The following is a 72089-nucleotide window of genomic DNA, read 5'->3' on the forward strand; positions in this document are numbered from 1 at the left end:
ATCTAACTCATTTTCTGAGCCTATTACATGCAGAAATCAAGAGGAGTTAAGGGGGGAGCACATAGTTAGTTCTTCACCATGCTTTAGTTAGTTTCTAGAGAGAGAAGCTCTCTCTTCTCTCTAGAATTAGGTTAGATGTAGATTAGGATTTCTTAGATCTAGGTTTAATTCATCCTTTGATTTACTTTTTCTTTTCAATTTCTTGTTCCTATACCCTTGCTTTCTTAGTTTTGTACTTTACTCTTTGTATTTGTTTACTTTGTTGTCGATGCACTCTTGTTTCTTTTATTTTTCTTTAATGCAATTTATGTTTGGTTTCCTTTATTGTTGAGTTGAGTTGTTGTTGTTAATTTCCTTGCAATTAGTAGTTGTAGATTTGAATTTCTTTCAATTTTATCTTGCTTTCCTTTTGTGCCTTCCAAGTGTTTGACAAAATGCTTGGAAGGATGTTAGAGTAGATTTTTGTGTTCTTGGCTTGGGATGGTAACTTAGGTGAACTTGAGTTGCTAATGTCCAAGTGATTGATGATTGGTGTCCATTGACTCTAGCTTTCCCTAAATTAATTAGTGAGAAGGTTAGGACCTATGGATTACGATTAATGTAGCTCATTTGACTTTCCTTTACTTGTTAAAGGATGACTTAATGGGATTGATCCTTGCAATTATCATATTGTGGTTAGTAACAAGGATAAAGATCCTTGACCATCATTCCTTGCCAAGACCTTTTTAGATTTGAGTTTCATTTACTTTCTTACAATTTATCTTTCATGTCTCTTATCACAAAACCCCAAATACTTGTTCCATAATCAATAACAAGAACACTTCCCTGCCATTCCTTTGAGAGACGACCCGAGATTTAAATACTTCGGTTTATTTTTATTGGGGTTTGTACTTGTGATAAACAAATTTTTGATTGAGGATTCTTTGTTGGTTTAGAAACTATACTTGCAACGAGAATTTATTTGTGAAATTCTAAACCATGCAAAAATTCCGTTCATGAGCCTCCTTTGCTTCTTCATACATTTTTCACCAATTCTTCATCATAATGCTACCTAAAATCAATTAAAAGCCACAAAAATGCAAAGTAGCATCCAATGGGATATAATCCACTGAAATCTTTTAATAAATCAACAAAATGCCATATAAATCATATAGAAAAGATATTAATGGTGCTCACGCATCAACTTTTCACATCTTTTCACAGGTAACAAATTTTGAGGAAAAAATTTTCTTTTAGGACGGTATGATGTGAAGACCTGATTTTTCTACTCCGTATATTCTGGGTTTTTTTCTAAAAACTCTTTTATTGCAAAATAATATGTGTGTCTGTGCTAGATAAATATTAGAACAGAGGAATTACACTTTAACTTTTCTCGCCAAGTTAAAATTTTTCTCTGTTTTAATTTTCCTGACGACGAGACTTGGTGGTTAAAAGTTTATCGTTAGAGTTAGTTATTCTACGGAATAATTATTATCACAAGTTAATCACCACCTCTTCAATTTTCTTTGAGGTATGATGAGCTAGAATTGTTGTCGGTCTAGATTTTCTTCCTAAAGAAACGAATTACTTCGTTGTAAGCATAGTTCCAAACCAACAAACAACCCTCACATCAAATTAAATTTATAGTTTTGTCACATGTACAAACCCCAATGAAAATTAACCGAAATATTTAGACTCCGGATTGTCTCACAAGGGATTGCAATGAAGTGGTAAATTATTGGCTATAAAGGGGCAGAGGGGTTTTGGTTTATAAGAGGAACAAGAAAAGGTAAATCAAGCAAGTAATTAAAGAAAGCACGATAAAGAACTCTTGGCTAAGACTTAGGTAATTGAGATCATTATCCTTGTCAACAATTCAAATATTGATAATTAAGAGGAACCGAGCTCATTAAGTCTACTCACTAAAGCCTTAAGTATATAATGTCTACTCCTAGGCTCGGAGTACGCCAAATGGCTTGATCAACATCAATCCATAAGTTCCAACCTAGCTACTAATTAACTTAGTAGTAGGGTAGAGTCAATGGTTATCAAATTGATCCCCAAGGGTTCTAGAATTGCCAATTCAATGAAGCTCATGGACTCAAGATCACTCAATCCCCTTAGCCTAGGCCAAGGGTCAAGAGAACTACTCAAAAACTATATGAAGTATTCTATCAAACACCTAATGTACAATAAAAGTAAACATCACAAAATGCTAAAATTAAGGAAACCCATAACTATCATAAGCGAGAAATCAATTATAGCAAGCAAGATCAACATAAAAGAAACATAGAAACATGAAATTGCATTAAAAGGAAATTAGATCTAACAATGTTCATCAACATAAAAGAGAGTAAAATGAGAAATTAACATTATAACTAAGAAAATCAAGAGGTAGAAATGAGAAATTGTAAAAGACACAAGATGAAATCAAGTAATTAATTCAAGATCCAAAACAATTTAACCTAATCCTAACCTGATTCTAGAGAGAAGAGGGAGTTTCTCTCTCTAGAAACTAACCTACATGATGCTATACTACCAAACAATTGCTCCCCTCCCCCTTTGCTTGGGCTTCAATTCTACATGAAATACACTCAGAAATAAGCTGGATTTGGGCCTGGGCAGCTCAGAAATCGCCCCCAACATTTTGCCTTTAAGTGGGTCACGTGCGAGTAACGGCGCATATGCGCCATGTGCGCGTGCGCGTCGCTTGGCCAACTTTTCTCATCTGCACGTACGCGCCACATACACGTACGCGTCACCATGCGATGCCACTTCTGCGCGTGCGCGTCTTGTACGCGTGCGCGTCCATTGAAGTATTTCCAATCTTTGTTTCTTCATGCATTCGCCACTTTGTATGCTTTTCTCCTCATTTCTTTCATCCAATACTTATCTTATGAACTTGAGATCACTCAACAAACACATCAAGGCATCGAATGGAATTAAAGTGAGTTAAAATCACCAATTTAGAGGCCTAAAAAGCATGTTTTTACACTTAAACATAATTTAAGGGAGAATTACAAAACCATGCTATTTCATTGAATAAATGTGGAAAAAGGTGATAAAATCCCCTAAAATAAGCACAAGATGAACCACAAAATTGGGGTTTATCAAATCTCCCCACACTTAAACTAAGCATGTCCTCATGCTAAAATCAAGAAAGAAGCAAAGGGGTATTAACATGTATTCAATGCAAACTAACTAAATGCAACCTATCTATATGCAATCTATCTACATGAATGCATCCACTTAGTCAAAACAAGTCAATTTCCAAGAATGCATATATAAGCACAAGGGCTAAGGCAATAGCAATCAAATCAACCCACAATTGAATTGAATCATTGAGAGATTTTACAAACTTGCAAGAAAAGATGATTATGGGTGGAAACATATAATTGAGCGATCGAACCCTCACCGGATGTGTATCCGCTCTAAGCACTCAAGTGTATGGGGTTGATTCACTCGATTCTCCCCTAATCATGCTTTCTAAGATTTATTTTTCATCTAACAATCAACAATTATTTCATGCATGCATATAAATATCATGAGGACTTTTCTATAGGTTGTAATGGAGTTAGGGTCAAGGTAGAATGAATATGGTCAAGTGAGCTTAAAATTTGAATCTTTGATTAACTTAAACTTCCCACCTAACCTATGACAACCTACATAATTCTAAACAAACCTAACTACCCATTCTTCACTTCTTCACACACACACACTCATGTATTCTCTTTTTGATCACCACACATATGCATTGACTCTTATTGAACTTCACCTTGGGGCTTTTTGTCCCCTTTTTATTGCTTTTCTTTTTCTTTCTTTTGTATATATTTTCTTTTTCTTCTTATATATATATATATTTTTTTTTCTTTTTGTTTTTCTCAATTTTTTTCTTTCTCTTTTTTTTTCTTTTCAAACTAAAATATATACAAGAACATCAATGCATATGGTTTACACATTATTAATACATGAGTATGTACCCAATTCTCAAGATTCTCAACACAAATACAAAAATACACTTTTATCTCTACCCAATGTTCCCAACTCTCCCAAAATCAAATGATAAACACTCTCACTAGCCTAAGCTAATCAAAGATTCAAATTAAGGGATATTTATTGTTTTTCACTTAGGCTTGTAATGTGCTACAATTAAGAACAAATGGGTTAAGCATAGGCTCAAGATTGGCTAACAATAGAAGATAAAAGGTAGGTGAAGAGAGAACTTTTGCGTGGTCTAGAAATTCGCAGATAAATCCTCGTTGCAGGTATAGCTTCTAAACCAACAAAAGTCCTTTCTTACAAATGTTTTGGTTGTCACAAGTAACAAACCCCTTTAAAATTGATAACCGAAGTATTTAAACCTCGGGTCGTCTTCTCAAGGAATTGCAGGGAGGTGTTCTTATTATTGGTTATGAGTTTTGTAAATTGGGGGTTTTTAAAATAAGGAGCAGGTAATTTAAATGACAAGTAAAATAAATAAATAACTATAAAATAAACTCTTGGCAAGGTATAAGAACTGGAAGTCCTATCCTAGTTATCCTTATCAAGTGTGATGAGAATTGGATTTTTCTCCCACCTTATTAACCTCTAACTATGAAGGTAAGTTAAGTGGATGAATTAATTTTTGAATCCTCAAGTCCTAGTCTTTCCTTGGGAAAGGCTAGAGTTAGTGGAAATCGAATTAATTCTTGAAGAATTCTAATTTTCAGTCAACACCTCGAGTTTGATAACTCAAGTGTCACCAATTACTTAACCAGAGCCAAAAGGAAGAAAATATCTAAATTAAATTAAAAGCATCCATATAAATAAAGCAAGACAAAATTAAATCTGAAAATACCTCAAATTGCATTAATAAAAGAAATCAAATCTAACATGGATATTCATAAATTAATTGAGAAAATAAATAAAAAGAAAATTGAACCTGATAAAAAGAAACAATCCTGAAAGCAAGAGAAATCCTAATTCTAAATCCTAAGAGAGAGGAGAGAACCTCTCTCTCTAAAAACTACATCTAAAAACATAAAATTGTGAATTATGAGCTGATTATTATGAATGAATGGATTTCCCCACTTTATAGCCTCTAATCTGTATTTTCTGGGCCAAAAACTGGGTCGAAAACAGCCCAGAAATCGCTGGAGAAGAAATTTGCCACGCTGATTTCTGTCACTGCCACGCGTCCGCGTAGAGCATGCGTTCGCGTCACCTAGCGTCAGAGCAACTATGGAATATTATATATCAAATCGAAGCCCCGGACGTTAGCTTTCCAACGCAACTGAAACCGCGTCATTTGGACTTCTGTAGCTAAAGTTATAGCCGTTTGAGTGCGAAGAGGTCAAGCTGGACAGCTTAGCAATTTCTCCAACTTCTTGTATTCCTTCCACTTTTGCATGCTTCCTTTCCATCCTCTGAGTCATTCCTGCCCTGTAATCTCTGAAATCACTTAACACACATATCAAGGCATCTAATGGTAATAAGAGAGGATTAAACATAGGGAACTTAAGGCCAAAGAAGCATGTTTTCAATCAAAGTACATAATTAGGAAGGCAAATGTAAAACCATGCAAATAGTATGAATAAGTGGGTAAAGAGTTGATAAAATCCACTCAATTGAGCACAAGATAAACCATAAAATAGTGGTTTATCAACCTCCCCACACTTAAAGGTTGCACCGTCCTCGGTGCATGCTAAGATGTACAAGTGGACGGGTTACTCCAACTGATGTCTTTCTCTATAGATTGTGCAGATTGACTTGCCTGTCTCCCCATATAGAAGTTCTTCCTTTTTCCTTCCTCGGTAGCCATCCTGAAAGAAGAGGAAAAGGGAGAAAAGTAACCCAGAAATAAAGATAAGAAAAATAAATAAAATATGGGTTGGTAATGCCAAATAGTAAAGGTCTCAATTACATGGTAGCTACAACATGCAGTGAGAAAACAGTAGAAGCATATGGCATCTCAATAGTGCAAGAATTGCAATAATAGGGAAGAGGGTGTGGGTAATGCAAAATAGTGTAGGTGCATATCAATGCAAAAGGAATATCAATATTATAAAAATTAGCATTGACTTATGAATAATAATACCTAACAGTGTAAAATAAGTCACTGAGCACCAAAATAATATCAGAAAAGACACAAAGTTGAATATGAACAAGTAACACCAATGAAAAAATAATAAATTTAGAAAAGAAAAGAAAAATATGCACAAAATTAAAATGCAATGAATGAAATATGCAAATAAATTAAGTAAAATAGAATGAAGGTGAAAAGGAATGAGAAGTGAAAGAAATAAAGTAAGAAAGAAAGAAGAAAAAAGAAAAGATAGAAGAGATTAGGATTAGAAAAGAAAAGACAAGATAATTGGCGTTGTTCTGGATAAGTTGTACAGCGCAGGCGACGCAGACGCGTGGGTGACGCGGTCGCGTGGTGCGCGATAAGGTCAGGTGACGCGGACGCGTGGGTCACGCGATCGCGTGGCCTGATTTGTGCGATTGGCGCGAGTGCAGCCTCGCGTTCGCGCAACTCTCTGTTTGAAACTCTTTTCGCCAAATATTTTTGGGTGACGCGGTCGTGTGGTTGACGCGATCGCATGGATGGCCAATTTTGGAAAACGACGCGGCCGCATGGAAAACTCGTTCGCATGGGAGGGCTTGGGCATCCAGCACGAGTCCAACCCCATTCCAGCCCAACATACTGCCATACACCCCTTTACGTCGATTTTACAGAGCCACGCGTTCGCGTGGGTGATGCGGTCGCGTGGGAGGCATTTTTTCCACATGACGCGGATGCGTCAGCGACGCGGTCGCGTGGATTAATTTGTGCCAAAGGCACGCCTCCAGCCACACTTTCGCGTGACTCTCTGTTCAATTTTCTTTTCTTCAAAACGCACTGGTGACGCGGACGCGTCAGCAACGCTGCCGCGTCGCATGCGTGCTTTTCTTTTTTCTTTTTTTTTAATACAGTATGCAGAATGCAATGCTAATATGAACGTTATGCATGATTCCAGGTCCAATCAAAACTAAAAAAAACAAACAAAACAGACTAGAATTAAAACTGAAAAAGGGACGATCATACCATGGTGGGTTGTCTCCCACCTAGCACTTTTAGTTAAAGTCCTTAAGTTGGACATTTGGGGAGTCCTTTGTTATGGTGGCTTGTGCTTGAATTCATTCAGGAATCTCCACCAATGTTTGTGATTCCAATGGCCTCCGGGATCCCAAATTTTGTTTCTACACCCGTCTTTAAGTTGATTATCATGATTCCATCCGGGTGGTTCAGCTTTAGAATTCTTAGTGAAGCGTCCAAACAACTTCCTAGACCCATTCAATTGAGCTATAAACCAACCTTTGCGTTTAAACTTAAAGCTTCCAACCATAATAAACCTTGCAAGACAATTCTTACCTCTGACCATCTTTCTCTTACTCTTAATGCCACAAAGAGCTCTAAGTTGACCATCCGTCTCCAGTAGCCCATATTCAAGTGGAATTAGAAAGCTAAGGGATATGAATTTTATCCACTTGAATGTTGTGAAGGATGATGGCAACTTAGGGGGAGGTATTTTTAACGAATTTGCAAGCTCCACTCCCTTGTGCTCTTCTCTGACAACTTCCACCTCTTTGCAAGTTTCTTCAATATCAACCTCTTCCTCTTGGTAGCTTTTCTCCAATTCAATCTCTTCTTCATTGCTCACCAAGGGCATGGGAGGCTGTACTTCTTCTTCTTTAATCTCCATCTCTTGATCGACCTCTTCCAAGTCCTTAACCATGACATGCCTTGGAGGTTGTACACCCTCCTCAACATCAAATGCAACCGTCTTGGAAGGAGGTTCTATAACCTGACTTTCCCATGGAGGTTCAGCATCTCCTAAGTCTTCAACCACTTCTTCTTCTTCAATAATTCCGGCTTCCTCCACTTGTTCCAGTACAAATTCATGCTCCTTACTGTCCACTGGAGTTTCTAATGTCTCCTTCATGCTACGTTCTTCATTAGATTGTCCACATGAAGTCATGGGGGTTCCTTGAGTGTCCGAATGTCGGGAAGCTAATTGATGTATCGCTTGCTCCAATTGATGAAGGGTTGCATGAAATTGATCCACTGTTTCCTTGAGACGATCCGTTGATTCTTGTTCCGCTTGGGTATCATAAGTAGGACCATAAGGCTCTTAGATTGATGGATATGGATATGGTGCATATGGAGGTGGTGGTTCTTGGGAGTAATTGGGTTGGAATTGGGGTGGTTCTATATATGGTTCATATGGTTCATAAGGTGGTTGGTATGGTGGATGAGGATTAGGATCATATGAGGGTGTTTGGTGGTAAGGGACTTGTGAGTATGGTGGTCCAAAATCATGTTGAGGAGGTGGGTCATAGGTATATGATGGGGGTCCACCATATCTATCATCTTGGTATGCACCTCGGAATGGCTCTTGACTTAGCAGTTAGGTGGGTGTTGGTTGTCACGGAAGGGTCCACCATAACTGTTGTTTTGACATGCATTGTGGAATGGTCGTGGTCTATGGTATCTTGGAGGGTGTTGTTGCCTAAAGGGTTGATCAGATCCTCGTGGCTACTTCCATCTCTGATTGTTTTGACCTTGATGCATGTTCCTGTTATAATTTCCATTCCTTACAACAGCATTGGAACCAAACTCAAAGCGAGAGGGGTGAGAACTCATAATAGTAAATAAAAATTAAAAACGAAAATAAAAACAAATTTTAAATTAAAAGGTTATTGAAATTTAAATTTTGAATTTTAAATTTTTGAAATTTGAATTTTAAATTTTTTTTTATTTTTTTATTTGAATTTTTGAAATTCGAAATTTGAGTTTTAAATTTTGAATTTTTGAATTTAATGAGAAAAGAGAAAAACAATAAAATGACACCAAACTTAAAATTTTTAGATCAAAACGAAGAAAACAATTAAGAACAACTTGAAGGTGAAGATGAACACGAAGAACAACTTGAAGATCAAGATGAACACCAAGAACAAATTTTTGAAAAATGTTTAATAACTAAATAAAAACCAATAACCTCTTAATTTACAAAAAAAAAAGCAAAAATAAAAACAAAAATAAAAACAAATAAACAAGCAAAAAGCAAATATTTACAATAACCAATAATAAGGCACACGTTTGCAATTCCCCGGCAACGGCGCCATTTTGACGTTAAGATTTTTGCTATTAAAGAATTTTATAAAAATAGTCGCGTTGTAGATATAGTTTCTAAACCAACAGAAATCCCTTCGTGCAAACGTTTTGGTTGTCACAAGTAACAAACCCCTAAATAAATTGATAACCGAAGTATTTAAACCTCGGGTCGTCTTCTCAAGGAACTGCAGGGAAGTATGTTCTTATTATTGGTTATGAGTTTTGTAAATTGGGGGTTTTAAAAGTAAGGAACAAGTAAATTAAATGACAAGTTAAATAAATAAATAACTATAAAATAAACTCTTGGTAAGGTATGACAATTCGGAAGTCCTATCCTAGTTATCCTTATCAATGGTGATGAGAATTGAGTTTAATCCCACATAGTTAACCTTTACTAAACAAAAGAAAGTCAAGTGGACTAATCAATTTGATCCTCAGGTCCTAGTCGATTCCAAAGGAGAGACTATTATTGGAATTCGATTCGATTAGCAAAAATAACAATTATCAATCACGATGAGTTTGATAACTCAAGAGTTACTAATTACTTAACCAAAGCCAAAAAGAGAAAAATAAACTTACTCAAATGAAAATGTCTTCAGATTGGAAGCAATAGTAACATAAATATCAAAGAAAGCAATCATAAACTGAAATACCTCAAATAACATTAATTAAGAGAATCATATGTAACATGGAAGAATTCATAAATTAAATTGAGAAAATAATAAAAGGGAATATTGAACCTGATAAAGAGTTGGAATACTTAACTTGAAATAATAAGAAATCCTAATCCTAAAACCTAAGAGAGAGGAGAGAACCTCTCTCTCTAAAAACTACATCTAAACCATAAAAAGTGAATAATTGAAGACCTCCTTTTGAATGGATGCATTCCCCCACTTTATAACCTCTAATCTGTATTTTCTGGACTTGGATCTGGGCCAAAAAGGCTTCAGAAATCACTGGGAGCATTTTCTGCAATTTCTGGTGCGTGGCGTCTGTCACGCGTCCGCTTGGGTCACGCGGTCGCGTCATCTGGAGTTTTCCTTGTCACGCGTTCACTTCGGTCATGTGTCCGCATCATCTGTGTTCTGCTTAAGGCGCGCGTTCGCGTCAGTCATGCGTTCGCGTCGCTGCCTTTTCGCGCTGGGCATGCAGCCGCGTCGTCCATGTGTTCGCGTCGCTGCCAGTTTCTTCAAAAACTCCATTTTGTGCTTTCCTTCCATTTTTGTATGTTTCCTTTCCATCCTTTAACTCATTCCTGCCTTAAAGGATCTGAAACTTCTCAACACACAAGTCACGGCATCGAATGGTAATAAAGGATAATTAAAATAAATAATTTCAAAGCATAGGAAACATGTATTTTATATATATCACATAATAAGGAAGGGAAAGTAAAACCATGCCATTTACATGAATAAGTGGGTGAAGGATTGAATAAATCTCTTGAATTGAACACAATATATGTCATAAAATATGGGTTTATCAGTAGGCTATTTGGGTAAGTGAGCTATTAAAAACAATGGCCTCAATCATATAAGTGCATGTATACATAAAATAATAGACATATAGAATTAAACAAATCAAAGATTACAATCATAGAAAGAGAACAATGCACACAAGAATGAAAATAAGTGGTTATATGATGTAACCACACAATTAGGCTCAAATCTCACATGCTTGTGTTCTTAGCTCAAAAACATGATCCACAATATATATTTCAAACAAGTTCAAAAAAATTTTTTTTCAATCAATTGGGGTGCCCTATAGATAAAATCCTTGGAAAATATCATGATTTTGACTAAGCTTAATATATACATATGCAAGATGAGAAAATGCAACTAAGAATCCAAAAATGAAATGCAAAAGTGTTGTGATTAGAAATTTGTCACCCAAAAACGCCGCACAGTCGGATGACCTTCCCACACTTAAAAGTTTGCACCATCCTCGGTGCACTCAAAGATGAGCAAGGGGGTACGGCGACTTTCCGAGTTGCCACCTTCAGCTGGTAGGTCAATCGGTTACTGCGTGTTCTTCCTCCCGCTTCCATTTTTGCTTATGGTGCATCAATCATGAAAAACAAAATAAACACCGTAAGATGAGAAAATACAAAAGCAAGGAAGCGTGAATTGTTGGAATGAGGTAAATCACTAGAATTGAGTGAGTGAATTGGTGTGACATTAATGAAAAATAGGCGTGTGGGTTCTAAAATTGCACACGATTTAGAACACACACACACACACTAGTATAAAAAGTTATGTCACCATTGCACAAAGGAAACCATGCACTTCACTCATTCTAGTGTGCTTGAGATACTTTAAAAGGCTTGTAGGTTAAGGCAACCAAACAAGTAGTGAAGAAGCATAAAAGCATTCAAGCGAAAATCAAGCAATTGTGAAATTGGATAATGAATGGGCATTGATTGATGTGCAAGTAAACTTAGTGAACAAAATGGTGTAAAGAGCTCACACATCAAAAAATGATACTTATTGAAGTTGTTGCAACACCTAAGTGACATAGAGGTGAAACACACGAGTGCTATGGAACTTAGAGAAAAGAATATAGAAGTGAAAATCAATCACATAGCGAGCATGGTCCACAAAGCTTGAAAAGCTCAAAAATATGTCATTTGGTAAGCTTTCGATCCAATTTCTCAACCGCACAATTTCAATGCATGAAATAGGTGATATGAGTACGGGTAAATCATAAACAAGTATCACCTAAAAAATGCAATGATAATATACAATTGCCTAACAATAGATGATGAATACATGGTGGCCAAAACATGCAATTCAAAAAAGTTAAGAAGCTTAAAGGCAATGTAACATATACTTGGTGTTCAGAAATGTTCAACATGAAAACTCAAAACCAAGTAATAAATTGTAACCTCAACGAAGGAATCCAACAAGTACAATTAACAACAATGATGTTAAACTAACATCCTATCAATAAGCAGCAGCAGTAAATAACAAACAAGATTAGTAATCCAACACTTATAATGGAAAGCAAAAATTAAACAAAAATTAAACTTAACTAACTAACTAAAAGAAAAATGGTGTTATATGATGTTTGGTAGTGTTGGACGATGTTTGAAGGGTGGAAAGAAAAGAAGAGAAGAGAGAAGAAGGAAAGAAATGGAAAGAGGATGACGAAAAGAAGATAGTTGGATGCAGGACATTCCACGCATGCGCGTCCATGACGCATGCGCGTGGATTGGTAAAATGGAAATGACGCGTACGCGTGAGGCATGCGTGCGCGTCGATGGGTTATTTCAAGATCGACGCGTACGCGTGAGGTGTGCGTACGCGTGCATAGCCTTGCGCGAGAGGCACAAAACGGGCACAGTGCAGGCACAACTCTCGGAAAAATGGCTGGGGAGTGGAAAAATTCAATCCACGCATACGCATACATGACGCGTGCGCGCGGATGGCCGAAATCGCTTGATTCACGCGTACGTGTGAAGCACGCGTGCGCGTGGATGGTGCTCTATTTTTTCAAAATTTTTCTATGCTTTTGCACCAAACCAAGTATTCCAAACCTCCAAACAGCTACCAAAACATCACAAAACCTTATTTAACACACTAAAATACCAAACAAACTTAACAAATCAATCAAAACATGAAATTAAACATATTTTATCAATATGTACAAAAGAGAAAAATGAAAGGATATTACCATGGTGGGGTGTCTCCCACCTAGCACTTTTGTTTATTGTCCTTAAGTTGGACTTATGGGGAGCTCCTCATCAAGGTGGCTTGTGCTTGAATCCATCCTTGAACATCCACCAATGCTTTGACTTCCATTGCGCTTCATCATTCAAAGTTAATAACTCCAAGCTTTAATGGATTTCTTCACAAACCATAGGCTCCCAAAGTTGATCTTCCTTGTGCGATCCGGGATCCCACACTTTGTTTTCACACCCGTCCTTGAGTTGATCATGGTGATTTCCTCCGGATGGCAAGAGGGATGAATTCTCATGAAGGCACCAAACGATCCTCCTAGACCCATCTACTTGAGCACTACACCAATCCATGCTCCTCAATTTAGAGCTTCCAACCATAATGAGCCTAGACTTACAACGCCAACCACTAAACATCCTCCTTTTACGCTTAATTCCACAAAGCGCCCTAAGTTGGCCATCCGTCTCAAGCAAACTATATTCAAGTAGGATAATAAAGCTAAGAGTTAGAAGTTTTACCCACTCAAATGAAGGAGTAGATGACAACCTAGGTGGAGGAGTTCCCAACGGTCTTGACAAAGCACGCTCCACTCCCGTCCATCCTCTTCTAGAGGCGTCCACCACTTGGTAAGGTTCTTCAAGCTTTACCTCTTGCCAAGCTTCCTCAAGTTCAAGTTCTTCTTCACCAATGTCCTCAAGCTCTTTTCCATCACTCAAATCATAAATAGGAGGTTGAGTAAAATCTACCTCATCATCAATTCCAAGTATAGTGGAAAAGGATTCCTCAAACTCAAAAGAATCATATGTTGATGCAGAATCATCATAAATAGGAGGGCCTATTGATTGGAATACTTCTTTCAATTCTTCAATCACATTGTGTCTTAGAGGTTGTGCACTCTCCTCCTCAACATCAACTTCAAACTCCATGGAAGAAGGCTCTTCAATTTGTGACTCCTCTATGTACTCAACATATCCTAAGGTTCTAACCACTACTTCCTTTGGTTCAATCATCTCTACCTCCTCCTCTTGTTGCATTTCTTGCTTTAACTGCTATTCCTCACCTTGGAGCTTCAAATTCACTCACTCACTAAGCTCTTTGGTTGCCCCTCCATGTTCAACACTAGGAGTGCCTTGATCACGCAAGCTTAGGCAGGATGAGACTATGTTGCTAACGGCTTCTACCATGATAGTTATCTTCGCTCTTAACTCCTCAAACTTCTTTTCATCCTCCTCGTGTTGCCTTAAGATATGAAATTTAAGATCTCTCAATTCTAGCATGGGGGCTTCATCGGAAGGTGATGGTGGAAGAGATGGTTCATTGTTTGAGGGAAGGTTGTTGTAATTGGAAAGTGGTTCATATTGGTGAAATCCTTGAGGTGGTGTGTGTGAACTTTGTGGTCCATGGGAGTATTGGTATTGGAAAGGTGGTGGCTCTAGATATGGTTCATATGATGGTTGATATGGTGGGTATGGGTTAGGATCATATGGAGGTGGATGGTGGTATGAGGCTTGTGAGTATGGTGGAGGGCTATATTGAGGAGGGGGTCCATATGCATGTGGTGGTTGTGGTTGACAATCACAATAAGGGTCATCACACACATTGAATTGGTATGCATTATGATTAGGATTATACCAATAAGAGTTCGGAGGTTATTGTAAAGAAGGTTGTCCATAAGCTTGGGGCTCCTCCCATCTTTGATTTTCAAATCCTTGATGCACATCCTCATTGAAGCTTCCATTTCCTACAACATAGTTTGAACCACACTCATAGCCAAAGTGATGAGAATTCATAGTGAAAGAGAAAATAAAAACAAAAGCTAACAAGAAATAAAGAAAACTAAATCCTACAACTAGCAAAAACCAACAAGCAAACCAAAAATCAAGCTATTCACAATATATACAATAGCCAGTAACATAGCACCATTGCAATCCCTAGCAACGGTGCCATTAATTTGATGACGCTAGAATTGTTGTCGGTCTAAATTTTCTTCCTAAAGAAAGGAATTACTTCGTTGTAAGCATAGCTCCAAACCAACAAACAACCCTCACATCAAATTAAATTTATGGTTTTGTCACATGTACAAACCCCAATGAAAATTAACCGAAGTATTTAGACTCTGGGTCGTCTCACAAGAGATTGCAATGAAGTGGTCAATTATTGGCTATAGAGAGGCAGAGGGGTTTTGGTTTATAAGAGGAACAAGAAAAGGTAAATCAAGCAAGTAATTAAAGAAAGCACGATAAAGAACTCTTGGCTAAGACTTAGGTAATTGAGATCACTATCCTTGTCAACAATTCAAATATTGATAATTAAGAGGAACCGAGCTCATTAAGTCTACTCACTAAAGCCTTAAGTATGTAATGTCTACTCCTAGGCTTGGAGTACGCCAAATGGCTTGATCAACATCAATCCATAAGTTCCAATCTAGCTACTAATTAACTTAGTAGTAGGGTAGAGTCAATGGTTATCAAATTGATCCCCAAGGGTTCTAGAATTGCCAATTCAATGAAGCTCGTGGACTCAAGATCACTCAATCCCCTTAGCCTAGGCCAAGGGTCAAGAGAACTACTCAAAAACTATATGAAGCATTCTATCAAACACCTAATGTGCAATAAAAGTAAACATCACAAAATGCTAAAATTAAGAAAACCCATAACTATCATAAGCGAGAAATCAATTATAGCAAGCAAGATCAACATAAAAGAAACATAGAAACATGAAATTGCATTAAAAGGAAATTAGATCTAACAATGTTCATCAACATAAAGGAGAGTAAAATGAGAAATTAACATTATAACTAAGAAAATCAAGAGGTAGAAATGAGAAATTGTAAAAGACACAAGATGAAATCAAGTAATTAATTCAAGATCCAAAACAATTTAACCTAATCCTAACCTAATTCTAGAGAGAAGAGGGAGCTTCTCTCTCTAGAAACTAACCTACATGATGCTATACTACCAAACAATTGCTCCTCCCTTTGCTTGGGCTTCAATTCTGCATGAAATACACTCAGAAACAAGCTAGATTTGGGCCTGGGCAGCTCAGAAATCGCCCCCAGCGTTTTGCCTTTAAGTGGGTCACGTGCGAGTAACGGCATGTACGCGCCACGTGCGCGTGCGCGTCGCTTGACCAACTTTTCTCATCTGCGCGTACGCGCCACATACGCGTACGCGTCGCCATGCGATGCCACTTCTGCGCGTGCGCGCGTTGTACGCGTGCGCGTCCATTGAAGTATTCCCAATCTTTGTTTCTTCATGCATTCTCCACTTTGTATGCTTTTCTCCTCATTTCTTCCATCCAATACTTGCCTTATGAACCTGAGATCACTCAACAAACACATCAAGGCATCGAATGGAATTAAAGTGAGTTAAAATCACCCATTTAGAGGCATAAAAAGCATGTTTTTACACTTAAGCATAATTTAAGGGAGAATTACAAAACCATGCTATTTCATTGAATAAATGTGGAAAAAGGTGATAAAATCCCCTAAAATAAGCACAAGATGAACCACAAAATTGGGATTTATCAAGGTACCACTTCTGTTGAGCTATGAGGACCCCGAGTGGGAAAAAAAAATCTTCATGTGGGGAACAACCAGGACCCGTAGTTACGCGTTACATAATCGTGGCTTTCATTTTTCTGTACATAGTCTAGCGTTTGATCTAGACATATCCTATGGGTTTACCTTATCAGAGTTGCACCTGGCTGGTGGCCAGTTTCTATATCTGTATCCACTCAACGAAGTGGGACCACACTTACGGGACTTCTACATATTCTTGAGTAGGATCCAGAGTTGCCAATACATTTTTCGATACTAGCACTTCAGGTGGAGCCTATGCCTGACGAGCCTTGGGGACACCATGTTGCAGCCGCACAGGCCGCGCAGGCCGGACCCGCTGATTTTGCAGAAATCATCTGTAGATACCCTCAATTGGGTGGAGCAGTTAGAGACAGACTTAGCAGCTGATGTCTCTAGTTCTGAGAGACCTGGAGGAGTTTTAGGAGAGTCCCCCAATGACCATTCTTGAGTTGACGTTCTGACCTACTGTTTCTTTTGCGATCTTTTAGTGCAATTTCTCTCATCTTTCTATAAACCAAGTCTAGCTTAGGGGTCGTGCATGGGTCAGGACTGGGGTTGTTTTGTCTATATATATATATATATATATATATATATATATATATATATATATATATATATATATATATATATATTAACTCTGTATTTCGAATATTAGGGCATGTACTCTTTGGACTTATGTTATGTATATACTGCTTATTTTTATATATCTTACCTTGGATGATGTGGATATTGTATTTCGAAAAAATTAACCTTTACGCTTTTCATTGTCACGATAAATAAAATTTTTTATAACTACGCTAATCCGATAAAGGCCCATAATTGTATTTAATAATAAACCAAATGTCTAGAGCCTAGTAGGTTCTCACAATAAGTAACACTTGACGAGTGGCATTAGTCATGACATGTCAATAGTTGGATTCGTTACAAGTTGCTATTAGATTTGATTTACAAAGGAAGCTATGTATTTAGTAAATTCAAACTAGTTGTATTAATTTATATTGAATACAAATTATTTCTATACAAATCGAATTTAATTTATTCAATTTACCATGAATCACCTTAAATCAAGGTTAATTGATTCGACTTATACTGAGGAAGTGTAAATCGAGTTCAATTCTTTCTATTTATATAAAATCATGTAGAACATACATGCAACGAAAATCAAAATAGGATATTAGTGTAATTTTAAAACTAAAATAATTTATAAATGTGAATTATCCTTTTTACTACTTATTTGTATTAAAAAATATATAAATACTATAAACTGATATTTTATTTTAGAAAAGAAATAATAAAGACAATTAACTAAGTTAGTTACATAACTATAAAATTATGGATTATTTTTTAAATAATAAAAATTAAAGTTATTATTTTTATGTATTACACATTTTATAAAAAAATTAAATAATAAATTAACTCTCGGTAAATTACGTAACAAATATTATTTTTTATGTACCAATTATTTTAAATTAAATTTATTTATATTCATATTAAATAATATTTATTTAGAATTATAATTTAAATTTTCGTGCACGGAAATAAAACTAGTATAGAATAAAAAGAAATTTAAACACAATTTTCTAGATACGAAGAATCGAAGATAATATAGATAATATTTTATTTTCTGGAATTACCCTAAATTGGTAGAAAATAGAAATCTCGACGCAGAACGACCTCAGCTTGACCCTTCACCCTTCTTTACTAACCCTCCTTTGCTTCAAGGCTATGGCCACTGCCCAAAACGGCACCGTCACAGCAACCACCATCACCGACGCAAACAATTCGACTCAGGAACCGGCCACCGCCCTCGGAGCCACGACTCCGGCGGAGAAGAGATGGCCTGGTTGGCCTGGGGAGTGCGTGTTCCGGCTGATCGTGCCGATGGGCAAGGTCGGCAGCATCATCGGTCGCAAGGGTGAGCTCGTCAAGAAGACCTGCGAAGACACACGCGCCCGCATTCGCGTCCTCGACGCCCCTCTCGGCACTCCCGATCGAGTTGTCAGTCTCACATTCCCTCCGATCTCTATTTTTCTTTCTAGGGTTTTTTTTCTCCTTCGTTTGTTCTTTTTTAATTCTTAATTGTTTTCGTCATTCATCTGTTTCAATTTGAGCTCGTTTTATCTTCTGCGACTGGGGACAAGCACTGCAAATGAAAATTTGTGAAACTTTCTTGCTTTCTTCAGTCCTTACTCCTTTAATTTATGCGTTAATTTGCTTTTAGTTCTTTGGTTTTAGGAAATGTATCTTCAATTTTTGTAGTCCTCAGAGATAATACGATTGAAGGCTTTTTTTTTTTGTGGTAATTTCAGAGTAAAACTTTTTAATAAGTACCAATAGAAAAAAAAGCAACTTTAATGTAAATATTTTTTTTATATTGTAACAGTTTTGCATAATTGCATCCATTAGTTTAAATCACGTTTCTGAATATGCTTTTGCGTTCCTCTTTTTCAATGAGTTGCATTATAAGTTATAATTCGTATTTGTATTTTGGTTTTTAGTTTGCTTTCGTTGCTCGGCTTCAATTTTATCATAACTTCATATCTTGGTCCTTCAGCTGGTGTCGTATTCTAATTTCCTTTGAATTATAAATTAGGGCGTTAGGCCACAGTTAACAATAATTTGTTATATGAATTTGATGCTATTTAGTATTTAGTTTCACTATAGTCTTCAGTTCAAGCGAAGATGGAGTTGATTCTAATAGTTCAGTTGCTTTATGTGCTGCTGTTAGATGATTAATGTATGTACACCACATCCATTACAAATGTAAGTTTAACTGTTTTCGTTTTTTAGGTACTGATAACTGGGAAGGAAGAGCCAGAGGCAGCTCTTTCCCCTGCAATGGATGCTACGATAAGAATATTTAAGCGTATCTCTGGGTTATCTGAAACTGACAGTGACAACAAAGGATCTGCCGGGGTTGTATTTTGTTCCATCCGCTTGTTGGTGGCATCAACACAAGCTGTCAATTTGATTGGAAAACAAGGATCGTTAATCAAATCTATGCAGGAGAGTAGTGGTGCTTCTATTAGGGTATTGTCAGCAGGTATGCATCTTGTTATCCAATTATACGTATATGATGATTCCACCAGTTATGAGTAGTGGTTGTTGATATTCTCTGGCTTCTGCCTCTCTAACTAGTGTTATGTGAAACATGCTGAGTTGTATCTTTTGATACGTGTATTTGGTTTAGCTGATTTCCTATTACATATCATTGAAATGAGGCTTTCTCTTTTCAATATTTTATCTTTTGGATGTAGGGGTAGGTGCTTGTGTGTCAATATTTCTCTTCACAACATGCAGCTTAGCATTTGTAAATTACTGGTTGGTTGCAATTGGATAAGTGACCATCTATGCTGGAGCATCCTGTGCAAGGCATGCCAAAGGAGTATGTTCTAGGTTATATATTTTTGTATAACTTCTGCATTATGTGTGAAGAGAACCTAGATGCAATAGTGCAATACTGGGATAGTCGGATAGTTGTACTTTTCAACCACAATCTTGATCATATGTCCAATATTGCAGTAGTGCACTATATTTATTCTCAATACCATGGGCAGGCTCTAACCTAATTTAACAAAGGAATTCTAGGAAAAGGAAGAGGATTAGGGAGTTAAACAAGCCATTTTAGTATGGAAAGAAAATATAAATTAAGAAGTGACTCACAAACAAGCAAACAGTTTATATGCTAGATATAGATGGTGATTCGTGGGGTTTATTAACCTGGTGTGATGGTGTCAGTTGACTTTTTGAGTCTATTCTTCTGTTGTAAGTGCAAAGACCTGTTTTGATATAACATAGAGTCATCTGATTAAAGTTTATAGTTTGCGATGAAATGATATGAAACCTTTTCTCATGTAGTGCATATTTTACTATGCGACACATCTGCACTTCAACCTGTTCTGGCCTAAAATTTGTTGTATTTCTCTTAACAGTATCTAGTTTAAATTAATATTACAGTTCCTAGATTAAACATAACATGTCTTCCAGAATATTTCATGTAGTTACTTGGTAGTTCTCCTGTAGCCTGATTAGTCATCTTAATTTCAGTGTTGTTAAGCTGGATGCAATGATACTAATATTTCTGAATGCATCTTTCGCCATCTCCCTTAAGAGCATGACTCTTCCATTTACTATTCCATTGATTTGACCTATGAAATATTTTAATGGCAAGTCTTTTCATAATAGATGAGACGCAATTTCATGCTGCTACCACGGATGAGAGGATTGTGGAACTTCAGGGAGAAGCCTTGAAGGTCCTTAAAGCTCTGGAAGCAGTGGTTAGCCACCTAAGAAGGTTTTTGGTTGATCATAGTGTTCTTCCTCTATTTGAGAAACCTGTAAGTCCATTATTTTCTATGTTCGAAACTAGCAGAATGTGTGTGTGTATATATATATATATATATATATATATATATATATATATATATTTTTTTTTTTTTTTTACAATGTCTCTACCCTCAACACTCTACTGGATAGGAATATGTGTAGAGCCTCGTTTTGTTGTTCTGTTGATGTCTGTTTCAACCGAGTTTCCGTTTTTGATGATTGAGACCAGGCTGTTTTGCTGCTTCTAATATGTATTTTTTATCTAGTTCCTGAAGTGTTTTTCTTTTTCTGTTTTTCCTAGTTCCTTTGCTTCCTTGTAGACCTTTTTCTTTTTTGTTTATCCCAAACAAGATTTTTGTTGTTAAAGTGTATACCAATGTATATCATGCGTGCTGAACTGTTACTTTATTTTGTTGAGGTGATGGCGTCATTCAAGAAAATTAATAAGGTATCATTTTTCTGATTTTTGTTGTATATTGACAATATATGGGAAATTCTCTGTGTTTTAGTACACCGCCCCAACCACTCAACCCCATCAAGCAGAGACCTTGGCCGACAAGTCATTGCATATTGCTTCTCAAACTAGCATTTTTTCAGATATTTCTCTTCCAACGAAAAGGGATTCTGTCTTTGCTGATCGTGGAAGTCTTTTGGACTCGTTACTTCCTTCCTCCACTGTGTCTGTCTACGGGCAAGATTCTTCACTTTCTGCTGTTCGATCTTCAGCACTTACTCCACTTAGTCGTGCTGCTGCTCCTATTGTTAGTACGGTTAGTTATTTTAACCATTCACCTTTGATTTTGTATTTTGCTCCATGATATTTCCTTGTGAGATTTATATAATTGTTTACCTCTTATTGTTATTAATTGTATATATGATTGCAAGTCTGTATATTATGATTATGTATTGTTTTGTGTTTATTTTATTTTTGTATCGTCTGGAAAATGCAAAAGGAAAAAATGATTAGAGGGTCCAGTTAGCACTTAGCAAAGTAGATCAGGAGTGTATTTTAATAGCGAGAGGTAGAGCTGTAGAGCGTAAAGGGAGATTCAGAAAAATTACAGCACAACTATTGAGGTGTATATGTTTACCTAAATCTGATTGACTCGTTTACATACATGTTTTATGATGATTAATGAGAAACAATATCATTGGATCAACATGTAGGTGAGCTCAGTGAGAAAATGTTTAGTAGTTATATCACATTTAGCTATTAATTTGGGCCTTCTCCATATCTACTCTTCCACCAATAAATAGCATAATGATCTAGCTGTAGGCTAAACTATTATCAGTATACTTTTAAATGTTGTTACAGGCTGTAATATATGCCATATTCTTGTGAGCTGAACGAAAAGCATTTACAATTTTACATATACCAACTTCTATTACTAATTATTTCCACTTATCAGGTAGTACAAACCATGCAAATACCATTGTCATACGCGGAGGACATCATTGGTGTTCAAGGGACTAATATTGAATACATTCGTCGAACTAGTGGAGCCATATTGACTGTGCAGGAGAGCAGGGTGCCTGATGAAATCGTTGTGGAAATAAAAGGCTCCTCATCTCAAGTTCAGACGGCAGAGCAATTGATTCAGGTATGAGATATCAGCATTCAGCAGGCCTTTACTTACACTGCCTTATTTTTAACCAAAATTGAAGAGACGATATGCATAAGTATCCATGTGTATACTTGGAGGTTCTAGCTAACTGGATTCGCGTTGGCACACTCCATGGTAGTATTGGGGTGCCTCACCTTACTACCTTTATTTTGTAGCCAAAAAGAATATATGCTTAATCACTAGTATTGAATTGTTCATCCTCAAGCCTTTGCGTATTTGCTCATTTTCTAGCTATGAACTCTTTGAAACAAAAATATGTAGCTGTTAATGCTTTTTTGCTTAAAGGCTTTAAGCTACTTGATTTCCTTCATCATCTTTTCATTTGAAAAGCTTCTGTTAGCTAGTGGTTTTATAGGGTTAGCCTTGTTGCAATGATAAGGTTGCTATCTAGTTATTTAGAAATCCTGGGAAATAACATCTGGAAACAGTCATGGGTTGTTTTTGTTTACTTTTCTAGTGTCTATGCTCCATTAAATGAGACTATCATGCTCTGAGCCGCTTTTTTACTATAGTTTAAGGGTTGAAGAGTAAGTAGAAGGGCACATGAAGTAAAAAATAAAAGATCAATACTGTTGATTGGGATGTTTGGAAATGAAAGATTGTTTCTCAATTATGGAAGCCACATGAAAGAATTCTAGTTTTGATTTTCTATACATTGCTCTATATAATATTGTTAACCTTCTCTTTGTTAGGGTTAAATCCCCCTCTCTATAACGCTATCATATGACTATGTAAAGAAGTTAGTAGTTAGATTTCCCTTACCTTGACCTAAACTGGCCAGTACACTGGGAGTTATTTGGGCTTTGGTGGTTGGGAAAAGATTAATTTTGGATCTTGACATCTTGTATTTTTCATGAAGGTAATATGCTCAAGTCCAGCAAAAATTTGAGCCTATGATATGGAGTTTTCACCTTTTTTCTGTGGATTACTCTTGATTAGGGCACTTACTACCAGGGTATAATTCATATTGGACAGTCACAGATTTTCATTTGCTAACATAAATAAATACTCTTCTCTGGGTTGCAGGAAGTGATAAGCAACCACAAAGATCCTGTTGCAAGCAGTTATGGAAGAGTAGATGCAGGTTTGAGGTCTTCGTACGCAGCAGTGGGCGAGACAGGTTTGGGGTCTTCATACTCTACGGTGGGCGACACAGGTTTGAGGTCTTCATACGCTACACTGGGCGATGTAGGTTTGAGGAATTCATACTCTACGGTGGGCACTGCGTCACGCCCTGCACCGTCCTTGACTTCACAACCTTACTCAGGTTATGGAGCTTCTAGTTTAGGAGACTATAGTACTTTCAGACTTTAAATTGGTCTCCTTATGTTTCAAGTGTAGACTCCATTGGACTAGTTTCTTTGTAATTGAGTCTGATTGGAGAGAATTAATGCCTGAATCGAATGCGACTCAGTTGTATTATGAAGCGTCCGAAACGGATGTTTTAAAGTTGTCTGGTATTATCATCTTGTATCGTCGGTAGTTTTAAAGGTGGCTTAAAGTTGAGTGTGCCATGGAAAAATGTAATGATATTCTAGCCTTTTCTTAACATTATTTTGTTGTGTATATGCGCATTTCAAGCTTGATCATGGTGATCACGACTGGGCTATCGAACTTTATTTATTTTGTTAATTCAAATTTGAAAATACCAAAACTGGAGGAGATGAATAAAGTGATAAAGTGAGGGATTAATCACTGTTGAATTTATAGTTTCTATTATATGAGAGTTTTACTATTTTAATTTAAGAGTACCCGTCAAAAAAATAATTTAAGAATGATTAATTTAAATAATTTAAGAATGTTTAATTTTGAACAGCTTCATCCTCAAAACTGATGTCTTATTGACACTAATACAGTATCATCATTGTCTACACATATTGGGTTTCTTAAAACTTAACTAGCTGCAGAGCAATTGTCTCCAGGTTTGACAAATGGCTGAAGCTTGCTGGATCAGCCCGTTTGGCCTGCCAAAAAGGCAGATTTGGCATAATATCTGAACCCACTTCATTGAAATAGCCCGTATAACTTGGTTCGCTTGGTCTATGGACTCGGGCGGGGGCGAACAAATCCGGCTGGTGTCCGCTTTTTTTTTTTTCTATTTTTAGCCATAGTACTACCCAACCTCAATCCAATTATTTAGAGATGTCTTTTACAATTTTTTTAAAAATTCTTTTTGAAACTTGTATAAGTTACTTTTTTTTTTTATAAAAAATATCTGTTATAAAAATTTAATTGTAGGTCGAGCATATGGTAGAGATACATAAAGTGAAAGGTAGATCCTCTCAATTTTTTTTAATTGTTTGATAAAGTATAATTTTTTATTATTTAATATTTTTTTTACATGTTTTTTTTTACCTATTAATAAAATATAAAGTAAGAGATCATACTTTATCAAATAATTGATAAAAAAAATTAAGAGAATCTATTTCTTAAAAAGTCTACTTCAATTATAATTTTTGAAGTTTTACGTGAAAATGTTTTCTCAAGAATTTAAGTTTTGTAAATAAAACTGGTTTAGTTACTCTGTTGGTCTTTATAGTTTTACAAAATTTTCAATTAGCTTCCTATACTTTTTTTTTTCCTTTTAATTGGGTCCCTGCACCATTTTTTTTTTCAATTAGGTCCCTTTTGGTAAGACTCAATTGATATAAAGACTCAATTAAAAGGAAAAAAAAAAGCATAGGGACCTAATTAAAAATTTTACAAAACTATAGGAACTAATATAGTAATTAAACCAATAAAACTTAATGTAAAATTAAGATTTTGAGTAAAATATTTCTGTATTAATTTCTGAAATTTTCTGTCATTTGACTCTATATTAATTACAATATTGAAGAGCCAATTTTATCTTTGTCCATTTTTTGAAGGATAAGCTGATTTCTGTGAAAAAAATATTACTCTCTGACTCTTGTCATTGTTTAGGATGAGACAACGCAGTCCTTTCATGATCTCCAACGTCAAATAACGAAAATTAACGATGTAGCATGTTATTGTGATGACCTGACTGTTAAATACCATGTTGGTAAGTGAAAAATGGATAGAGTTTAATTTCAAATCAAGTCTATTTTTAATTTGTCTGAGTCATTTATTTCCTTTTTCAATTTCAACCTACCATATTTCGAATAATCTCCGATAACCCCATATTTGAGAACTTCACTCTAGACTAACCATATTTAAATTTTTTCACAGTTTTATCTTTTGATATGTGAGCATTTTATATTCTTTTTCTAGTTATTTTTATATTATTTTTAGTTAGATTTTATTAAATTTTATTATATTTTAGTACAAAATTCACCTTTTGAGATGCTACTTTGAGTTTTCTTGTGTTTTTATAGTTTTAGGTGAAATTCGGAGCAGTTTGAAGAAGTCTGGAGCAAGAGACAAAAAAAATTGTCAGCCCCCTTTGAGCGCTGAACGCCCAAACTGGCGTTCAACGCCAACCGGGGGGCAAAGGATTAGAACGCACTCCCCTTCTCTGGTGTTCAACGCCCAATCCTGGCGCTGAATGCCAGCAAGTAGCTCGGTTCACATGCTATTGGGTCTCCAAGTGGATTTTAGCACTTCTTATGCTTATCTTATTTTATCTTTGTAATTTTTAATTTAAAATAATATCTTTTAGGTTTAGCATTTATTATTAGGTTAGTATTTATAGGAGAATATCCATTAGGTTTAGCAGATCTTCTTCATCTTCTTCCTCCGCACTTTTTTCAGAAACCTATTTTCTTTGTAAAGTTATGAGCAACTAAACCTCTTGGTTAAGGTTAGGAGCTCTATTTATTTCTATGGATTAAGATTATTATTCTTCTATTTTAATTAATGTTTGATTCAATTCTAAGGTGTTGTTTTCGTTCTTAATCTTTTGAATCTGGGTGGAACGAGAGTATGACCCTTATTCTACATAAGCTCTTGTGATTCTCGAGAGAGCTATCTCGCTTGAGCTACAGCTTGAAAACACTCCTCCTAAACTGCGAATTACCTGTACTAATTACGATATGTGACATAAAATCCTGTTAACTTTGGGTAATTGAGGTTTTTGTGGCGCTAAACTAGTTTTCTGAACTTCACCCTCTGATCTGAATTGAATGACCACAAGAGTGGCTTTTGATGAAGATTAGAGGAGATTAAATCGCTAAGAGATTAGGTTTTAATCACTTATGGTTTGCCATAGAAGGAGTCACTCATTGTTAAAATAGTTGGTAAGACGTTTTAATCCGGAAAGATAAACATCTCCGAGACCTTAACTGTTTTTTCATCATTGTTTTACTCTAAACCCGTTTAATTGCTTTCTTTACTTGCTTTTTACTACTTATGCGTTTTACAAAATTAACCACTTTTTACTGTTTGCCTGACTAAGTCAAACAGGATAACTATTGCTTGCTCAATCCAACAATCCTCGTGGGGTCGACCCTCACTCACCTGAGATATTACTTGAATGACCCAGTGCACTTGCTGGTAAAGTTGTGCGAGTTCTAATTTCGCGTACCAAGTTTTTGGCGCCGTTGTTGGGGATTGTTTGTAATTGACAACTACCGGTTGTCTTGTTGCTTAGATTAGGTAATTTTATTTGCTTTTGTTTAAGTATCTTTCTTTTGATTTTCGAAATCTTTCTTGGTTATTTTTCTTAATTTTCAACTGTTATCCTATTTTTTTCTTAAATTCAAAATTTTTTTCTTTTGTTTTGGCTATCTTATTTTTATTTGATTTCAAATTTTAAGTTTGGTGTTTCTTGTTATCTTGTTTGTTTTCTTGAATTTTCGATTTCTATCTTATTTATCTTTTCTTTTTATTTTCGAAATTTATGTTATCTTCTTTTTATTTAATTTAAAATTTTAAGTTTGGTGTCCCGTTAGTGATTTTTTTTTGTTTAATTAATTTTCTTTTTAAATTTTCAAATCTTATCTTGTTTATCTTTATTGATTTTCGATCTTTATCTTATTTATCTTTGCCTTGATTTTCGAATTTTATTTTAAGATATTTTTCATTTAATTTTAAATTTTAAGTTTGATGTCCTTTTAGTGATTTTCTCTTTTTGGTTTGATCAATTTTCTTTTTTTTTTCGAATCATATTTTTTTTTTATTCTTCTTGATTTTCGATCTTTATCTTATTTATCTTCTCCTTGATTTTCGAATTTTGTGTTAGTTATTTTAATTAAATTCAATTTTTAAGTTTGGTGTTTCTTTAGTTTTTCTTTCTCTTTTTTTTTTGAATTTCAAAAATTTTATGACCCTTTTTTTCTAATTTTGGAAAATTTTTAAATTCAATCTTCCATCTCTATTTTCAATTTTTTTTTCTTAGTTGATTATTTACTTTATCTTGTTTTATTCAATTTTTAAGTTTGGTGTTTTTTTAAATTTTTTTTCTTTCTTTTTGAAATTTGAAAACTTTTAAACCCCTTTCTTTCTAATTTTTGAAAATTTTAGGTTAATTATTGCATTCTTGTTTCGAATTTTTTTAGTTAATTGCTTACTTTATCTTATTTTCTTTCTTTTAAGATATCTCACTGGGAGTTCTCTATACTTTGACATAGAGACTCCTACCTTTTCTCTTTCTTTGTTTCTTATTGTTTATGAGTAGGAACAGGGATAAAGAACCCCTTCTTGATCTTGATACTAAACCTGAGAGGACCTTAAGGCGGCATTTGCAACAAGCTAGAGATTGCGAAGCTGGAAAGAATCTCACAGAATCTTTTGAGAAGGAAGCTGAAGAGACCACTATGGCAGCTAACAATCCAAATGCTGGAGAGGAAGCAAGGAAGGTGCTTGGCTCATACACTGCACCCACATCTGACTTCTATGGGTGCAGTATATCAGTACCTGTCATTAGTGCCAACAATTTTGAGCTCAAGCCTCAACTGGTTACTCTGGTGCAGTAGAACTATCAGTGTCATGGACTCCCATAGGAGGACCCCAACAAGTTCCTATCTGACTTCCTGCAGATCTGTGATACTGTTAAGACGAATGGAGTGAACCCTGAGGTGTACAAGCTCGTGCTCTTTTCTTTTGCTGTAAGGGAGAGAGTCAAGCTATGCCTAGATTCTCAGCCTAAGGAGAGCCTGGACACTTGGGACAAGGTGACCATTGGATTTTTGGCCAAGTTCTTTCCACCCCAAAAGCTAAGTAAGCTTAAAGTGGAAGTCCAGACCTTCAGACAGAAAGAGGGAGAATCCCTCTATGAGGCTTGGGAGAGATACAAGCATCTGATCAGGAGATGTCCTCCTGACATGATCTCAGATTGGACCATGCTACAGATCTTCTATGATGGCCTCTCTGAAATGGCAAGGATGTCACTAGATCACTCTACAGGTGGATCACTACACATGAAGAAGACGCTTGAGGAAGCACACGAGCTCATTGAGATGGTTGCCAATAACTAATACATGTACACCTCTGAGAGGAACCCTGTAAACCCTGGGACTACTCAGAAGAGAGGAGTCATGGAAGTGGACACACTGGATGCAATTTTGGCGCAGAACAAGCTTATGTCTCAGCAGATTAACATGATCTCCCAACACCTAAGTGGGATGCAGGTTTCAACTGTCAACATCCAAGATACATCCTATGAAGGGGATGTTGGTGACATTACTCAAACCACTATGGAAGAAGTAAATTACATGGGAAATTCTTCCAGAAATCCCAATAATAATCCCTACGCAAACACTTTTAATCAGGGATGGAGGAATCACTCTAACTTTGGATGGAGAGAGCAGCAAAGGCCTCAACAAGGCTTCAACAACAATCAAGGTGGAACCAATCAACATAGGTTCAACAACAGACAGTTCCAACCCTCTCAGTAGTAGATGGAGATGCCTCAGCAAAGCCTCTCTGACCTAGCCACAATAGTTTCTAACCTCTCCAAGACCACGCATAGCTTTATGCCAGAGACTCGGTCTTCAATTCAGAACTTGGAGATACAAGTGGGTCAGTTGAGCAGCAGGATACTTGAGAGACCTCTCAACACTCTTCCAAGCAATACAGAGATAAATCCAAGGGAAAAGGGCAAGGCTCTCACAATGGACAAGGAGGCCGAATCCAAGAAGGAACAAGTTGCTGAGGATTCGAAAAAGGAAGAGGCTTAAGAGGAGACTGGGGCTGTACTTACACACGCCCCAATGATGATAGAGGATCCCAAAGTACAACACTCTCTAGATGTGCAAAAGGATACTGAGGATGAGCAGATTGCTCAATTCTTGGCAGTCCTCAAGAAGTTACAAGTCAATATTTCTTTTGCTGAGGTGTTGGAGAAGAAACCCCCTATATAGCCTGTTTGAAAAGTGTAATTTCTGAGAAGAAGGCCCTGAGGAGAGATGAAACTGTGGTACTAACCAAGGAGTGCAGTGATTTAGTGCAAAAGAAACTACCTCAGAAAATGCCAGACCCCATAAGCTTCCTGATTCCCTACACTATAGGGACCATTACATTTGAGAAGGCACTATGCAACCTTGGATCAAGCATAAATCTGATGCCTCTCTCTGTGATGAAAAAGCTGGGAATCTAAGAGGTGTAGCCCACAAGGATCTCACTGGAAATGGCAGACAAGTCCCTGAAGCGGGCATATAGAATGGTGGAGAACATCCGTGTAAAGGTTGAAGACCTTTACCTCCCTGCAGACTTCGTGATACTTGACACTGGAGAGGATAAGAACGACTCCATCATCCTAGGAAGGCCATTCCTAGCCACTAAGAAGGTCTTGATAGATGTTAAGAAATGAGAGTTGGTTCTGAGATTATGGGAGGACCATCTAATGTTCAAGATGCCCAACCCTCACTCTCTCTCAAAGAAAGGAGGTACTACAATACAGCACTTAGTGTTTCAACCTTCTCCCTCATTGGAAAGCCATACAGAACCCCCTAATATCAAAGCTAAGTTTGGTGTTGGGAATTCACCACCAACCATTGAGGAAGGAAGCACCAAGAAGAAAGTACCAAAAGGCTAGAGGAACAAGAAGATCCCAACAGAGGACTTCTCACCTGGTATGAAAGTAGTCTTCACAAGAAGTCCAGTCATTCCATACACTGTGAACTGAATTCTGTCTCTGGAGCATGTTGGACTGATTCATGAGAGCATAGGAAGGAAGCTCACCATGAGGGGTGAAAATCTGAGCCCCTATGAACCTTTGTAAAAGGAGCTGTCCGTCAAGCTAATGATGGTAAAGAAGCGCTTGTTGGGAGGCAACCCAACCATACGTATCCTATAGATTTCTTTTATGTTATTTTAGTTTATTTGAATTTGATTTCATATTAAGTTAATTCTCTATTAATATTCATGGTTTCCTCTTTTTCTAATATTTGTGATCATGTGTTGCACTTAGAACAGAAATAGGAACGCGTAACAGGAAAATAGAACACTTTGGAGGTTGCCCCTTGCTGGCGTTGAACGCTAGAACTGGCGTTCAGCGCCAAAAGGGGGATGGAAGCTTGGGTGTTTAACGTCCATACAGGAGAAGTCCAGGTCCAATTTTTGGCCCCCCTAGGGCGTTCAATGCCCATTCTTGGCGTTGAACGTCTAAAAAAAAAAGGGATCCCACTCTGGCGTTCAAATACTAAGTCCAGCGCTGAACACCCAGGGGGGAGGCAGCATGCTGAAATTTGAAGTCTTTGGCCATTGGTTAATACCCAACCACCTATCACTTCACCATTCATTCACTTTTATTCCTTCTCCCTCCTCTTTCACCCACTTTTCCATCTACATTCATTCATCCAATCACCCATCACTTTCCTTGATTCCCGCACCCCACCTTTTACTCTACCCAATAACCTCTCATCAATCCCATCAATTTCTCTTTCCATAAACCCCATTCACATTCAAATTCAATCCCCCCTATTTTTCCCTCCCCATGACCGAACCAACCCCACCCTCTCTTTTATAAATACCCCTCATTTCATCAATCTTAAACCACACCATTCCCTACTCTTCCCCTCTTACATATTCATCACCATACACATTCCCTTTCTTAATTTTTTCCTTTCTTCCCTCCCAAAGGCCGAAGCCTATACCCTATCCCCTCTCTGTACTTCTTCTATTTTCTTTATTTTTCCTTTTCTTATATTTCTATTTGCTCGGGAACGAGAAAAATTTTTAAATTTGATGTTGGAAGCTCCACTTTTTGCTTCTTATATTTTATCTCCATGGCACCAAAAATCGGAGAGTCCTCAAGGAAAAGAAAAGAAAAAGCCTCCGCTTCCGCTTCCGAGCCATGGGAGACCACAAGATTCCTCACCGAGGCACATCAAGACCATTCTATAAGTGGTGAGGAAGAAAAGGGTGATTCTCGAGGTCCCCTTCAAATTGAAAGACAATGAGTACTCAAAGATCCTATACCAAGTTCTGAGACGGGATTGGAAAGTTCTGGCCAATCCCATAACCGAGGTGGGAGTATTGATGGTGCAGGAGTTTTATACCAACGCCTGGGTCACAAAGAAGCATGACACAACTGTGAACCCGGAGCCGAAAAACTGACGCACCATGGTCAGAGGGCATGTCATAGATTTCAGCCCTGAGAGTGTGAGAGTGGCGCTACAGTTTCCAGAGCCATGAAATGAGCCTCAATCATACACTCAAAGGGTCAACACTGAGGTTACAGTCGAGCAGCAGTGATGATTCATTGCATTATGCTCGGCAATGAGGTGGAGGTACATGAGGTGATCCCTCAAGAGATTTACAAAGTATCTAACAAGCCCTCCACTCAAGCAAGGCTGGCATTCTCTCATCTCATTGTGCAGCAGTTGGAGCTCGCATAGAGGGAGATACCCTGATTAACAAGGAGAGACCCATCACAAGGAAGGGTATGGAGCACGCTAGGGAGCCCGCACAAGGACCGCAGTAAGAGCCATTTCCATCACCTCCACAGGACATTCCGGAGATGCCTCAAGGGATGTACTTCCCTCTCCGTGACTATTGGGATCAGTTGACCACATCTTTAGGGAAGCTGACATCATAAGTTGATCAGCTGAGGCTGGAGCATCAAGACCAGTCTGCTATCCTCCATCAGATGATGGAAGATCAAAGTAGACTGATGGAGGAGCAGAGGAGGCAGGGGCGTGACATTGATGAGCTTAAACGGTCCAGAGGATTTCCTGAGAGGGAGCAGTAGCCGCCATCACTGAGGTGGTCTAGTTCCATTCTCCCTATCTTTATTTTATCTCTGTTTTCCTAGTATTTCAATTTATTATCTATTTTCTATTCTGGTTGCATGATCACTCTTAGGATTTCTTTGTTTTCTAGTAGTAGTTTCTTTTTCGTTTCATTTAAAGATGTCTTATGTATTCCTCATCAAGCTTAAAAGAAAAATCTATTGAAAAAGAAGTAGTAAGATGCACAAGATCTTGAGTTATATTATGAGTTATTCTATTCACTTTGATGTGGTGGCCTTATCTCTATTTTCTGAATATATGAATTAACTGTGCATATTTGATATTGAAGTTGAGTATATTGGTTTTTGAGGAACAGAAATTTGGAGAAATATTATTGATTCTCTGAAATAATAAAAAGATTGATGCTTGAAGCAAAACAAACAGCAAAAAGAAAAGAAAATAAAAAGAAAAATCAAAAGAAAAAAGTCCAAGGCTTTGAGCATCAATGGTTAGGAGGGTTAAAATTGATCTAAAAGCTCAAAAGAGTGGTTTTTCCTAACTATATGCTTGTGGTGTGAAAGTGTCAAGTAATCCTTGAGACTAAATACTTAAAGTCATGATCCAATGCTGTAAAGAGTATGCTTAAGGCTCCGAGCACCACTGTCTGGGAGAAAAAGAAAGAGAAATTTGAACCTAAAGGAGTTCCCCAGTTAAGTGCTCTGAGCACCACTGTCGGGGAATAAAAGCAAATAAAAAAGTCGAATCCAAAGAGTTCCCCCAGTTAAGTGCTTGTGGTGTTTATGTATCAAGTTAAGCATGAAAACAAAACACTTAGAGTCATGGCTAGGCTAAAAGGTGCAAAGCACCAAAAGACATAAAAGCTGTGTTCAAGAATCAACAAGAACCTAAAGAAGAGAATCAATAATATCATCCGAATTCTAGTTCTAAGGGTGATGAATGGCCAATTTGCATAGGTTTGGATTTTCGCACTAAAAATAGGATTGACATTGCAAGTATACTCTAAACCCAACCATCGATCATCAATCAAATTATCATCCTAAAGATTGTCACAATTCAAATCAAATGTAAACCGAGAGTATTTAGACTCCCGGGTCGTTCTCCCTAGGAACTAGTGACAACAAGTGCATAAAATTGGTTGTGAATATCAAAAGGGTTTTCAATGATAAGGAAGCAATAAAGAAATAAAAGAACAAGACAAAATTGCAATTAATGAAGTAATAAAAGAACAAAAGAACTATGTATGTAATATAAACAAGTAAAACTATAAAGTGATTGAAAAGTGGTTCACAACATAAATGAAACCTTGACTTAGGATGAGTTATGGAATCCCTTCCTTACCATAACCATAACTATGATAATTATGATGGATTAATCTCGCTAGGTCAACCCTCACATTGGAGAGTAAGTTAAATGAGCATAAGTGTTCTTAACCCAAAAATCCTAGCTTGCTTGCTAATTACCTTAGCAACAAATTAGCGTTAGTGGGAACAAGAACAATTAACAACCTAAGAATTATCACTAAATGTTGGACATTATGGCTCTAGTAATCCATACACTCATTTCCCCCAAGCCAAGGGGTGGAAATTACCCCATAATCAAAATTGGCATTTCATCAAATACATAGATGGCATAATCATACACATGGCAAAATTGGAAAAATAATAAAAGCGATGAACCATAAATGATAACAAGCAAACAAGGCAACTCGACAAACATAAAATAAGCATCAAACATCAAATTCAACAATTGAAAATCCAAAATTGTAAACTATGCATATATTGACAAGAGAAATAAAAATAGATGAAAGTGTAGAACAAGTAATGTAATTAAAAGAGAAATTAAAGAAATACTTACAATGCAATTGCTATAATCCAAAATCAAACTTGAAGTATAAAATGCTACAAACCCTAATTAAACTTAAGAGAGAATTTCCTAATCTACACTACTCCTACTCCTACCATGTGTTTTTCCTATTCTAAAAGTGAGCTCCCTTTGTTATGTGTTGTTGCTCCTTCATATAGCCTTTGATTTCAGCATCCAAGCCATCAGAAATGGGCCAAAAGAGCCCCAAAATCACGAGTCACATACATTTTTAATGAAAGCACGCACTGGTACCTGTGCATACGCACACACGCACACTCTGCCAAAATCTCTTCCCGTGCGTACGCACAAGAGGTTGTGCGCGCGCACACTAGGCGATGCTTGAATGGACGCGCACGCATGGCTCTGCTCTGATGGTTCTGCGTACGCACGCAGGTTTGTGCGTATGCACACATCGCTGTGCTCTTCTCCTTTGATTCTTCATGCTTCCTCCACTTTGCATGCTCCTCTTCCATTCTCTCCAAGCCATTCCTACCTTATACATCTGAAATCACTCACAAACAACATCAAGGCATCGAGTGGAAGGCAAATGGGATAAAATTAATCAAATTAAGCACAAAAGAGCATGCTTTCATAATCAAGCACAAATTAGGAGGAAAGTTCAAAAGCATGCTATTTAAGGGAATAAGTGCAAGTTTATATGATGAAATCCATTCAATTTCAACCAAAAATCATCATCAAATATGGATTCATCAATTCTCCTACACTTAAACAATAGCATGTCCTCATGCTAAACACATACAAAGGAGAATGATAAAAGGGCAAGTAACTTATTCAATACAAATACTTATATGCATTCAACTATACTATATGCCATATCTATCTATCTATCTATCTATCTATCTATAACGTACTATGAGTTTGGTGAAAACCAACCAACAATTTTTAGGCAAGAGTATAGACATCTAGGGCTAAGCAAAGAATTAATTCAATGCAAACAAAATATAAAGAATTGATTCAACTCATAAAAAAGAAGCAACTTGCAAGAATGCATGATAAGAAGGATGGAAACATAGAATTGAGTGATCGAACCCTCACTAGGTTTGTATACACTCTCAACGCTCGGTGTTTAGGGTTTAATCACTTAAGTCTCCTCTAATCATGCTTTCAAGGGATTGCTTTTCATCTAACAATCAACAAGTATTTGATGCATGTATGCAAGTATCATGAGGTCTTTAGAAGGTTGTAGTGGGGTTGGGGTAAGGGTAGGATGAATATATGGATAAGTGGACTAAAAGAGTGAATCTTTGATTAGCTCAAGTACCCAACTCAACCTATATCAATCAACCCACAAAAAATGCATTCTAGTCGCCCATTACTTCTTTTCACACACATTTATGCCTTAGTTTCTATTCAAAACACATGCATTTCTTATTCTTTTTTTTCTTTTCTTTGGGGCAACCTTTGTCCCCTCTTATTATTTTTTTTTTCATTTCATTTCATTTTGTTTTCTATCTCTTTTTCCTTTTTCTATGACAATGCATATGGTTAAAGCAAATTGACACATGAATGTGCACCTATTTTTCCAAATTTTCAATAAGTACCCAAAACAAATTTTTCTCTACCAATGCTTCCCAAAATTTTTCCCACACTTAAATGAAACACACATCTCAACCTAAGCTAATCAAAGATGCAATTCAAGGTAATTCATGATTTTTCGCTTAGGGTTGTGCTGTGCTAATAATTAGAACAAAGGGGATTAAAAAGCTCAAAAGGAGTTAACAAGGGTAGATGCAAGGGTAAGGCCATATGGGTGAGTAAGCTTAATTCAAAGATGGCCTCAATCATGCTAAATTCATTCAAGACATCAAACATCGGAAATAAAGAATCAAGCAAAACCAAGATCACAATCATAGAAGAGATGTAACACACCATGAACAAAATATTGGTTATAATGTGTAACCACTCATTAAAGGCTCAACAACTCACAAGGTTGCTTTGTTCTACCAATCTTCCATGTTCCATAAAAAAAAATCATTCAAGCAAGTGTAAAAATAATTTTTCAAATCAATTCAATAGAATGCCCTAAAAACAAAATTCTTGGAAAATCCTTGTTGTTTTTCACCAAAATTATTTCCTATATGTATGTATGATGTGATGGATGCAATTTTCAAAAATTTTCTTAGTTCTATTCCTAATTTTCAACAACCAGAAATTAACATGAATAATTAGGACAAAATTGAACTAGGTTCTATACTATTCACATCATCCAATCACAACTTCTATCTATAAAATATATACTAAGAAAAAGATGCAAAAATGAAACATGCAATAACTAGAAATAAACTATGCATAAGCTAAGATATATATACTAGAAGAAAATGCAATGCAACAATCAAAAGCACTCTAAATATCTACAAGAAACATAATAAAAAGAAACAAAAATAAAGTACAAAGTGTTTGGAAAAGAAAGTTTACACCCCAAAATGACGAATCCTCTCCCATACTTAAGCATTGCACGGTCCTCCGTGCACGAACAAAATCCGGGGAGAATGTCTCTCAAGAGCTTCACCTTCAGTTGGCGGATGTGGGGGCTCAGGTTGTGTGGAAATTGTCAAGTCCAATGTATGCTCGGCATCTCCATCCTCGGTTTCCTCCTCCTCTCTCGGCTCCTTGCCTCATATCTCATCCTCAAAAAGAATGAATAAAGTATAATTAGGAAGCATAGGGCAAGTAGCACAAAAAGGTAAAGGATTATGTAAATAATCATCTAATTGAGGAAGTTTGCATAGTGGTGTGGTATGATGAAAATGGATTAGCCATGTGTGTATTCCAATTATGCACAGGGTTAGAATACACGCAATAGCCGGTTAAAATGGCATCCACACAATCAAAAAATAAGCACGAATTTCTCAATTAAATGGCCTAAGATGCAAGTAATGGATGAGCAACATTTAAGCACATGCAAACTTAGGCAACTACAACAAGAGTGAATTGAATTTTAAGAATTATTGGATATTGATGGTGTGCAAGTGAAAGAGTAAAATTGATATATAAAATAGCACAACAAATAATAACCAATGCAGTGATGAAAAGAATTTACTTATTCATCCTTAGGAAAAATCAAATAATCACACGGTTAAGGTTTTTGTTACAAAAAGTGACAAACTTGATAGAATCAAGTTAAGGCAACTCAAACAAATGCAAAGCATTAACAAGAAACAAAGACCTTGTGATGTAATTATATTGATTCAAAATCCATGGTGAACGAGCAACTCAATCAATTCACTAAATTTCATGTGCACTCATAAAAGTTCACCTAATATGCAATAAAATGTAAATGTGCAAATCCAATTAGGTGATAGTAATTGAAGGTAAAGTACAAGTGCATCGATGAAATTCAATCAACAAGCAACCCAATCAAAAAACAAGCAAACACTTGTAATTTATTTACCTAACAAACAACTTAAAGCAAAACAAATATAATTACTAAAAAAAATGAGATGTAATGAAAACGAAGTAAAACAAGTAGAAAATAAGGTAAAAGAAAGAGAAGAGATGGCTGGAGTGGGCGCCAAAATTCGATGAATGGCCAATTTGCATAGGTTTGGATTTTCGCACTAAAAATAGGATTGACGTTGCATGTATAGTCCAAACCCAACCATTGATCATCAATCAAATTATCATCCTAAAGATTGTCACAATTCAAATCAAATGTAAACCGAGAGTATTTAGACTCCCGGGTCATTCTCCCTAGGAACTAGTGACAAAAAGTGCATAAAATTGGCTGTGAAGATCAAAAGGGTTTTCAATGATAAGGAAGCAACAAAGAAATAAAAGAACAAGAAAAAATTACAATTAATGAAGTAATAAAAGAACAAAAGAACTATGTATGTAATATAAACAAGTAAAACTATAAAGTGATTGAAAAGTGGTTCAAAACATAAATGAAACCTTGACTTGGGATGAGTTATGGAATCCCTTCCTTGTCATAACCACAACTATGATAATTATGATAGATTAATCTCGCTAAGTCAACCCTTACATCGGAGAGTAAGTTAAATGAGCATAAGTGTTCTTAACCCACAAATCCTAGCTTGCTTGCTAATTACCTTATCAACAAATTAGCGTTAGTGGGAACAAGAACAATTAACAACCCAAGAATTATCACTAAATATTGGACATTATGACTCTAGTAATCCATACACTCATTTTCCCTAAGCCAAGGGGTGGAAATTACCCCATAATCAAAATTGGCATTTCATCAAACACATAGAGGGCATAATCATAAAACATGGAAAAATTGGGAAAATAATAAAAGCTATGAACCATAAATGATAACAAGCAAGCAAGGAAACTCGACAAACATAAAATAAGCATCAAACATCAAATTCAACAATTGGAAATCCAAAATTGTAAACTATGCATATATTGACAAGAAAAAAAAAAAGATAAAAGTGTAGAACAAGTAATGTAATTAAAAGAGAAATTAAAGAAATACTTACAATGCAATTGCTATAATCCAAAATCAAACTTGAAGTATAAAATGCTACAAACCCTAATTAAACCTAACAGAAAATTTCCTAATCTACACTACTCCTACTCCTAGAATGTGTTTTTCCTATTCTAAGAGTGGGCTCCCTTTGTTATGTGTTGTCGCTCCTTCATATAGCCTTTGATTTCAGCATCCAAGCCATCAGAAATGGGCCAAAAGAGCCCCAAAATTGCGAGTCAGGTGCATTTTTAATGAAGGCATGCACTGGTACCTGTGCGTATGCACAGATGTGTGCACACGCACACTCTGCCAAAATCTCTTCCTGTGCGTACGCACAAGAGGTTGTGCGCGCGCACAATAGGCGATGCTTAAATGGACGCGAAACACGCTTGATGCGGCTCACGCGCACGCGTGTCTTTGCTCTGATGGTTGTGCATACGCACGCAGGTCTGTGCATACGCACACATCACTGTGCTCTTTTCCTTTGATTCTTCATGCTTCCTCCACTTTGCATGCTCCTCTTCCATTCTCTCCAAGCCATTCTTACCTTATACATCTGAAATCACTCAGAAACAACATCAAGGCATCGAATGGAAGGCAAATGGGATAAAATTAATCAAATTAAGCACAAAAGAGCATGTTTTTATAATCAAGCACAAATTAGGAGGAAAGTTCAAAAGCATGCTATTTAAGGGAATAAGTGCAAGTTTATATAATGAAATCCATTCAATTTCAACTAAAAATCATCAACAAATATGGATTCATCAAAGGGACACCAATATTTCTGAGCTTCAAAGGATAGTGAAATGCCAAAGGTATTTAGAAATAGTGTTAATAGCTCCATTCAGTAATTAGACCTGAGCTTGATTGACAACTTTAATCTTATGTGTTTTCTCTTCCTTGGTCCTATTTTGTTTTTGGTTGCTTGAGGACAAGCAACTGTTTAATTTTAGTGTTGTGATGCGTGAGTGATGACATGTCACCATGTCATGTTTTTCTATGCTTTTTCTTTGTTTTTTTAATAGGTTTTATACACTTTCTTGAGCCATAAGTAAGCCAATTGGGTAGAATTTCATGTTTCCTTTGATTCAATCAATCATGGATAAATTGATACATTTTCATGAGATTTTGTGCTATAATTGTCATATATTATGAAAGAAAAACAATCTCATGATTTTGAGCATAGCTTTGATACTTTTGATTGATTGATGATAGGTGAAAAAGCTTTGAAAAAGGTTGAAGAAAAGAAGATGGCAAGGGCAAGAAGAAGGACTCACGTTTGAGCTAAAGTTTGCCTCAAACTTAAGCTCAAACGTGAGGAAAAGCCAAATTTCACCTAGGGAGGCCAGAAGCTTGCGCCAACGTTTGCCTCAAACTTGAGGTCAAACGTTGCTCCTCACATCCTGAAGGGGTATACTTCCAACAAGAATAACTTGAGCTACAGAGCTCCAAATGAGATGATTCAAAAAGCAATGGAAAGTAGGAATCGAGAGCTTTCCAAGCATATATGGCACTGCATGGTGGACACCAAAATTGAGGGAGAAAATTGCCCCGAAATGTGCATAAACGAACATGGTGGCAACCTGCAGTGAGGCCAACTGACCTCTACACCTTCGACGGAGTATAACTCGAGTTGTGGAGCTCCAAATGATGCGCTTCCAATGGCATTGGAAAGTAGACATTCAGGGCTTTCCAACAATATATAATAGTATGGGGTGGACAATGCATTTGAGCCTCCAAAACCTGACGTTTTCGTCCACGTTTGAGGCAAACGTCGCCTCAAACATTGCACACCAAAGCCAGCGACCCTGTCCCCTTCAATGGAGCATAACTTGAGTTGTAGATGTCCAATTGAGGTGATTCCAGTTGCGTTGGAAATATGACATTCAGAACTTTCAAACCATATATAATAGTTTATATTAGGAATGAAATTAGCAACGTTGAAAAGAGGACAAAGAAGCGTCCCAAGACTTGAACTTTAAAAACACATCCAAGAGGACTTAATGTTTGAGCTCATGTTTGACCTCAAACGTGAACTCAAACGTGAGTGACAGCAAACCCCCATTCTGCATCATGCCATTACAAGACGTTTGAGTCAACGTTTGCCTTAAACGTTGACTTAAACGTGAATGATCCCAATTCCATCAAGGCCATCCAGATCCATTCTTCCTCAAATTCAAAGCAAGCTAAGCCCATTACCATCACTCAAAGGCACACAGAGGAGCGAGATTAGGAATTTCATTCAATTGTAATTTTTTTTTAATTTCAATTTCATTTTCATTTTCATTTGGAAAAGCCTATATAAGGCATCCTTATCATCTTTATCAGTAGGCTGGCTCCATTAGAGAGCATTAGGAATAGAGAACTCTCTCTCTTTAGTTTTTCTCTTTGTTTTGAATCTTGGGTTGAGAATTGAAGGAATTCTGTTTCATTCTCACTTTGAGATTTCTCTTGTTCTTCTTCTACAAAATTTCAGTGAATTAAGGATTTGAATCAACACTCTGTTTACTGCTTTCATCTTCATTTCTTTTGCAAATTGTTCTTTATTGGATCAAGGAAGGACTTGAGATCTAGACTTGTTTTCTAGTCTCATTGAGCCCCTGAGATCTTCACTTGTCTTTCTAGATTTCACAATTGATTTGAGTTTTCTTGCTGATTTACTTTTCTGCTACAATTTCCTTCTCTGCAATTTTTACTTTCTATTGCATTGCTTCCAATTTACATTTCCTGCACATTTACATTCTACACTTTAACTTTGAGCTTGCTGCAAATCTGAATTTACTTTTCTTGCCTTGGATCCATTGCTTTCTTTAATTTCCAGCACCCAGCCCCCCTTTACTTTTCATGCAATTTACATTTCTTGTCATTTAAGTTTCTGCAATTTACATTGCTTGTTCTTTAAGTTTTTGCCCATTTACATTCTGCAACTTTAATTTCCTGTCATTTATAATTCTGTTGGTTACAATTTCACACAATTCACTTCAATGTTAGCTTGACTAAACTAATCACCCACTAAAGTTGCTTGATCCATCAATCCCTGTGGGATCGACCTCACTCACGTGAGTTTTATTACTTGATGTGACCCGGTATACTTGCCGGTTAGAATTAGGTGTTTTGGAAATTCGTTTTTCCACAAATTTTCCCATCAGTGAGCATCTTATACCCTTTTTCTAGGTTTTTTTATATTATTTTTAGTTAGATTTTATTAGGTTTTATTATATTTTAGTGCAAAATTCACCTTTGGTTGCTACTTTGAGTTTTTTCTTGTGTTTTTATGGTTTTAGGTGAAATTTGGAGTAGTTTAGAGAAGCCTGGAGCAAAAGACAAAAAAAGCTGTTAGCTCCCCTTGGGCGCTGAATGCCCAAACCGGCATTCAACGCCAGCCAGGGGGGGAAAGGAATAGAACGCACTCCCCTTCTCTGGTGTTCAACGCCCAATCCTAGCGCTGAACGCCAGCAAACAACTCGGTTTACATGCTATTGGGCCTCTAAGTGGATTTTAGCACTTCTTATGCTTATCTTATTTTATCTTTGTAATTTTTAATTTAAAATAATATCTTTTAGGTTTAGCATTTATTATTAGGTTAGTATTTATAGGAGAATATCCATTAGGTTTAGCAGATCTTCTTCCTTCGCACTTTTTCAGAAACCTATTTTCTTTGTAAAGTTATGAGCAACTAAACCTCTTGGTTAAGGTTAGGAGCTCTATTTATTTCTATGGATAAAGATTATTATTCTGCTATTTTAATTAATGTTTGATTCAATTCTAAGGTGTTGTTTTCGTTCTTAATCTTTTGAATCTGGGTTGAACGAGAGTATGACCCTTATTCTACATGAGCTCTTGTGATTCTCGAGAGAGCTATCTCGCTTGAGCTACAGCTTGAAAACACTCCTCCTAAACTGTGAATTACCTGGACTAATTACGATATGTGACATAAAATCCTGTTAGCTTTGGGTAATTGAGGTTTTGTGGTGCTAAACTAGTTTTCTGAACGTCACCCTCTGATCTGAATTGAATGACCACAAGAGTGGCTTTTGATGAAGATTAGAGGAGATTAAATCGCTAAGAGATTAGGTCTTAATCACTTATGGTTTGCCATAGAAGGAATCACTCATTGTTAAAATAGCTGGTAAGATGTTTTAATCCGGAAAGATAAACATCTCCGAGACCTTAACTGTTTTCTCATCATTGTTTTACTCTAAACCCGTTTAATTGCTTTCTTGCTTTTTACTACTTATACGTTTTACAACAACAACCACCTTTTACTGTTTACCTGACTAAGTCTAACAGGATAACTATTGCTTGCTCAATCCAACAATTCTCGTGGGATCGACCCCCACTCACTTGAGGTATTACTTGGATGACCCGGTGTACTTGCCGATAAAGTTGTGCGAGTTCTAATTTCGCGCACCATCTTTATCCTATGTATATCTATCTATCTATTTGTCAATTATACAGGGGATATGAGAGTTGTTTAGTGTCTAAATTATTTTTTTAAAATGTCTCATTATATATTTTTGTATCTTCTATTTAATCTAATTTATAAATATGAGAGTAATTACGTCCAAATTATTTCCTAAAATGCTCTTTATTATTAAATATGTTGTTACTTACTATTTTTTTTAATTTCAAATTTATTATTATTACCATATTTATATATTAAAAAGGTGGATTAATAAACATGTTATTATGAGGCTCATTTTTTTAATATGAATTTTGTTGGTGAGATACACACTGAAATAGGCTAAAGGTGTGTAATTGCAGATGGGTGAAGCATGCAGAGGGAGTAGGCCCAACATGCAGGACATGTGTTGCCATGTGTCAGACGCTGATTGGATATCATTTCAACACAGGTCACATGTTGAGTGTTCCCTAATTTATCCAAAAAATCTGCCTATAAATACGAAGTTCTTTACCATTTTACTTCATTGTGAAAAGAGTTGTTTTAGTGTGTTGGTGGTGTAATAGAGGGTACCGCAAATATACTAGTGTATTATAACAGTGAGATTATTTGAAATAAACATGTGGGTGTGAGCATTGCGTGTGAGAATATATTTTCATTTATGATTTCATGCACTATGATGTTTGTGGATCTATAGTACGGTCTTGGTCAAAGCATAGAGAGTGATATCTTAAAGAGGGTGAGCAATATTCTGTACAGAATTTCCGTTATTGTATTTGATAATCTAATATAATTTGAATTATGCCCATTATTGACGAAGCAAGTATGCATCATGTGTTTCATATTCACCAGTAAATTCAGGTGCAACAGCTGAAGATTGAGTTGTATGTTGGGTTTGAACATATAGCTACAGATGCAATTCAATTTGACTTAGGCATGGAAGATGATAGAGCTAAAGTGTACGGAGGAATGAATAGTGATAGTGAAGAGGACTTTGGTATGCGAAATTGCTACTCAGGTTGTGAATTGTTGTTCGAAATTGATTCCCCGGCAATGGCACCAAAAACGGATGCACAGGACCATGGTCTAAACATATCTTCACAACTTCGCATAACTAACCAGCAAGTGCACTGGGTCGTCCAAGTAATACCTTACGTGAGTAAGGGTCGAATCCCACGGAGATTGTTGGTATGAAGCAAGCTATGGTCACCTTGTAAATCTCAGTCAGGCGGATATCAAATGGTTATGGAGTTTTCGAAAATAATATAATAAAATAGGGATAGAAATACTTATGTAAATCATTGGTGAGAGTTTCAGATAAGCGAATAGAGATGCTTTCGTTCCTCTGAACCTCTGCTTTCCTGCTATCTTCATCCAATCAGTCTTACTCCTTTCCATGGCTGGCTTTATGTGATACATCACCACTGTCAATGGCTACTTTCAGTCATCTCTCGGGAAAATGATCCAATGCCCTGTCACGGCACGGCTAATCGTCTGGAGGCATCACCCTTGTTAATGGCTTCATCTTATCCTCTCAGTGAAAATGGTCAACGCACCCTGTCACGGCACGGCTATTCATCTGTCAGTTCTCGATCATGCTGGAATAGGATTTACTATCCTTTTGCGTCTGTCACTAACGCCCCGCAATCGCGAGTTTGGAGCTCGTCACAGTCATTCATTCATTGAATCCTACTCGGAATATCACAGACAAGGTTTAGACCTTCCGGATTCTCTTGAATGGCACCATCATTCTAGCTTACGCCACGAAGATTCTGGTTAGGAGATCTAAGAGATACTCATTCAGTCTAAGGTAGAACGGAAGTGGTTGTCAGGCACGCGTTCATAGGGAATGATGATGATTGTCACGTTCATCACACTCAGATTGAAGTACGAATGAATATCTTGGAAGCGAAACAAGATGAATTGAATAGAAAACAGTAGTACTTTGCATTAATCTTTGAGGAACAGCAGAGCTCCACACCTTAATCTATGGAGTGTAGAAACTCTACCGTTAAAATTACATAAGTGAAAGTCCAGGCATGGCCGAGAGGCCAGCCCTCAAACGTGATCTAAGATAGCATACAACTGATCAAAGATGTCTAATACAATAGTAAAAGGTCCTATTTATAATAAACTAGCTACTAGGGTTTACAGAAGTAAGTAATTGATGCATAAATCCACTTCCGGGGCCCACTTGGTGTGTGCTTGGGCTGAGCTTGAGTGTTGCACGTGTAGAGGTTCTTCTTGGAGTTGAACGCCAGTTTTTGTGCCAGTTTGGGCGTTCAACTCTGGTTTTGGCTCCTTTTCTGGCGCTGGACGCCAGATTTGGGCAGAAAGCTGGCGTTGAACGCCAGTTTACGTCGTCTATTCTTGGCCAAAGTATGGACTATTATATATTGCTGGAAAGCCCTGGATGTCTAATTTCCAACGCAAATGGAAGCGCGCCATTTCGAGTTCTGTAGCTCCAGAAAATCGACTTTGAGTGCAGGGAGGTCAGAATCCAACAGCATCAGCAGTCCTTCTTTAACCTCCGAATTTGATTTCTACTCAAGTCCCTCAATTTCAGCCAGAAAATACCTGAAATCACAGAAAAATACACAAACTCATAGTAAAGTCCAGAAATGTGAATTTAACATAAAAACTAATGAAAACATCCCTAAAAGTAAATAGATCCTACTAAAAACATACTAAAAACAATGCCAAAAAGCGTATAAATTATCCGCTCATCACAACACCAAACTTAAATTGTTGCTTGTCCCCAAGCAACTGAAAATCAAATAGGATAAAAAGAAGAGAATATACTATAAATTCCAAACTATCAATGAAACATAGCTTCAATCATATGAACGGGACTTATAGCTTTTTGCCTCTTGAATAGTTTTGGCATCTCACTTTATCCATTGAGGTTCAGAATGATTGGCATCTATAGGAACTCAGAGTTCAGATAGTGTTATTGACTCTCCTAGTTTAGTATGATGATTCTTGAACACAGCTTCTTTATGAGTCTTGGCCGTGGCCCTAAGCACTTTGTTTTCCAGTATTACCACCGGATACATAAATGCCACAGACACATAATTGGGTGGACCTTTTCAGATTGTGACTCAGCTTTGCTAAAGTCCCCAATTAGAGGTGTCCAGGGTTCTTAAGCACACTCTTTTTTTTGCTTTGGACCTTGACTTTAACCGCTCAGTCTCAAGTTTTCACTTGACACCTACACGCCACAAGCACATGGTTAGGGACAGCTTGGTTTAGCCGCTTAGACCAGGATTTTATTCCTTTAGGCCCTCCTATCCACTGATGCTCAAAGCCTTGGGATCCTTTTTATTTGCCCTTGCCTTTTGGTTTTAAGGGTTATTGGCTTTTTGCTCTTGCCTCTTGGTTTTAAGAGCTTTTGGATTTTTCTGCTTGCTTTTTCTTTTTCTTTCTATTTTTTTTTGCCTACTTTTTTTTTCTGCAAGCTTTGTTCTTTGCTGCTTTTTCTTGCTTCAAGAATCATTTTTATGATTTTTCAGATTATCAAATAACATGTCTCCTAGTCATCATTCTTTCAAGAGCCAACATATTTAACATTCTTAAACAACAACTTCAAAAGACATATGCACTGTTCAAGCATTCATTCAGAAAATAAGAAGCATTGTCACCACATCAATATAATTAAACTAAGTTCAAGGATAAATTCGAAACTCATGTACTTCTTGTTCTTTTGAATTAAAACATTTTTCATTTAAGAGAGGTGATGGATTCATAGGACATTCATAACTTTAAGACATAGTTACTACTTACTAATGATCATGTAATGAAGACACAAACATAGATAAGCACACAACATAGAAAACGAAAAACAGAAGGAGTAAGAACAAGGAATGAATCCACCTTAGTGATGGTGGCGTTTCCTTCTTGAGGAACCAATGATGTCCTTGAGCTCTTCTATGTCTCTTCCTTGTCTTTGTTGATCCTCCCTCATTGCTTTTTGATCTTCTCTTATTTCATGAAGCATGATGGAGTGCTCTTGATGTTCCACCCTTAGTTGTCCCATATTGGAACTCAATTCTCCTAGGGAGGTGTTGATTTGCTCCCAATAGTTTTGTGGAGGAAAGTGCATTTGAGGCATCTCCGGGATCTCATGGTGATGAGCTTCATACGCCTCTTGAGCTCCATGAATTGGCTCTCTTGCTTGCTCCATCTTTTTCTTAGTGATGGGCTTGTCCTCTTTGATGAGGATATCTCCCTCTATGTCAATCCCAGCTGAATTGCATAGGTGGCAAATGAGGTGAGGAAAGGCTAACCTTGCCATAGTGGAGGACTTGTCAGCCACCTTGTAGAGTTCTTGAGGTATAATCTCATGAACTTCCACCTCTTCTCCAATCATGATGCTATGGATCATGATGGCCCGGTCTATAGTAACTTCAGACCGGTTGCTAGTGGGAATGATTGAGCATTGAATGAACTCCAACCATCCTCTAGCTACAGGCTTGAGGTCCAATCTTCTTAGTTGAACCGGTTTGCCTTTGGAGTCAATCTTCCATTGAGCTCCTTCTACACATATGTCCATAAGGACTTGGTCCAACCTTTGATTAAAGTTGACCCTTCTAGTGTAGGGGCGTTCATCTCTTTGCATCATGGGCAAGTTAAACGCCAACCTCACATTCTCCGGACTAAAATCTAAGTATTTTCCCCGAACCATTGTAACATGGTTCTTTGGATCCGGGTTCTTACTTTGATCATGGTTCTTGGTGATCCATGCATTGGCATAGAACTCTTGAACCATTAGGATGCCGACTTGTTGGATGGGATTTGTTAGAACTTCCCAACCTCTTCTTTGAATTTCATGTCGGATCTCCGGATACTCATTTCTTTTGAGTTTAAAAGGGACCTCAGGGATCACCTTCTTCTTGGCCACAACATCATAGAAGTGGTCTTGATGGGCTTTGGAGGTGAACCTTTCCATCTCCCATGACTCGGATGTGGAAGCTTTTGTCTTCCCTTTCCCCTTTCTAGAGGATTCTCCGGTCTTAGGTGCCATTAATGGTAATGGAAAAACAAAAAGCTTATGCTTTTACCACACCAAACTTAGAATTTTGCTCGCCCTCGAGCAATAAAAGAAAGAATAGATGAAGAAGAAGAAGAAATGGAGGAGAGGGAGAGTGGGAAGTGTTTCGGCCAAGAAGGGTGTAGAGGGGTGTGTTGTGTGAATTTGATGAAGAATGGAGGGCTTTATATAGGGAAGGGAGGGGGGGAGAGGTTTCGGCCATATGGGTGGGTTTGGGTGGGAAATTGGTTTTGAATTTTGAAGGTAGGTGGAGTTTATGAGGTAGGTTTATGGGGAAGAGTGGATGGATGTGAGTGGTGAAGAGGTGATGGGGAAGAAAGATTGAGGTGATTGGTGAAGGGTTTTTTGGGGAAGAGTGTTTATGGGGTTGTGTGAAGGAGAGTGGTGAGAAGAAGTGAGTGGAGGTAGGTGGGGATCCTGTGGGGTCCACAGATCCTGGGGTGTCAAGGATTTGCATCCCTGCACCAATTAGGCATGTAAAATGCCTTTGCACACAACTCTGGGTGTTCAGCGCCAGGTTGGTGCCCATTTTGAGCGTTCAACGCCCATTTGTTGCCATTTCTGGCATTGAACACCAGAACCATGCTTGTTCTGGGTGTTCAGTGCCAGAATGCTGCCCATTTTGGGCGTTCAGTGCCAGAACCATGCTCTGTTCTGGCGTTGAACGCCAGGCAGATGCTCCTCCAGGGTGTGATTTTTCTTCTGCTGTTTTTGATTCCGTTTCCAATTTTTATATTTATTTTGTGACTCCACATGATCATGAACCTAATAAAACATGAAAAACAAAAACAAAATTAGATAAATAAACATTGGGTTGCCTCCCAACAAGCGCTTCTTTAATGTCAATAGCTTGATAGTGGGCTCTCATGGAGCCTCACAAATGTTCAGAGCATTGTTGAGACTCTCCAACACCAAACTTAGAGTTTGGATATGGGAGTTCAACACCAAACTTAGAGTTTGGTTGTGGCCTCCCAACACCAAACTTAGAGTTTGACTGTGGGGGCTTTGTTTGACTCTGCTTTGAGAGAAGCTTTTTCTGCTTCCTCTCCATGGATACAGAGAGAGATCCTTGAGTTGTAAACACAAGGTTGTCCTCATTCAATTGAAGGATTAATTCTCCTCTGTCCACATCAATCACAGCTCTTGCTGTGGCTAGGAAAGGTCTTCCTAGGATGATGGATTCATCCTCTTCCTTTCCAGTATCCAGGACTATGAAATCAGCAGGGATGTAAAGGCCTTCAACCTTTACTAACACGTCCTCTACTTGTCCATATGCCTGTTTTCTTGAATTGTCTGCCATCTCTAATGAGATTTTAGCAGCTTGCACCCCATAGATTCCCAGTTTCTCTATTACAGAGAGGGGCATGAGGTTTATCCCTGAACCAAGGTCACACAGAGCCTTAAAGATTATGGTGCCTATGGTACAAGGTATTATGAACTTTCCAGGATCCTGTCTCTTCTGAGGCAATGTCAGTTGATCCAGATCACTTAGTTCATTGATGAACAAGGGAGGTTCAACTTCCCAAGTATCAATGCCAAATAATTTGGCATTCAGCTTCATGATTGCACCAAGAAACTTGGCAGTTTGCTCTTCAGTAACATCCTCATTCTCTTCAGAAGAGGAATACTTATCAGAGCTCATGAATGGCATAAGGAGGTTTAATGGGATCTCTATGGTCTCTAGATGAGCCTCAGAGTCCTTTGGTTCCTCAGAGGGAAGCTCCTTATTGATCACTGGGCGTCCCAGGAGGTCTTCCTCCTTGGGATTCACGTCCTCCTCTCCTTCTTTGGGTTCGGCCATGGTGCTTATGTCAATGGCCTTGCACTCTCCTTTTGGATTCTCTTCTGTATTGCTTGGGAGAGTACTAGGAGGGATTTCAGTGATCCTTTTACTCAGCTGGCCCACTTGTGCTTTCAGATTTCTAATGGAAGATCTTGTTTCATTCATGAAACTTACAGTGGCCTTAGATAGATCAGAGACTAAGTTTGTTAAATTAGAAGTATTTTGTTCAGAGTTCTCTGTCTGTTTCTGAGTGGATGATGGAAAAGGTTTATTATTGTTAAACCTGTTTCTTCCACCATTATTAAAGCCTTGTTGAGGCTTTTGATCCTTCCATGAGAAATTTGGATGATTTCTCCATGATGAGTTATAGGTGTTTCCATAAGGTTCACCTAAGTAATTCACCTCTGCTATTGCAGGGTTCTCAGGATTATAAGCTTCTTCTGCATAAGAAGCCTCTTGAGTACTGTTGGATGCAGCTTGCACTCCATTCAGACTCTGAGAGATCATATTGACTTGCTGAGTCAATATTTTGTTCTGAGCCAATATGGCATTCAGAGTATCAATCTCAAGAACTCCCTTCTTCATAGGCGTCCCATTATTCATAGGATTCCTTTCAGAAGTGTACATGAACTGGTTATTTGCAACCATGTCAATGAGTTCTTGAGCTTCTGCAGGCGTTTTCTTTAGGTGAATGGATCCACCTGCAGAGGTGTCCAATGACATCTTAGATAACTCAGACAGACCATCATAGAATATATCCAGGATGGTCCATTCTGAAAGCATGTCAGAAGGACACTTTTTGGTCAGTCCTTTGTATCTCTCCCAAGCTTCATAGAGGGATTCACCTTCCTTCTGTCTGAAGGTTTGAACATCCACTCTAAGCTTACTCAGCTTTTGAGGAGGAAAGAACTTGGCTAAGAAAGCCTTGACCAGCTTATCCCAAGAGTTCAGACTGTCTTTAGGTTGAGAATCCAACCATATTCTAGCTCTGTCTCTTACAGCAAAAGGGAAAAGCATGAGCCTGTAGACTTCAGGATCTACTCCATTAGTCTTAACAGTATCACATATCTGCAAAAATTCAGTTAAGAACTGAAAAGGATCTTCAGATGGAAGTCCATGAAACTTGCAGTTCTGCTGCATCAGAGAAACTAATTGAGGTTTCAGCTCAAAGTTGTTTGCTCCAATGGCAGGAATGGAGATGCTTCTTCCATGTAAATTGGAATTAGGTGCAGTAAAGTCACCAAGCATTCTCCTTGCATTATTATTATTTTTGGCTGCCATCTCCTCTTCCTGTTCGAAAATTTCTGACAGGTTATCTCTGGATTGTTGTAATTTAGCTTCTCTTAATTTTCTCTTCAGAGTCCTTTCAGGTTCTGGATCTGCTTCAACAAGAATGTTCTTGTCCTTGCTCCTGCTCATATGACAAAGAAGAGGGCACAGAAAAATAATAATAATAGAGATCCTTTATACCACAGTATAGGGATCCCTTTGTGAGTGGAAGAAAAGAGGGAGACAAAGAATGTGATGTAAAGAAAGAAACACAACTGTGAGGAGGGCAGAGATGTGAAATGAGATGTTAGTAAATGAATAAATAAATAGAATAAGATGGGAGAGGGAGAATTTTCGAAAATAATTTTTGAAAAAGAGTTAGTGATTTTCGAAAATAGTTTTTGAAAAAGGTTAGTATTTTTTTCGAAATTTTTTTTTAAAATCAAAAATAAAAATAATTAGTTAATAAAAAAGAAATTTTTGAAAAAGAGGGAAGATATTTTCGAAAATTAGAGAGAGAGAGTTAGTTAGGTAGTTTTGAAAAAGATAAGAAACAAACAAAAAAAAGTTAGTTAGTTAGTTGAAACAATTTTGAAAAGATAAGAAGTTAGGAAGTTAGAAAAGATATTTTGAAATCAAATTTTTGAAAAAGATAAGATGAGAAGATATTTTTGAAAAGATATGATAGAAATTAGTTTTGAAAAAGATTTGATTTTTAAAATCACAATTAATGACTTGATTCACAAGAAATCACAAGATATGATTCTAGAACTTAAAGTTTGAATCTTTCTTAACAAGCAAGTAACAAACTTGAAATTTTTGAATCAAAACATTAATTGGTATTGTTATTTTCGAAAATTTGATATAAAAATAAGAAAAAGATTTTTGAAAAACATTTTTTGAATTTTCGAAAATAACTAAGAAATTTGAAAAAGATTTGATTTTTGAAAAAGATTTTGAAAAAGATAAGATTTTTAAATTGAAAATTTGATTTGACTCATGAAAACAACTAGATTTTAAAATTTTTTGAAAAAGTCAAATCTAATTTTCGAATTTATGAGAGAGAAAAAGGGAAAGATATTTTTTGATTTTTTGAATTTTTTGATGAGAGAGAAAAACAAAAAAAAATGATGCAATGCATGAGAATTTTAGATCAAAACATGTGATGCATGCAAGAATGCTATGAATGTCAAGATGAACACCAAGAACACTTTGAATGTCAAGATGAACACCAAGAACATATTTTTGAAAAATTTTTAATGCAAAGAAAACATGCAAGACACCAAACTTAGAATTCTTTAATGCTTAGACACTAAGAATTCCAGAATGCATATGAAAAACAAGAAAAGACACAAAACATGCAAATGCAAAGATCAAACAAGAAGACTTACCAAGAACAACTTGAAGATCATGAAGAACACTATGAATGCATGATTATTTTCGAAAAATGCAAGATGCACATGAAATTGACACCAAACTTATGATATGACTCAAGACTCAAACAAGAAACACAAAAAATATTTTTGATTTTTATGATTTTCTAATTTTTTTTTGGATTTTTTCGAAAATTATTTTGTAAAAGAAAAATAAGGATTCTAAAATTTTTAATATGAATTCCAGGAGTCTTGCCATGTTAGTCTAAAGCTTCAGTCCAGGAATTAGACATGGCTCACTAGCCAGCCAAGCTTTCAATGAAAGCTCGGGTCCAAAACACTAGACATGGCCAATGGCCAGCCAAGCTTCAGCATGTAAATCAGGAACAGCAGCACGTGGATTAGCAACAACTAGCGTGCTCTTGATAACAAATTGCAAGCCTCAGTCCAAATAAATTTAGACATGGCTTTACAGCCAGCCAGGTTTCACATGCTTCATGAGACACTAGAATTCATTCTTTAAAAATTTTGAATAAAAATTTTTTTGAAAACATTTTTATTTTTTTTTCGAAAACAGATGAGAAAATTTTTTGAAAGATTTTTGAAAAATTTTTGTAAACAAAACAAAAAAAAAATTACCTAATCTGAGCAACAGGATGAACCATTAGTTGTCCAAACTCAAACAATCCCCGGCAACGGCGCCAAAAACTTGGTATGCGAAATTGCTACTCAGGTTGTGAATTGTTGTTCGAAATTGATTCCCCGGCAATGGCACCAAAAACGGATGCACAGGACCATGGTCTAAACATATCTTCACAACTTTGCAACCTGTTTCTGGCATTTGACTCCAGAATAGGGCAGAGAGCTGGCGTTGAATGCCAGTTTACGTCATCTAAACTAGAGCAAAGTATGAAATATTATATATTTCTAGAAAGCCCTAGATGTCTACTTTCCAACGCAATTGAGAGCGCGCCATTTGGACTTCTGTAGCTCCAGAAAATCCACTTTGAGTGCAGGAAGGTCAGAATCAAGCAGCATCTGCAGTCCTTCTTCAACCGCTGAATTTGGTTTTTGCTCAAGTCCCTCAATTTTAGCCAGAAAATACCTGAAATCACAGAAAAATACACAAACTCATAGTAAAGTCTAGAAATGTGATTTTTATTTAAAAACTAATAAAAATATACTAAAAACTAATCAAATCATACTGAAAACTATGTAAAAACAATGCCAAAAAGCGTATAAATTATCCGCTCATCACAACACCAAACTTAAATTGTTGCTTGTCCCCAAGCAACTGAAAATCAAATAGGATAAAAAGAAGAGAATATAATATAAATTCCAAAATATCAATGAAACTTAGCTCCAATCAGATGAGCGGGACTAGTAGCTTTTTGCCTCTTGAATAGTTTCGGCATCTCACTTTATCCCTTGAAGTTCAGAATGATTGGCATCTATAGGAACTTAGAATTCAGATAGTGTTATTGATTCTCCTAGTTCAGTATGTTGATTCTTGAACACAGCTACTTTATGAGTCTTGGCCGTGGCCCTAAGTACTTTGTTTTCCAGTATTACCACTGGATACATAAATGCCACAGACACATAACTGGGTGAACCTTTTCAGATTGTGACTCAGCTTTGCTAAAGTCCCCAACTAGAGGTGTCCAGGGTTCTTAAGCACACTCTTCTTTTGCTTTGGACCTCGACTTTAACCGCTCAGTCTCAAGTTTTCACTTGACACCTTCACGCCACAAGCACATGGTTAGGGACAGCTTGGTTTAGCCGCTTAGGCCAGGATTTTATTCCTTTAGGCCCTCCTATCCACTGATGCTCAAAGCCTTGGATCCTTTTTATTACCCTTGCCTTTTGGTTTTAAGGGCTATTGGCTTTTTGCTCTTGCCTTTTGGTTTAAAGAGCTTTTGCCTTTTTCTGCTTGCTTTTTCTTTTTCTTTCTTCTCTTTTTTTTTCGCCATTTTTCTTTTCTCTTTTTTTTCGCAAGCTTTTGTATTCACTGCTTTTTCTTGCTTCAAGAATCATTTTTATGATTTTTCAGATTATCAAATAACATGTCTCCTTTTTCATCATTCTTTCAAGAGCCAACATATTTAACATTCATAAACAACAATTTCAAAAGACATATGTACTGTTCAAGCATTCATTCAGAAAACAAAAAGTATTGTCACCACATCAAAATAATTAAACTAGTTTCAAGGATGAATTCGAAACCCTGTACTTCTTGTTCTTTTGTTTTTAGAACATTTTTGATTTAAGAGAGGTGATGGATTCATAGGACATTCATAAATTTAAGGCATAGACACTTAAATACTAATGATCATGTAATAAGACACAAACATAAACATAAAGCATAGTAAACAAAAAATAGGAAAATAAGAACAAGGAGATTAAAGAACGGGTCCACCTTAGTGAGGGTGACGTCTTCCTCTTCTTGAAGAACCAATGGTGCTCTTGATCTCCTCTATGTCTCTTCCTTGTCTTTGTTGCTCCTCCCTCATAGCTCTTTGATCTTCTCTAATCTCATGGAGAATGATGGAGTGCTCTTGGTGTTCCACCCTTAGTTGTCCCATGTTGGAACTTAATTCTCCTAGGGTAGTGTTGATTTGCTCCCAATAGTTTTGTGGAGGAAAGTGCATCCCCTGAGGCATCTCAGGGATTTCTTGGTGAGGGAATTCCTCATGCTCTTGTTGAGGTCCATGAGTGGGCTCTCTTGATGTGCAGTCAAATGCTCTACTACTGAGCTATGGACCCTTGAGATGAATCTCTCCATCTCTCATGACTCAGAGGTGGAAGCAATTGCCTTCCCTTTCCTCTTTCTTGAGGTTTCTCTGGCCTTAGGTGCCATTAATGGTTATGGAAAAATAAAAAACAATGCTTTTACCACACCAAACTTAAAATGTTTGCTCGTCCCCGAGCAAAAGAAGAAAGAAAGAAGGAGAAGAGGAAGAAAATGAAGGAGATGGAGGGAGAGTGATTAGGTGATTGGTGAGGGGTATTTATGGAAGAGAGTTATGAAAAGGTGTGAAGAGGAGAGAAGAAAATGTGGGGATCCTGTGGGGTCAAGGACTTAACATCCCTGCTCCAATTAGGCGTGTAAAACACCCTTAGCATGCATGTCTGGCGTTAAACGCCAGCTTGCTGCATGTTTTTGGCATTAAACGCCCAAATGTAGCCTGTTTCTGGCGTTTAACGCCACTTCCATGCTCTGTTCTGGCGTTAAATGCCAGTCTGGTGCTTGTTTCTGGCGTTTAACCCCAGCTTGATGCTTCTTTCTGGTGTTAAACGCCAGTTTGATGCTTCTTACTGGCGTTTAAACACCAGTAAGTTCTTCCTCCAGGGTGAGCTGTTTTTAAAGCTGTTTTTCATTCTATTTTTTATTTTTCAGTAGTTTTTGTGACTCCACATGATCATCAACCTAAAAAAACATAAAATAACAATAGAAAATAAATAGATATAATTAAATAACATTGGGTTGCCTCCCAACAAGCGCTTCTTTAATGTCAATAGCTTGACAGTGAGCTCTCATGGAGCCTCACAGATGTTCAGAGTATTGTTGGGACCTCCCAACACCAAACTTAGAGTTTGTATGTGGGGGTTCAACACCAAACTTAGAGTTTGGTTGTGGCCTCCCAACACCAAACTTAGAGTTTGACTGTGGGGGCTTTGGTTGACTCTGCAGTAAGAGAAGCTTTTCATGCTTACTCTCCATGGTTACAGAAGGAGATCCTTGAGTTTTAAACACAAGGTTGTCCTCATTCAGTTGAAGGACCAATTCTCCTCTGTTCACATCAATCACAGCTCTTGCTGTGGCTAGGAAGGGTCTTCCAAGGATGATGGATTCATCCTCATCCTTCCCAGTGTCTAGGATTATAAAATCAACAGGGATGTAAAGGCCTTCGACCTTTACTAACACGTCCTCTACTTGTCCATAAGCCTATTTTCTTGAGTTGTCTACCATCTCTAAAGAGATTCTGGCAGCTTGTACCTCAAAGATCCCAAGTTTCTCCATTACAGAGAGTGGCATTAAGTTTATTCCTAACCCTAGGTCACACAGAGCCTTCTCAAAGGTCATGGTGCCTATGTTACAGGGAATTAGGAATTTACCAGGATCCTGCTTCTTTTGAGGTAATTTTTGCCTATCCAATGCATTTAGTTCATTTGTGAGCAAGGGAGGTTCATCTTCCCAAGTCTCATTGCCAAATAATTTGGCATTCAGCTTCATTATTGCACCAAGGTACTTAGCAACTTGCTCTTCCGTAATGTCTTCATTCTCTTCAGAGGATGAATACTCATCAGAGCTCATGAAGGGCAGAAGGAGGTTCAATGGAATCTCTATGGTCTCTAGATGAGCCTCAGATTCCTTTGGTTCCTCAAAGAGAAACTCCTTATTGGTCACTGAGCGTCCCAGGAGGTCTTCCTCACTAGGATTCACGTCCTCCTCCTCCTCTTTGGGTTCGGCCACACCAAGTAAGGTAATGGCCTTGCACTCTCTTTTTGGATTCTCTTCTGTATTGCTTGGGAGAGTACTAGGAAGAGTTTCAGTGACCCTTTTACTCAGCTGGCCCACTTGTGCCTCCAAATTCCTAATGGAGGACCTTATTTCATTCATGAAACTTAGAGTGGCCTTAGATAGATCAGAGACTATATTTGCTAAGCTAGATGGATTCAGCTCAGAATTCTCTGTCTGTTGCTGAGTGGGTGATGGAAAAGGCTTGCTATTGCTAAACCCATTTCTTCCACCATTATTAAAGCCTTGTTGAAGCTTTTGTTGATCCTTCCATGAGAAATTTGGATGATTTCTCCATGAGGGATTATAGGTATTTTCATAGGGTTACCCTATGTAATTCACCTCTGCTATTGCAGGGTTCTCAGGATCATAAGCTTCTTCTTCAGAATATGCCTCTTGAGTACTGTTGGATGCAGCTTGCAATCCATTCAGACTCTGAGAAATCATATTGACTTGCTTAGTCAATATTTTATTCTGAGCCAATATGGCATTTAGAGTATCAATTTCAAGAACTCCCTTCCTCTGAGGCATCCCATTACTCATAGGATTTCTTTCAGAAGTGTACATGAACTGGTTATTTGCAACCATGTCAATGAGTTCTTGAGCTTCTGCAGGCATTTTCTTTAGGTGAATGGATCCACCTGAAGAATGGTCCAATGACATCTTTGATAATTTAGACAGACCATCATAGAATATATCCAGGATGGTCCATTCTGAAAGCATGTCAGAAGGACACTTTTTGGTCAGTTCCTTGTATCTCTCCCAAGCTTCATAGAGGGATTTACCTTCTTTCTATTTGAAGGTTTGAACATCCACTCTAAGCTTGCTAAGCTTTTGAGGAGGAAAGAACTTGGCTAAGAAAGTCGTGACCAGCTTCTCCCAAGAGTTCAGGCTATCTTTAGGTTGAGAGTCCAACCATATTCTAGCTCTGTCTCTTACAGCAAACGGGAAAAACATAAGCCTGTAGACCTCGGGATCAACCCCATTGGTCTTAACAGTCTCACAGATTTGCAAGAATTCAGTTAAGAACTGAAAAGGATCTTCTGATGGAAGTCCATGAAACTTGCAATTCTGTTGCATTAGAGAAATTAATTGAGGCTTTAGCTCAAAATTGTTTGCTCCAATGGTAGGGATTGAGATGCTTCTTCCATGTAAATTGGAATTTGGTGCAGTAAAGTCACCAAGCATCTTCCTTGTATTGTTATTATTTTCGGCCATGTCTCCTTCTTTTTCAAAAATTTCTGTCAGATTTTCTCCAGAGAGTTGTGCTTTAGCTTCCCTTAGCTTCCTCTTCAGAGTCCTTTCAGGTTCAGGATCAGCCTCAACAAGAACGTTCTTATCCTTGTTCCTGCTCATATGAAAAAGAAGAAAATAGAAAAGAAGAGGAATCCTCTATGTCACAATATAGAGATTCCTTTATGTGAGTAGAAGAAGAAAAGAATAGAAGAAGAGAAATTCGAACACCAGGAGAAAAAGAGGGTTCGAATTTTTAGAAGAAGAGAAGTGTTAGTAAATAAATAAATAATTAGAAGGAGATGAGAGAGAAGAATTTTCGAAAATAATTGAAAAGAAAAATTATTTTTGTTTTTAATTTAAATTTAAAGTTAAAATTCGAAAGTTTAAAAAAAAAGAAAAATTAAATTAAAATTTAAAACAATTAGTTAATTAAAAATGAATTTTGAAAAAGAGGGAAGGGATTTTCGAAAATTAGAGAGAGAAAAGTAGTTAGGTAGTTTTGAAAAAGATAAGAATCAAACAAAAAGATAAGATTAATTGAAAAAGATTTGAAAATCAGTTTTTGAAAAGATAAGAAGTTAGAAAAGATTTTGAAATTGATTTCGAAAAAGATGTGATTGAAACTTATTCTGAAAAAGATTTGAAAAAGAAATTTAAAAAGATTTGATTTTGAAAATTAAAGTTGATTACTTGACTAACAAGAAACAAAAAAGATATGATTTAAAATTTAAAGATTGAACCTTTCTTAATAGACAAGTAACAAACTTTAAAATTTTTGAGTCAATCACATTAATTGTTAGTAAAGATTTTGAAATTATGAAACAAAATAAGAAAAGATTTTTGAAAATCAAATTGAAATTTTCGAAAACATGAAAGAAAAAATGAAAAAGATTTGATTTTTTGAAAAAGATTTGAAAAAGATAGGATTTTTAAATTGAAAATTTGATTTGACTCATAAGAAACAACTAAATTTAAAAACTTTTGACTAAATCAAACCAAATTTTTGAAAATTTATGAGAAGAAGAAAAGGGAAAGATATTTTTTTTATTTTTGAATTTTTAGTGAAGAAAGAGAAAAATAATAAAAAGACTCAATGCATGAAAATTTTGGATCAAAATAAATGATGCATGCAAGAACACTATGAGTGTCAAGATTAACACCAAGAACACTTTGAATGTCAAGATGAACACCAAGAACTTATTTTTGAAAATTTTTAAGAAAAGAAAAACATGCAAGACACCAAACTTAGAAATTTTCAATGTTGAGATATTAATAATTCAAAAATGCATATGAGAAACAAGAAAAGACACAAAACAAGAAATTTTAAAGATCAAACAAGAAGACTTACTAAGAACAACTTGAAGATCATGAAGAACACATGCATGAGTTTTCGAAAAATGCAAAAATTTTAAAAACATGCAATTGACACCAAACTTAAAGTTTGACACAAGACTCAAACAAGAAACATAAAATATTTTTTTTGGTTTTATGACTTTATTAATTTTTTTTTTGGATTTTTCAAAAATTATTTTGGGAAAAACGAAAAAGAAGAAATTTTTTTTGTATTTTTTTTCGAAAATAAGAAATAAAAAGCTTAAAATTAAAATAAAATTACCTAATCTGAGCAACAAGATGAACCGTCAGTTGTCCAAACTTGAACAATCCCCGGCAACGGCGCCAAAAACTTGGTGCACGAAATTGTGATCCTTAACAACGGTGCCAAAAACTTAGTGCTCGGAACGTAATTCACACACTTTGTCACAACTTCGCACAACTAACCAGTAAGTGCACTGGGTCGTCCAAGTAATAAACCTTACGTGAGTAAGGGTCGATCCCACGGAAATTGTCGGCTTGAAGCAAGCTATGATCACCTTGTAAATCTCAGTCAAGCGGATTCAAATGGTTATGGAGTTTTAATAATTAAAAGATAATTAACATGTAAAATAAAGATAGAGATACTTATGTAATTCATTGGTGAGAATTTCAGATAAGCGTATAGAGATGCTTTCGTTCCTCCTGAACCTCTGCTTTCTTGCTGTCTTCATCCAATCATTCCCACTCCTTTCTATGGCAAGCTTTGTGTAGGGCATCACCGTTGTCAATGGCTACTTCCCATCCTCTCAGTGAAAATGGTCCAAGATGCGCTGTCACCGCACGGCTATTCATCTGTCGGTTCTCGATCATACTGGAATAGGATTCACTAATCCTTTTTGCGTCTGTCACTACGCCCAGCACTCGCGAGTTTGAAGCTCGTCACAGCCATCCCTTCCCGGATCCTACTCGGAATACCACAGACAAGGTTTAGACTTTCCGGACCTTAAGAATGGCCGCCAATAGTTCTAGCCTATACCACGAAGACTCTGATCTCACGATCAGAAGGCTAAGAGATACACATTCAAGCTTGTTTGCATGTAGAACGGAAGTGTTTGTCAGGCACGCGTTCATAAGTGAGAATAATGATGAGCGTCACATAATCATCACATTCATCATGTTCTTGTGTGCGAATGGATACCTTAGAGAAGAAATATGCTTGAATTGAATAGAAAAACAGTAGTACTTTGCATTAATTCATGAGGAACAGCAGAGCTCCACACCTTAATCTATGATGTGTAGAAACTCTACCGTTGAAAATACATAAGTGATAATGGTCCAGGCATGGCCGAATGGCCAGCCTCCCCAAATGGCATATGAATTCGAAAATAGGGAAAAGGACCCCTAGTACAATATTAAAGAGTTCTATTTATACTAAAACTAGTTACTAGGGTTACAGAATTGAGTAAATGATGTAGAAATCTACTTCCGGGGCCAACTTGGTGTGTGCTTGGGCTGAGCATTGAAGTTTTCACATGTAGAGGTCTTCCTTAGAGTTAAACACCAGTTTGGAACCTGTTTCTGGTGTTTAACTCTGCTTTGCAACCTATTTCTGACGTTTGACTCCAGAATAGGGCAGAGAGCTGGCGTTAAACGCCAGTTTACGTCGTCTAAACTCGGGCAAAGTATGGACTATTATATATTGCTGGAAATCCCTGGATGTCTACTTTCCAACGCAATTGAGAGCGCGCCATTTGGACTCCTGTAGCTCCAGAAAAGCCACTTTGAATTCAGGGAGGTCAGAATCCAACAGCATCTGCAGTCCTTCTTCAGCCTTTGAATTTGGTTTTTGCTCAAGTCCCTCAATTTCAGCCAGAAAATACCTGAAATCACAGAAAAACACACAAACTCATAGTAAAGTCTAGAAATGTAATTTTTATTTAAAAACTAATAAAAATATACTAAAAACTAATAAATCATACTGAAAACTATGTAAAAACAATGCCAAAAAGCGTATAAATTATCCGCTCATCACGCTCCTTCATAGCCAATAACATGACATTTCATTGCAACTACTAGGGAAGACGACCCGGGAGCTAAATACTCTCGGTTTATATTTGTTTTGTTTTGAATTTAACATTTGATTATGAGAGTTTGTTGTTGGTTTGGACTATGCTACTAACGAAGTGATTCTTGTTTTGATTGATTCCAAACCGACACCAATTCTCATTTATCAGATAGTGATAGAAAATGTAATGGTTCCACTCATAGTCAGTCAACCATTCGATGCTCCACCTTTTATGTGTAACTTGGATATTGACACCATGCATTCACCGGAATTTGCTGGATATGAAAACATAAGTTTGTGAGGAGTGAGTAATATATTTTAAAGTAAATAGCTATTTTGGCATCCGAAAGATTCAACTGTTGACAAAATGAATCCCAACATTTGTTTACAAAATAATCCCTAAAAAATATATTGTCTAACAAAGTGACCCAAATATTTAGTCAATGGTTTATTCATCTGGTCAATAGTTAAATTTTAAAGAAATTACTAATCTACCCCTGTCATCATAATCACCACCATCACTCCCATCCCACCCAGTTCTTTTTCCTAATCTCATTCCTTTGTCACCACCCATGTCTACACTCAAACTCACTTATTGCATCATTTTCACTGCCATCACTCCCAGTCCACCTCTTTTTGTTGCCCTATTTCATCTCTCTGCCACCACCCCATTCTACCGCCCTTACCCACTAGCCCAGCATCTTCATCACCACTATCTAGGGGATATTCACCCTAAATTTGAGCTGATAAACAAGCACAACAAACAAAAAACAAAGAACATAAAATCAGAAATTGGTACCATGAAGGGAAGAGCTAGAAAAAAGGACTACAACACCACAGAACTCGGAGAAGCTGACGGTGGGTTAGTTGCGACACTGGCCAGACGAAGGCAACAATGCTCCGAGGAGACGAGAGATGGAGGAGCTTAATGCGTGATGAAAATGGATGGTAGAGCTCAAGGTTCAGTAATTGCAAATGGCATATCTCCATGCACAGGGAATAATGGATGAGGTCCAGGCGCAGTTAATGGCAAACGGCAGAACAACAACTTAAAAAATGCAACGAACAACTGGGTGAATATGAATTCGAGTTCTACAACACTACTTTCAAGCTCAATGAAAGAAGGCTCTACAACTTTAGATTCCCAAGGGCATTCAACATCTCCTAAATCTTCAACAACTTCTTCCTCTTCTTCAACAATCATGGCTTCCTCCAATTGCTCCAATACAAAATCCAACTCCTCATTCTCCACTGGATTTTCTAATCTCTCTTTCATACTCCGCCCTTCAATTGATTATCTACATGTGGTCATAGGAGTACTTTGAGTGTCTAAGCTTTGGGAGACTAAAGGGATTACTACCTCTTGGAGAATAGTATAAATCTCTGTTTTCTCTTAGAGATATGAAATGAAAAAGTCATTCATTAATGTTTGAGGTGGAGAGGAAGGTTCATCATATGGGAGAAAATGTTTACAATAGGAAGGTGGTTCAATTTGGTGGGAGTATTGAGGTGGTATATGAGAGAATGATGGTTCTTAGGAGTAATTGTGTTGAAATTGTGGTGGCTTTAAGGGTTTTCTTGCATAATGGTCACAAGGATAAGGTAAAGAAGGTTGGTTGTATTATGGATATGGGTTATAGGATGGTGTTTGGTAAAATGGAGCTTGTGAGGTAGGTTGAGAACTATGTTGTGGAGTTGGTTCATAAGAGTATGCATTATAGGATGGAGTAGGATCATTATTGGCTGGAGAAAAATAGTATGGATACCAAGAGGTTTGTTCATGAGCATGTAATTCCTCCCTTGATTGATTTCCAATCCCATAGCACATGTCTTCATTAAAGCTTGCATTTCCTGCAACATAGTTATAACCAAACTCATAGCCACAAGGATGAGAATTCATGAAAAGAGAAAATAAAAACAAGAACTAATAAGAGGTAAGGAAAATAAACTCATAAAACTAGCAAGACCTAACAAAAAAGCCAAAAATCAAACTATTAACAATATCCACATATATACAACAACCAACAATAAGCACACATTGCAATTCCTCGGCAACGGCACAAAAAACTTTATGTGGGATAAATGTCGGTCTAGAATTTCTCAAAGGGATTTTGGTTGCAAGCATAGTCCAAATGAACAATTAATCCTCAATCAAAGTTTAAAAGGGTTGTCACAATACAAATCAAAATAACTGGGAGTATCAATCCACAACTAGAAAATGGATTAATACAGACAGATTTACAGACAGATTTAGTCTTTATTACAGACGAATTTTTGGTTACAGACGAAATTACCGACGGATTTTGTCCCTCTGTAAAATCCTTGTTGGAAATTATTTACCAACGGATTTTTTTCCGTCAGAAAATTATCGACGGATTTTTACCAATTACCGACGGATTTTCCCTCTGTAAATTCTCCATCCATTTCCCAAAGACAACGAACTTTTCGACGGATTTTCCGTCTGTAATTACAGACAGATTTTCCGATGGATTTTCCGTCTGTAATTACAGACGGATTTTCAGACGGATTTTCTGTCTGTAATTACAGATGGATTTTCCAACAGATTTTCCGTCTGTAATTTGAACTTTGGAAAATCATCTCACACTCTGATTACAGACAGAAAATTCGTCTGTAAATCCGTCAGTAAGGTAAAATAGAATTTTTTTTAAATTTTTCTATTACAAAATAAATACTTTAGATTTGTTTTCTAAATTTACTCCATCAAACACACTCTAAATTGAAAAAAAGAAAGCCAAAAATCACATAGATAAACATAATATTCATTACATGATACCTATAAAATTGGATGTTATTTTTCAACATTATTCAATATCTCACTGTCTTGATAAAAAGATACCCCAAAGTTTCTTTTAAACTACAACAGAGAAGGGCAGGACTTTCAGCCTAAATTTTAAAATTATTTCCTCATGCTCTCTTTAAAGTTTAAACTCTCCAATCTAATCTGAGTTACATGATTCTTCACTCCATGGTAGACTCTTGTGTGGCTGAAACTTGAAAGTATTTGTTCATCTAGTTCTTCTTCTTTGATTTGTTTGCATTGGACTGAGCATATGCAGTTCCTGGTGTCAAAAAATAGGACATGGACAGATTTCAGAAGCCTAACAATGTTTTATAGGATTAAGAAAAAGTGAAGGAGGATAACAAAAACACAACTTTAAAACAGAACTGCAAGAGAGAGAGAGAGAGATGCTTGCATGCTCTTGAAGCACATTTAATTTGTTCTACAGGAACACTCACATTTAAGAGAGATGCTTGCATGCTCTTCAATCATGGTCATGCACAGAATGCATAAAAACAAACATGCATACAAGTTATTTGTCAGATTGAGTGAGATTCAATTCTTAGGGAATGAGAGCAAATAAACCAAAAGATCACAGAGAGAGTAAAATACTAAAATACAATCTCTATCAAGCTTATCATCAAAACCATGCTAACAGAACAACCATGCATATGAACAAAACCAGATAAATGTAGCATTCATTTAGTGGCATAACATTTTGTCAACGCTTCACGAGATTCACCAAATTCAGGTTAATATAGAAACGAAATCCAGCCGGACTTATATCTCTGCATAGCAAACCTGAAAAGATTCAACCAAGATCACAAGTTAACTAGATAAGCCCTCCACAAAAAGGGGGATATATACAAATTAATAATTTAAGGGACTAGCCATTGACCCCGAAGAAGGAATCTCAGGCATAATAACAGTTTGAAATTATTTAATTCCATGCAGATGTATCATTTAGTTAGCTACTGCCAGCAACAGTTAATCATAGATGCAACTGTGCCATCACAAACTATAAAAATTAATTCATGCATAAAACTCAATCATCACAATTAGCAAAAATTATTTCAATACCAAAATTATAAAATAAAAAGAGGTATTAAAGTCACATCAGCTGCAATAATAAGTACAAAAAGCTTAAATAATAAAGGTAACAATAATAACAATCAATAGTGTAAATCAAAGCGGTGGTAGCCAGAGATACCAACATCAGCTGCAAAATGAACCAATATCGTGTTATTTTAGGAACTTGACCCTGAATAACTGGAGCATAGTAGTTTAGAGAAAGCATTCAAGTGCAAACGAACAGGCCCATTGCAAAACTAAAGCTATATATATATATAGTAGCTTTCATCGGATCTTGAATTCACAAGTCACATGAACCCACATATTAAAATATAAACATATACACACACATTAACAATATGTAATGCAGTACCAGTAAAATAAAAATTATAAAAAAAGGAAAAAAGAAAAGATGATTATGCCGCAATTACTAATTAAATAAGAGCAGGCAGGAGAATGTCAATGATGCGGAATATACAGTCAAAACCAAATAACAGAAAACTGCAAATAACTATTCCCTATTGAAAATTATTTTAGTTTACTTCCATTCACCAAATCATTCAGATATTTAGGCAGTGAAACAATTTTATCTACTGCAGTAACCTCAACATATGAAATAGACAATGGCACTTCTGAATATCTTTTTCACAAAATATGACACCAAGAATGCAAGCATAAGGTTTGTTAAAACATGAGAAAGACATACCCCTCCATTCTTGCTCTGTATAGGTCCATGAGAAGCCACAACATAAGGCTGGAAATAATTTGGCACTGACATGTTGGAGTTTGGAGAGAGACCATATTGTTGAAAGTAGGCAGGTATGGAAAGAGAGAAAAACAATGATAACCCAACAATGATGATATTCCGAGAGCTTCCAGCCTCACTATACCATAGGTTTGACAAGCCCAATGCAGTAAGCATTGCCCACGTAAAGCAGAGTAGACCAGCAACAATGACATCAGGAATTGAAGCAATGAAACCTCCAACCTTACCTGTTGTATAGCATAAGCATAGGTAAACACAGATTGCATGAAAAGAAGTTCTACAATTGACAGAACAAAAAAAAATATTATATATTTATATGCACATCATTTCAAACATGATACATTGAATATTTCAAACTAAAACAAACTGCTTTCCTGAGTAAAATATATATAGTTACAATCTCGAAGATTAGCTTCTCAAAGAACATTATTTTGAAAAGGCTATTTATATGAAGAACCAATAGCCTCTGAGATGGCTTAATGTACATTTCGTGAAGGTTAGATCCAAGAACAAAATGATAAAAGACTTACCCACAAGAGACAACACTATTAAAAAGCAAGCCCCCAGTTGAACTGCCCTGCGGCTTCCCATTTTAGTTACAGCAATTGTGTGGACATTTTCAGTTATAGTTGTCGACCCAGTTCCAGTTCCCCAGAGACCAGCCAACACACTTGTAAGACCTTCCAAACCAATTCCTCGACTTAGAACTCCAGGAGTTGGAGGTCTGGATGCCACCAGTAAAGAAGAGGCATGGTATGATCCAACCTACAAAGTTTAAAGCAAATCAATATCAACACCACAGTATAATGATTTATTAATCCTGTATACAGGGAAAAGGGGGAAAAAGTGAAAGAACAGTAAAATTTTGATATACTGTACTGTTAATCTGATACATCAGTACCACCTTATTATTTGACTGATCACATTGTGAATATTTGCAATCAAAAGAATTCTAACACTTCATACATTGAAAGCACTACATTACTCTTCAGTATAGTTTAAACAAATGAGAACGAAATAAGGAATTAATAAATAGAGACTGACTGAAAGCTTGCAGCTAAAATGAAATGACACATAAGTGAATAGCAATTGCAACTTTCATCACCTGCTAGTATACTGCGGTAATAGAACCTAGTGGATGGTTAGTTTTTCTAACTTAACACAAGCAAGTTAAATTATTGACATGTTCAAAGTTAAGATAGGACAATATCATTTGATTCATATAGACAACCCCAATAAAAGGTTAAAGGCATTGTAATCATTGTTAATCTAAATCAAGATAACAAAATACAGACCAGGAACCAGAGCTAAAAAGAGACAAGAAACTAACCGAATCCACAGATAAGATTACAGAAACCAAACACATCACAAGAGCCATTTTCCAGTGGAAGACAGGTGTACCCCATTGTAGTGGATAAGGAAATCTAAACCATGGAGATGATCTCAGTGCATGAGAAGTATCAACCCGGCAATGTTTCATCCTTAAAAAATTCTTTCTGCAGTGCTGTGACTACAACTTCCATCAAAGCTTTTCAATTTTTCTTTACAAAGAAAAACCCTCAAACTTGCTTAAAACTATTATCAAATCAAACTATTAAGTATTAGACCCTACTTTATATCTTCATCATAATCGCTGACGTTGAAATTGATATCTGTATCAATGCCATGGAACTTGATCGCAGCTCAATCATATGCCCTGAAAATTAAATCAAACTTACACACTAAAATTCAAATCCATGAAATATTTTTCATTAGCCAAAAAGAAAAAAAAGAACCGATAACAAAATTACCTAGCTGCAGCATGTGCTGTGTCAAATCCACCTATTAAAATATATAAATAAATAAATTTATAAACAAACAGAAAGAAAGAAACGCACAGCTGAGGAAGAGAAAACAACGATGGTATTGAAAGAAAGAAAACAGCCATGAAAGAGAAAGGAGATTAGGGTTACCTGCATAGCTGAGGCAAGATCGAAGAGAGAAACACAGCAACACACGGAAAAGAGCAAGCACTAGTGGCGAGATCGAAGAGAGAAACGCGCATTAGGGTTCGAAAGGGAGCGATGCGAGCAAGGCCGATGGAAGGGGTGCGACGAAGAAGAACCGGGAAGGGGTGCGACGGAAGGGAGCGATGCGAGCAAGGCCGATGGAATTTGAGTGCAATGGAGGTTTGTGAGACGGCGGTGCAAGGCTGATAGAGCCGCCGATGAAGCATTCAGAAGGGATGAGTGTGGAATCGCGAAAGTGTGGTGGAAAATGAAGAGGTATAACCGTGATCTTCAAATCTTTATTCTATTATTTTCGACAAAAAATTTTAAATTACAGACGGATTTTCTGTCTGTAATAATTTAATAAAATATAACATTGTTGTTTATTTAATTACAGACAGATTTTCCGTCTGTAATTATTTCCCACGAAAAAAATTAATTTTTTTCGATGGAATTATCGACAGATTTTCTTTTCCGTCTGTAATTTATGGTAATTCATTTTTTTTATTTTTCGACAAAAAATCTCTCTAAAATTCTGTCTGTATTTCCGTGGAATAAAATCTGTCGGAAATATCCGTCTGTAATAACTAATTTTCTAGTAGTGATCCCGGGTCGTTCTCCCTAGGAATTGCAATGAAGTGCTCAATTATTGGCTATGAAAAGGTATTTTTGGGTTTATGAATGATGGTCAAGAAATGTAAATAACAAGAAAGTAAATGACAATTAACTAATAAAGATAGAAAATTCAAATGGTGAAAATGTCTTAGCAAGGGTTGATGGTTTAGGTTCACTATCTTTGCTACCAACCACAATATGATAATTGCAAGGATCAATCTCATTTTGTCATCCTCTAACAATTGAAGGAAGGTCAAATGAGCTTCATTAATCCTAGCCCATAAGCCATAGCCACTCACCAATTAATTTAGTAAAGACTAGAATTAATGGAAGTAAATTATTAATCATTTGGACATTGGTAACTTAAGGTCACCCAAGTAACCAACCCAAGCCAAGAAGAGAAAAATCTAGTTCATAGCTAAAAGAAACATTTCATGAAACACATAGAATGCAATAAAAAGAAACATCATAAAATGCAAGAATTAATAAAAGCTATAACTAACATAAGCAAGAAATCAACAATAGTAATTAAGGTAAATATCAAAAGACATGAAAACCTAAAATTGCATTAAAAGGAAATTGAGAATAACAAAAGAGTTCATAAACTAAATTGGTAAAATAAAGAAATTAACAAGAGAAGTAAATGAACTAAAGTACTAGAACAAATAAAAGTAAAGGAAAACTAAATTGAAAGAAGATTGAGACCTAGATTTAAGAAAAATCAAAATAAGAACCCTAAAACCTAGAGAGAGTAGAGAACCTCTCTCTCTAGAATTCTACATCCAAAACATGATAAAAACTAAATTATGACCACTTTTCTTCATCCCCCTTCAATCCTTGGGTTCAAATGCATCAGAAATGAGTTAGATCTGGGCTTGGATGGGCTCAGAAATCGCCTCCGGCGTTTTGCCTTTAAGTGAGTCACGTGCCGCTTATCACGCGTATGCGTCGGTCACGCATACACGTCGCCATGAATCCTCCAAATGCTCATTTCTTCTTAAGTTCTCCACTTTGCATGCTTTTTCTTCACTTCTTCCATTCAATCCTTGCCTTATAAACCCTGAGATCATTCAACAAACATATCAAGGCATCAAATGGAATTAAAGTGAATTAAAATTAACAATTTTAAGGCCTAAAAAGTATGTTTTCACTCTTAAGCCCAACTTGGGGAGAATTAGAAAATCATGCTAATTTAGTGAATAAATGTGGGAAAAGTTGATAAAATCTACCAAATTCAATACAAAATAAACCATAAAATTGTGGTTTATCAACCTCCTCACACTTAAACGTTAGCATGTCCTCATGCTAAACTCAAGAAGACAAGAAAGGGGTATGAACATTTATTTAATACAATCTATCTATATGCAAACTATCTATATGCATGTAACTACTTGGTCAAAATAAATCAATTTCCAAGAATACATATATGAACATAAGGGCTAAAGCAATAGCAATCAAATCAAATCCACAATTGAATTGAGTTATTGAAATGAATTTACAAACTTGCAAGATAAGAAATAATAAACGGTGGAAACATAGAATTGAGCAATCGAACCCTCACCGGATGTGTATCCGCTCAAGTCGCTCAAGTGTATAGGGTTGATTCACTCAATTCACTCCTAATCATGTTTTCTAAGATTTGTTTTTCACTTAACAATTAACAACTATTCAATGCATGCATACAAATATCATGAGGACTTTTGAGAGTTGTAATAGGGCTAAGGTCAAGGTATGGATATATATGTGGCTAAGTGAGCTTGAAATTTGAATCTTTGATTAACTTAAGCTCTCACCTAACCTACATAACAACCTATACAATTCAAATGCAAACCTAACTACCCATTCATCACTTTTTTACATACTCATGCATTCTTTTCTATTCACATCCCATATGCATTATTCTTATTACTTTACTTTGGGGCATTTTGTCCCTTTTTATTGCTTTCTTTTTCTTTTTCTTTTGTTTTCTTTTTCTTCTTCTTTTTCTTTTTTTTATTTTTTCTTTTTTTTCAAAATAAAATATATATATATATATATATATATATATATATATATATATATAAGGGTATCAATGCATATGGTTTAAATATTTAATGCATGAGTATCTATCCAATTCCCAATATTTTCAATGAAAACTCAAAATACACTTTTACCTCAACTAATATTCCCAAACTTTCCCACACTTGAATGATATACACTCTCACTAGCCTAATCTAATCAAAGATCCAAATAAGGGACATTTATTATTTTTCACTTAGGGGTAGTGATATGCTAAAATTGAGAACAAAAGGGGATTAAAATAGGCTCAAAATTGATTAACAAAGGTGGATAAAACGGTAAGGCTATATGGGTAAGTGAGCTCAAATGAAATAAAGGCCTCAATCATATAAATGCATTCATACACAAAATAATGGACATAAAGAATCAAACAAATCAAAGATTATAATCATAGAAAGAGAATAATACACATAAGAATAAAAATAGTGGTTATATGATGTAACCACACAATTAGGCTCAAAACTCACAAGCTTATATGTTCATAGCTCAAAACATGTTCCACAATATATAATTCAAGCAAGTTTCAAAGAAATTTTTTTTACTCAAATCAATTAGGATGTCAATGCCCTATAGATAAAATCCTTAGAAAATTTCATTATTTTGACTAAGCTTATTATTTATATGCAAACAAATAAAATACAACTAAGAATTCTAAAAGACCTAGTGATAGAAGAAAAAGAAAAAATGAAATGTGAAAAGTATTAGGATTAGAAAATTTTCACCCAAAAATCGGCCGATTGGTCAGATGACCTCCCTACACTTAAAAGTTTGCACCGTCCTCGGTACATTCATAGATGAGTAAGGGGGTAAGGAGACTACATGGGTTGCCACCTTCAGCTGGTGGATCAACGGGCTACTGCATTTTCTTTCTTTTGCTGCCATTTTTTGCTTATGGTGAATCATCCTGAAAGATACAAAACAGGATAGTAAGACATGTAAATGCAAAAGCAAGGAAGCATAGATTGTTAGAATGAGGTATGATCACTAAAATGAAGTGAATGAATCAATGTGTGACATGGATAAATAACAAGTGTGTGAATTCTTAGTTGTGCA

The 72089-nt window shown here is 36.6% G+C and overlaps 2 protein-coding genes and 2 non-coding genes across 4 annotated transcripts in view; 3 read left to right on the plus strand and 1 right to left on the minus strand.

Moving 5' to 3' along the window:
- The first annotated feature begins 17955 nt into the window (after positions 1-17955).
- Positions 17956-23918, plus strand: LOC107639159 (RNA-binding KH domain-containing protein PEPPER). The gene is made up of 6 exons (XM_016342593.3): positions 17956-18367; positions 19160-19412; positions 20555-20706; positions 21205-21465; positions 22105-22296; positions 23347-23918. Exons 1-6 carry the CDS (start codon positions 18095-18097, stop codon positions 23632-23634), a joined length of 1419 nt encoding a protein of 472 aa, XP_016198079.1. The 5' UTR covers positions 17956-18094; the 3' UTR covers positions 23635-23918.
- Positions 23919-50739: 26821 nt separating this feature from the next.
- LOC148567063 (small nucleolar RNA R71) lies at positions 50740-50847 on the plus strand. The gene has a single exon (XR_015882850.1). It is a non-coding gene; the product is annotated as a small nucleolar RNA R71 (small nucleolar RNA).
- A 6993-nt stretch (positions 50848-57840) lies between these two features.
- LOC148567064 (small nucleolar RNA R71) lies at positions 57841-57948 on the plus strand. The gene has a single exon (XR_015881755.1). It is a non-coding gene; the product is annotated as a small nucleolar RNA R71 (small nucleolar RNA).
- Positions 57949-64450: 6502 nt separating this feature from the next.
- Positions 64451-72089, minus strand: part of LOC107637690 (nucleobase-ascorbate transporter 12-like) — a 10207-nt gene continuing 2568 nt past the window's right edge. The window contains exons 3-6 of the mRNA XM_016341057.3: positions 67706-67885; positions 66906-67140; positions 66312-66602; positions 64451-65163 (exon numbers count right to left, since the gene is read on the minus strand). Coding sequence (XP_016196543.3) covers positions 65162-65163; positions 66312-66602; positions 66906-67140; positions 67706-67885 — 708 coding nt within the window. The 3' untranslated portion in view covers positions 64451-65161. The remainder of the gene's footprint in view (positions 65164-66311; positions 66603-66905; positions 67141-67705; positions 67886-72089) is intronic.

The sequence above is a fragment of the Arachis ipaensis genome, chromosome B4, assembly GCF_059453495.1.
Source record: "Arachis ipaensis isolate K30076 ecotype BB chromosome B4, ASM5945349v1, whole genome shotgun sequence".
In the NCBI taxonomy this organism is placed as follows: domain Eukaryota; kingdom Viridiplantae; phylum Streptophyta; class Magnoliopsida; order Fabales; family Fabaceae; genus Arachis; species Arachis ipaensis.

Excerpts from the sequence above, each read along its gene's own strand:
- LOC107639159 (XM_016342593.3), top strand. The coding sequence starts at position 18,095 with ATGGCCACTGCCCAAAACGGCACCGTCACAGCAACCACCATCACCGAC. Across the intron at positions 19,413-20,554 it reads TATTAGGGTATTGTCAGCAG|ATGAGACGCAATTTCATGCT; the intron begins GTATGCATCTTG and ends TTTTCATAATAG. Across the intron at positions 22,297-23,346 it reads CGGCAGAGCAATTGATTCAG|GAAGTGATAAGCAACCACAA; the intron begins GTATGAGATATC and ends TCTGGGTTGCAG.